The 72,089-nt window shown below is 38.2% G+C and overlaps 1 protein-coding gene across 2 annotated transcripts; it reads left to right on the forward strand.

Annotated features, from left to right (window-relative positions):
* The first annotated feature begins 16,329 nt into the window (after positions 1–16,329).
* WNT8B (Wnt family member 8B) lies at positions 16,330–52,166 on the forward strand. Of its 2 annotated transcripts, none has more exons than XM_074296315.1 (6): positions 16,330–16,695; positions 37,652–37,685; positions 39,191–39,374; positions 40,676–40,801; positions 43,946–44,088; positions 44,577–52,166. In XM_074296315.1, the coding sequence occupies exons 1-6, from the start codon at positions 16,637–16,639 to the stop codon at positions 45,108–45,110; spliced, it is 1,080 nt and encodes a 359-aa protein (XP_074152416.1). In that variant the 5' UTR covers positions 16,330–16,636; the 3' UTR covers positions 45,111–52,166. The 2 variants fall into 2 exon arrangements, with proteins under 2 accessions (XP_074152416.1, XP_074152417.1); XM_074296316.1 differs by having other exon boundaries at positions 39,191–39,329.
* The last annotated feature ends 19,923 nt before the right edge of the window (positions 52,167–72,089 follow it).

A 72,089-nucleotide genomic window follows, 5' to 3' on the forward strand; every position in this document is an offset into this window, starting at 1 on the left:
GCAAGAGCTTAACATGTTAACAATCTGTAGCAATTTAACAACAACAACAAAAAGAAATATGAATTTAGTATTAAATTTCCTCCCCACTGCATTGAGAGGCATAGTGTTAAGAGGTAATAAATAGTCCTACTGTGCTCTGTCCTACCAAAAATACAATTGGAATGTTGGGTTTACTTAATAGGAGCTATTTGAATCCAATAAGTATTTCCTTACACCCACCAGGTGTCACTGCAGAGCAAGGAAAGTCAATTTGTCCCCTACCTCTGAGCCATACCTGTTCCCTCTGCTCTAGATGCTATCCACTTGATCCTTTTTTAAAATGTGGTGCCTACAACTCTGATAGTCTGTATCTGGAAAATTCACTCCACCTACTGTGTTTCAGAGTTTCCCTAGCAATAGACTCGGATGTGGTTTCCCTTCTTTCAAAGCTATTGCTTTCTGGGAGCAGCTAGGTGACACAGTGGATAGAGCACCAGCCCTGAAGTCAGGAAGACCTGAGTTCAAATTTGAGCTTAGGCACTTAATACTTCCTAGCTGTGTGACCCTGGACAAGTCACTTAACTCCAATTGCCTTAGGCCCCCCCCCCCAAAAAAAAGGCTATTGCTTTTTGCACGCAAGGGAAAAGAAGAAATGGCAATCCAATTTGTAGCTGCCCTTTTTGTGGCAGCAAAAAATTGGAAGATGAATAGATGTCCATTAATTGGGGACTGGCTAAATAAGCTGTGTGATATGAAGGTAATGGAATATTATTGTTCTATAAAAAATGATGAATAAGGTGATTTTAGAAAGACCTGGAAAGATTTACATGAACCGATGTTGAATGAAACAAGCAGAACCAGGAATACATTGTACAAGATAACAGCAAGAATGTGTGATGATTAACTGAAAGACTTGGTTCTTCTCAGTTGTTTAGTGATCCAAAGCAATCCCAATAGACTTTGGACAGAAAATGCCATTTGCATCTGGAAAAAACAAATAAACAAAAAACAACAACAAAAACTTTTGGAGATTGAATATAAATCAACTCATGCTATGCTCATTTCTTTTTTCTGTTTTTTTTTTTTTCTCTCTCTCATGGTTTTTCCCTTTTTCTGATTTTTCTCTCCTATATGATACATAAAGTAATGTGTATTCAAAATTAATTAATTAATTAAAAAAAAAAAAGGAAATGGCTATCCAAACAGTTTTTATTTGAGGAACTGTACTGGTTCATATTTACCTGGTTATATGGCTGCTTTTCTTTCTTTTAAGATTTCTATTAAAGCACACAGGTAAGGAAAACTAGGTGGTGCAGTGGATAGAGCACTGGTTTTAGTTAGGGAGACCTGAATTTAAATCTAGTCTCAAATACTTAATAGTTGTGGGAAAGTCACTTAACCATGATTACAGTCCCATTTCTTTGAAATGTATAATTTTGAATCTCCTAATTCAGCAAATGCCTGAACCAAATGTGTCTTGTCTAAAACAGAGAATTCCCTCTCTTTCTCTTAGAATCATAATAGGGGTATGCTGGAGCCAGCTCTATAGGCTTCATTGATCTGATTCTTAAATTTTCAGTGTAAATATTTGCTCCTCAAAAATTTTCAAGCTACAAATCAGAACTTGATTTATTGTTTTATTGATTGTCTAGACTTTTAAAAGTATTAATAATGTAACTGGAACTTAAAAGCACATTCTGCAGTTTTAGAGAAAGAGTTTATAAACACCAGTACATTCCTGATTGTAGTATGGCACCCATATTCTAACTCATACATGTATCCCTCTAGACAAATTACTCCAGCTTCAGTATACTCTGTAGTATCCACTCACATTTTACAATTCATATTCTTCCAAAAATGGGTTTGTTTTTTCACTAGACAACCAGAGAAAACAATTCCAACCAAAGACATTCAATTAAATGTTACATTAAGAAAACTATTGTTGTTAGGACATTTCCTCTCCAAGTCCAAAGCATATTTAGATAATATGTTTAAAGAGAGGCATAGCCTATATATAAGGAACCTATATAGTTAGAGCAAATGTTTTTTTTGCAAGTTGAAATTACTTTTATTTTAAATTATCTTGATGTTAATAAATTAATATTTATTTATTTATTTTTAATTTTTTTATTAATTTTTATAATTATAACATTTTCTTTGACAGTACATATTCATAGGTAATTTTTTTTTTTTTTACAACATTATCCGTTGTACTCCCTTCTGTTTCAAATTTTTCCCCTCCTTCCCTTCACCCCTTCCCCTAGATGGCAGGCATTCCCATACATATTAAATATTTTATAATATATCCTAGGTATAATATATATGTGCAGAACCAAATTTTGTTGTTGTTGCAAAGGAAGAATTGTATTTGGAAGCTAAAAATAATCTGGGAAGAGAAACAAAACAAAACAAAACAAAACAGTGTAGAGCAAATATATTGAGGAGAACATGCAGAGGGGCCAGGATGCACATGTGGATGAGGCAAGCACATAGAGAACATATATCCATGAGATCAGGATGCATTTTTGGAGGGTCACACTAGTAAATAGGAAATATATGCATCTGGGGCATGTATAGAAAGGGACAAACTCATGGCTCCAATGCAGCAGGACTTCCTTGGTTTTGTAGTAATGTTATCACATAATTTCTGCTATCAGCTGGTCTTAGCTGACTTCCAGACTCAGCCCAGTCCATAATCTTTTCCAGGTATTCTTTCTTTCTTTCTTTCTTTCTTTCTTTCTTTCTTTCTTTCTTTCTTTCTTTCTTTCTTTCTTTCTTTCTTTCTTTCTTTCTTCTTTCTTTCTTTCTTTCCTTTCTTTCTTTCTTTCTTTCTTTCTTTCTTTCTTTCTTTCTTTCTTTCTTTCTTCCTTCCTTCCTTCCTTCCCTTCCTTCCTTCCTTCCTTCCTTCCTTCCTTCCTTCCTTCCTTCCTTCCTTCCTTCCTTCCTTCTTCCTTTCTTTCTTCCTTTCTTTCTTTCTTTCTTTCTTTCTTTCTTTCTTTCTTTCTTTCTTTCTTTTCTTTCTTTTTCTTTCTTTCTTTCTTTCTTTCTTTCTTTCTTTCTTTCTTTCTTTCCTTTCTTTCTTTCTTCCTTCCTTCCTTCCTTCCTTCCTTCCTTCCTTCCTTCCTTCCTTCCTTCCTTCCTTCCTTCCTTCCTTTCTTCCTTTCTTTCTCTTTCTTTCTTTCTTTCTTTCTTTCTTTCTTTCTTTCTTTCTTTCTTTCTTTCTTTCTTTCTTTCTTTCTTTCTTCTTTCTTTCTTTCTTTCTTTCTTTCTTTCTTTCTTTCTTTCTTTCTTTCTTTCTTTCTTTCACCTTGCTGCCCCTCCAGGTATTTTTTTCACAATGGATAATATAACTCATGCCTTCAAAGTCTAGACACATGTGAACTAGATCGGATTCAGAGGATGCTCCCCTAAAAAAGGTCTTAGTCTCTTTTAATTATTATACTCCAATATTATTTATTTTATTATTTATTATATTATACTAGAATTTACTCTTAAATTGCCAATATAGTTCATGTTTTACTTTTCACAAATTTTGGCAATAAAATCATCAGATCCAGTATAAGTCCTCAGGGAACAAATGGATGTCAAGTGGAAAAAAGCCTTTATTTGACCCTATTGGAAACATTAAAGCATCTATAAGTGATTATGTTGATATTCCATCCAGTATCATTAAGGAATTATATTAGCATAATTTACACTAGCTGCTGACGTCTCTCAGACTAGAAAAAAGAAAAATCTATTTGTTCAGAGAGGTAAATGTAAAGACAAAAGTCATTAGTTATTCTCTCAGATCACTTAGGCAAGCATGGGTAGCTTACCAGATGAGATCTTGGAACCAAAGAATCTGGAGCTAGAACTTCAGAGGCCATCTACTCCAAGCTTCTCATTTTATAGAGAAGTTATAATAACCATCTTTCCAGCCCAAAATAACAAATTTGACTTACAGGGAAGTGACCAGGATAGCAACTGGAGATCAAGGAAACAGACTAGATGCACGGAACTCTAAATTAGGCTATTAGACTAGGATACCAAGACCCAATTATGGATCAGCCTCTGACACAAACCAGCAATATGAGTTATCCCAGAAAGGCTAGGCAATCAGCAAATGGATGGCCAGAGCTGATGATAGGCTTATCTCCAGGCCTAGATCAACAGTATGGAGTCTCCCAGAGGGTCTAGAAGCATGGACCTGGCCATATTTAAAAGAAAAGAAAGGGAGGGAAAGAACTTGTGACTGGAGTTTTAGTGAGAGAAAGAGAAAAGGGCCAAATGAATAGAAATTGTTTCCATCTGATATAGATCTTTGATACTGAATACAATCCTATTCCATTCCCTTCTTCAATATAATGATTAGGCAGAAAACAAAGAGAGGAAAAAGTATAAGAGAATAGATTGGAGTAAAATACATAATATTTTAAAAGTTTTTGCACAATTTTTTTTTTTTTCTGAGACTGGGGTCACTTAACCCAGGGTCACACAGCTAGGAAGTGTTAAGTGTCTGAGACCACATTAGAACTCGGGCCCTCCTGAATTCAAGGCTGGTGCTCTATCCATTGCGCCACCTAGGTGCCCCAAAACCATTGTTTTTATTTTAGTTTTAATATCATTGAAAACAATAAGATTTAGTTTAGAAAATAAAATGACAAGATCCTCACTTACCTAATAAGACTAAGGAAAGAACCTTAATTCCTTTCTTTTCCATGGGAGAACCTTTTAAGTTATTACATCTTGGCTATCATAGCCTTTTTTTTCCTCCAAAAGGAGAGCCTGGCCTCTAGGAGCCAAACTCAGAACAGCTCATCAATTACTTAGCTCCTAAGAACAGTGTCTCTGTCCTAAAAACTTCATCTGACTTTGAGTTATAAAGTCCTTGTAATTTCCATTTAATGTCATGGCACCAGGATGGGGACAGATGTCGGCTGACAGTTTTGTGACCCACTGCTCAGTTATGGGTCACAGATCCAGGACAGTTTGAGAAGTTGGCCTATGAACAGGGGTGACATTTCCAGGTAAAGAGGCCCTCAATGTGCTAAGAAAGGAGAAATTTTAGAAGTTAGAAATAGCAGTGGTATGACTCAGACCCCAAGTTCAGAGCAGGATGTTCCAGCATCTAGAACAGACTGCAAATAAATAAGAAAAAAAAGAAAAAAAAATCAAAGAGGATCCTTGGTTCTGCCACACTGAACCAAAATAGCTGTAAAAAAATGCTTTCCACATGACTGATAGGGGTTGAGTCCAACAGTGGTATATCCTTCTGCCCCCACTTAATAGTATTTTTAAAATTACATGTAAAGGTCATTTTCAACATTCATTTTTAAAATAAGATTTTGAATTTCAACCTCCCTTGCCTCTTTCCTTCTCAAGACAAGAAACAATGTGATACAGGTTATACATGTACAGTCGTGTTAAACATATTTACATATTAGTCACATCAGTAGTATATTCTTGCTCAAACCCAAATCCAGTTCAGGAACTTGTAGAGCCAAGGGCCAGCAAAAAGACTTTCCTCTGTATTGGACCACTTTGAGAGCTTGTAGGTCCCCAAACTGTCCTTGAGGTTTTGGAATAACACAACACTCAATTTCCCTAAGAAAGCAATAATAGAACAAACTCAGACCTTTCCTACAGAAGTGCCATATAGCCCAGCCTTAATATCATAGGCTGAAAAAAAAGCAAACAAACAAAAAGAACTTTACCATAATGAACTTTTATGATGACAGAGATATTCAGGATACAAACATGGAAGAGAATGACTCCAAGACATCTACAATCGATGACTCAGAGAAAAATAAAGTTTGAAAACAAACTCAACTAGACTCCTGGTAGTGATGAAGTAAAGTTAGGGAAAAAATTACAAATAGAATAAGAGTACTTGAGGGGGAAAATTAGAAAAGGAAAGCTATGGAAGAAAAGGGAATTAACATCTTGGCTCAAGAAATATAAAATCTTGTTCAAGCAACAAGCCTCTGAAAAAATTAAAATGGACAAAATAGAAGCCAATGAGGCTTCATTAGGCAACAAGAAATAATAAAGTCAAAAGGTTGAAAAATAGACAAAAACATAAAGTTGAATGAAAACAAATGACCTGAAAATAGGTCAAAGAGAAGAAAATGAAGAATCATTGGACTATCTGAATGCCATAGCCAGAGAGAGAGGGAAAGAGGAAGAAAGGGAGAAAGACACACACACACACACACACACACACACACAAAGAGAGAGAGAGAAAAAGAGAGAGAGAGAGAGAGAGAGAGAGAGAGAGAGAGAGAGAGAGAGAGAGAGAGAGAGAGAGAGATGACAAACAGAAGAAAATAGAATGGAAGAAAATGAAATTAGTAATCATAACCATGAATATGAACAGAATAAATTCATCCATAAAAGGGAAGCAAGGAGCAGAATGAATTAGAAACCAGAAAAGAAATAGTAAATCTACGGGATAGATTCCCCCTCTCAGAGACAGATAAATCAAACAGCAAACTAAATAAGAAAGAAGTTAAGGAGGTGAATAGAAAAATTAGATATGGCTGAGCTCTGGAGAAAATTGAATGTGAGCAGAAAGAAGTATACCTTTTTTCAGCTGCATCACCTTCACAAAAAGAAACTATGTGTTAGGACATAAAAACCTCACAATCAAAGAGAGAAAAGCAGAAAGATTACATGCATCCTTTGAAGAGCATATTGCAATAAAATTACATTCACTAGAGTAATTGAAACAGATTAAAATTTAATTGGGAACTAAATAATCTAATATTAAAGAATAAGTGAGACAAAGAATAAAGTATAAAAATAATAATTTCATTAAAGAGAATAACGAGACAACATGCAACCAAAGCAGTACTTGGGGGAGGGGGACATTTGTGTCTCTAAACAAATCAATAAAAGAGAGAAGGAATAGACCAATGAATTGGACATGCAACTAAAAAAAAAATTAAAAGAACAAATTAAAAGTTACCAACTAAACACAAAAATGGAAATTCTAAAAATCAAAGGAGAGATAAATAAAAAACTATTGAACAAAAAGATGATTTTATGGTATGTGTATGGAGGGGATGATAAAATAAATAAACCATTAGTTAATTTGATTAAATGAAAGAAAGGAGAAAATCTAATTATCAGTATCAAAAATGAGAAGGATACATGTATCACCAATAAAGATGAAACTAAGCAATTATTAAGAATATTTTTCACAAATGTATGCCACTAAAACTGATAATATAAGTGGAATATATGTATATTTAAAAAATAAAATACCAAGATGAACAGAAGAAAAAATATAATATTTAATTAAACCTTATCTTAGAAAAAGAAAGTGAATAAGACATCAATGAGTTCCCTAAAAAAAAAACAAACAACAACAACAAAAACTCCAGGACCAAATGAATTTACAAATGAATTCTACTAAAATTTTAAGAAACAATCCCACTACTACATGTTATTTTTTTTTTTTTTAGATAAGTTAAGAAGGAATCCTACCAAGTTCCTTTTTTGACACAAATAGAAGTTTGATACCAAAACTAGGGAGACTAAAAACAAAGAAAAAAATTATAGACCAATTTCTTCAATCATTATCGATTTAAAAATGTTAAGTTAAATACTAGTAAGGAGGTAATAACGACACAACACAAAGATCATATGCTATGACTAGGAATTGTGGGCTGGTTTAATATTGAAAAAACTATCAATATAATTGACAATAACAAAACAACAAAAATCATATAATTATATGAATAGATGCAGAAAAAGTCTTTGACAAAATTCAACACCCATTCCTATTAAAAGCACTAAAAAATCATAGGAATAAATTGAGGCTTTCTTAAAATAAATAGCATCTGTCTAAAACCAAGAGCAAGCATTTTCTATATCAGGGCTAAATTGGAAGCTTTATCAATAAAATTGGAGTGAATAAGCATGTCCATTGTCACCACCATTATTCAATGTTGCACTAAAAATGCTAATTATAGCAATAAGACAAGAAAAAGAAATGGAAGGAGTATAAATAGATAACATGGAAACAAAGCTATCACTCTTTCCAGATGATATATTATTTAGAGATCTCCAGAGAATCAACTAAAGAGACTTATTGAAACAATTAACAAATTTAGCAAAGTTATAGGATATAAAATAAACCCACATAAATCATCAACATTTCTACCAACAAAACCCAAGAGCAGGAGATAGAAAAAGAAATTCCATTTAAAATAACTACAGATATCCACATCCAGGAAAAAAACTATGAAGTCTGAAATGCATATTATTTTCACTTGTGGGGGAATTATTTTCTTTTTTGTTTGTTTGTTTTTACAGTTATCCTCCTTTTGTTCTGTTTCACAGCATGATTAATATGAAAATGTGTTTAACATGTTTGCACATGTATAATTTACAATCAGATTGCTTGCTGTCTTGAAGAAGAGCTAGAGGAGGGAGGGAAAGAGAAGTTTTGGACCTCAAAATCTTATGAAAAATAAATGTTGAAAAATTTTTACATGTAATTGGAAAAAATACAACTTACACAAAAATTGTAGACAATATAAAATACTTAAAAGTCTACCTGCCAAAACAAATCCAGGGACTATATAAACATAGTTATAAAATATTATTCACACAAAAAAAGAGTAAGTAATTGGAGAAATATGAATTGCTCATAGGAATACTAAGCCTATATTTATTTTAAAATGACAATTCTACCTAAGCTAATTTACAATCAACCTACTAAAGAATTATTTTATAGAACTAGGAAAATGATAATTCATTTGGGAGAGGGGAAAAGGTAGAGAATATCAAGGGAATGTGAAAAGAATGTGAAAGAAAGGAGGTCTAGCAATACTAGATTTCAAACTGTATTACAAGGTGGTAATCATTAAACTAATCTGGTATTGGCTAAGTAATAGGGTGGTAAATCAGTGGAATAGATTGAGTAGACAGCGTAGTAGTAAATGACCATAATGATTTTGTGTTTGATAAATCCAAAGATTCAAGTTTTAGAGGAAGAACTCATCATTCAACAAAAATTTCTGGGAATCTTGGAAAGCAATTTGAAAATATGAATCATAGACCAACACACACACACACACACACACACACACACACACACACACACACACACACCCCAAGATAAAGTCAAAATACATACATGATTTAGACATAAAGGGTGATATCATAATTAGGGGAACATAGAAAATATACCTATCAGAGCTATGGATAAGGAAAGAGTTTACGACCAAACAAAAGCTAGAGCTCATGAGAAATGGATAATTTTGATTACATGAAATGAAAAATCTTTCATACAAACAAAACTGATACAGCCAAAATTAGGAGGAAGACAGGAAACTGCAGGTATGTGTAAAATTACAGGAAGTTTCTCTGATTAAGGTTTCATTTCTCAAATTTCTAAGGAATGGAATTACATTTATAAGAATAAGAATCATTCTCCTATTGATATATGGTCAAAGGACATGAACAGGTATTTTTCAGAAAAATTCAAAATTATCACAATCATATAAAATACTCTAAATCACTACTAATTGAAGAAATGCAAATCAAAAGTCTGAGGTTCTATCTCATGCCTATAAGATTAGCTAACATGACAGAAAAGGAAAATGTTAAATGCTGGAGGAAATGTGGAAAAATGGGGACACCAATGCACTGTTGGTAGACTTGTGAACTGGTCTAACAATTTGGAACTATGTCCAAAGGGCTATAAAATTGTGCATACCCTTTGACCCAGCAAAACCATTATTAGCTCTGTATCCCAAAGAGATCAAAGATATGGCAAAAGGACCTATTTGTGCAAAAATATTTATAGTCATTCTTTTTGTGATGACCAAGGATTGGAAATTGAGGGATGTCTATCAGTTGGGGAATGGCTGAACAAAGTGTAGTGTATGGTTGTGATGTAATACTACTATGCTATGATGATGAGCAGGATAGTTTCATATAATCTTCTTGGGAAGATTTTATGAATTTACTCAAAGCAAAGTGGTAGAATTTGTATATTGTAAGTTGTACACAGTAATAGCAATATTGTAAGGATGATCAACCGTGAAAGATCAAATAATAATCCAAGACAATTCCAAAGAACCTATGATGAAAAATGGTGTTTTCCTCAGAGAAAAAAATTGGTGTACTCTGAATGCAAATTGAAGCATTTTTAAGTTTTCTCTATACTTTTTATTGCCATTTTGTATATTTTTTATTTTGCAACATACCTAATATGGAAATTATTTTCATGACTTCATATGTATAAATGATATGAAATTTCTTGCTTGCCTTCTCAAGGAAGAGATAAGAACTGGGGGAAAAGAAAAGAGAGAGAGAGAGAGAGAAAGAGAAGGAGAAGGAAAGAGGGAGAAGGAGAGGGAGGGAAAGAATTTGGAACTTAAATTTAACACATTTTACTTATTAATGGAAAATATGTAAATATACGCATGTATAAAAGAAATACAATAAACCTTAGAACTTTTTCCATCTGGGAAAAAGAGGGAGGAAAATTGCCTAGATCTCATAGAACCAGAGAGCAAAGCAGAAGTTGAAAGAACCCACCAATCACCTTCTGAAAGAAAACCAAATGAAAACTCCCAGGGACATCACAGTCAAAATCCAGAGTTTTTAGAAAAAAAAAATTACTGCAAATAATAAAAAAAAAGAATCCAAGTATCAAGGAACTATAGTGAGGATCATATGTAATTTAGCAACCATAACTTTATAAGAGTAGAGAATTTAGAATATGATATTCTACAAGATAAAAAATTTGACCTAATGGCCGAGAGGATCTTACTAAGAAAAATGAAATACATTAGCAAAGAGGGAAAAATGGACTTCTAAGGATATAGAGAACTTCTAAAAATTCCTAATGACAAAGACCAGAACTGCAGAGAAAATTTGAAGTTCAAACATAGAAGTTAAAAAAAAAAAAAAGCATAAAAAGGTAAACATGAATGAACAACGATAAAGGATTAAACAGGGATAAATCATTTACATTCAGATATGGGAAGATGATGCATATCTCCCCTGAGTTCTATCATCATCAAGCTTCATAAAGAGAATTCAATTCCACAGGTCAAGGAGTGTACTGTTATGTTTCAACAATTTTAAGGAAAAGAAGTCTAAAGAGAAAGGTAGAACACACTGCTTAAAGAGGTAGAGAGAGGAAGGAGTAAGGGTAAGGAGAACAATTTCAAATATAGAGGATACACAAATATATATCTATGGATTTGAACTGGTCAATTGAGATTCAAGTTTTAGTTGCCCCCCTTTGTTTGTAGGAATCTGTTGTTTGCCCATAATGTTCAGGGAGAAATGGGCCACAGTTTTATAGAATACCCATGGCAAAGAGTTAATTTACAACTCCAACTGGAAGAAGTCCCTCTTAATGATAGCAGTTTCTTTGTTGGTAAGCACAATGTGCTAGGGCAAAAAATAGTTTTTGCCCTCAAATTATTTATATTCTGTTAAGAGATGGGGAGGAATGAAACAAATCCAGGATATCAAGGAAATCTGGGTCAGAGATCTTAGAAGCATCCGATATTCGGCAAATATGACTGTAATGAAGATCTAGCAAAGGCGACTAAGAAGGAATGGTTAGATGGGTAGGATGAGAAGCAGATTAGCCTCTTGGAAATTTCAGAAGAAGATATCTAAGAGAAGAGGATACTAGTATCAAAAGCTAGAGAGAGGTCAAGAAGGAAGAACATTGAGAAAAGGCATTAGAAAAAGAAATTTAGAGATCATTAGTAACTTTGGAAAGGGAATCTTCAATTGAATAATTGGAAGAATGGTTGGAAGTCATACTAAAGAATGAGTTAATAAAAGAATGAGGGGGAAAATAGTGGAGTCACCTATTGTTGATGATTTCAAGGAATTTCATAATGAAAGGGAGAAGAGATATGGGACTACAGATATCGGGGATAGAGAGATCAAATAAAGGGTTTTTTTAAGGACAGAGGAGGAGTGAGCATGTTTGTAGGTAGTAGGGAAGCTGCCAGTAGTAGATGGGGAGAGACTGAAGATCAGTGAGAAAGGAACCATGAAAGAGAGGACTATCTGCTGGAGAAGATTGGATGGCATGGAATCACTGAGGCATATAGAGAAGTTTGCCTTGGCAAAAAGTCTCTAGAAGACTTTCTCATGTATCGAGGATCAAATATAAAATCCTGAGTTTGGCATTTGAATTCATTTTTTTTCCCCTGAGGCAACTGGGGTTAAGTGATTTGTCAGGGTCACCCAGCCAGAAAATGTTAAGTGTGTGAAGGCCAGATTTGAACTCAAATTAGGCATTTTGACTAGCCATTTCTCATATCTAGAATTTCTCCTTTCTCATCTTCTGGTTTCCTTGACTTCCTTCAAGTTTCTGTTCAAATCCCACCTTTTTTTTTTTTTTTTTAAATAATTTTTTATTATATATATATTTTATAATATTATCCCTTGTATTCATTTTTCCAAATTACCCCCCCTCCCTCTATTCCCTCCCCCCGATGACAGGCAATCCCATACATTTTACATGTGTTACAATATAGTCTAGGTACAATACATGTGTGTGAATACCATTTTCTTGTTACACAATAAACATTAGAATCCGAAGGTACATGCAACCTGGGCAGACAGATATTAGTGCTAACAATTTACATTCACTTCCCAGTGTTTCTTCTCTGAGTGTAGCTACCTCTGTCCATCATTGATCAACTGGAAGTGAGTTGGATCTTCTTTATGTTGAAGATTTCCTCTTCCATCAGAATACATCCCCATACAGTATTGTTGCTGAAGTGTACAGTGATCTTCTGGTTCTGCTCGTTTCACTCAGCATCAGTTGATTTAAGTCTCTCCAAGCCTCTCTGTATTCCTCCTGCTGGTCATTTCTTACAGAGCAATAATATTCCATAACCTTCATATACCATAATTTACCCAACCATTCTCCAACTGATGGACATCCATTCATCTTCCAGTTTCTAGCTACAACAAAAAGAGCTGCCACAAACATTTTGGCACATATATGTCTCTTTCCGCTCTTTAGTATTTCTTTGGGATATAAGCCCAGTAGTAGCGCTGCTGGGTCAAAGGGTATGCACAGTTTGATAACTTTTTGGGCATAATTCCAGATTGCTCTCCAGAATGGCTGGATTCTTTCGCAACTCCACCAGCAATGTATTAGTGTCCCAGTTTCCCCACATCCCCTCCAACATTCATAATTATTTGTTCCTGTCATCTTAGCCAATCTGACAGGTGTGTAGTGGTATCTCAGAGTGGTCTTAATTTGCATTTCTCTGATCAGTAGTGATTTGGAACACTTTCATGTGAGTGGATATAGTTTCAATTTCTTCCTCTGAGAATTGTCTGTTCATATCCTTTGACCATTTATCAATTGGAGAATGGTTTGATTTCTTATAAATTATGGTCAGTTCTCTATATATTTTGGAAATGAGACCTTTGTCAGAACCTTTGTTTTTAAAAATATTTTCCCAATTTGTTACTTCCCTTCTAATCTTGTTTGCATTAGTATTATTTGTACAGAAACTTTTTAGTTTGATGTAATCAAAATCTTCTATTTTGTGATCAATAATGATCTCTAGTTCTCCTCTGGTCATAAATTCCTTCCTCCTCCACAAGTCTGAGAGGTAGATTATTCTCTGTTCCTCTAATCTATTTATTATCTCCCTCTTTATGCCTAAATCATGGACCCATTTTGATCTTATCTTGGTATATGGTGTTAAGTGTGGATCCATATCTAATTTCTGCCATACTAATTTCCAGTTTTCCCAACAGTTTTTTCCGAATAATGAATTTTTATCCCTAATGTTGGTATCTTTGGGTTTGTCAAAGATTAGGTTGCTATAGATGTACCCTTTTTTGTCCTTTGTATCTAATCTGTTCCACTGATCTATCGGTCTATTTCTTAGCCAATACCAAATGGTTTTGGTGACTGCTGCTATATAATATAGCTTTAGATCAGGTACACTTAGACCACCTTCCTCTGAGTTTTTTTTTTCATTAGTTCCCTTGCAATTCTCGACCTTTTATTCTTCCATATGAATTTTGTTGTTATTTTTTCTAGGTCATTAAAATAGTTTCTTGGGAGTCTGATTGGAATAGCACTAAATAAATAGATTAGTTTGGGGAGTATTGTCATCTTTATTATATTCGCTCGGCCTATCCAAGAGCACTGAATGTCTTTCCAATTATTTAAATCTGATTTTATTTTTGTGGCAAGTGTTTTGTAGTTTTTCTCATATAATTCCTGACTTTTCTTTGGTAGATGGCAAATCCCACCTTTTAAAAGCCTCCTGGGTTCCCACATTAATGCCGTCTCCCTATTTCCAATTTATCTTGTCTGAATTTTGTTTGTTCAGAGTTGTGTGTATGTTTCCTTTCCTCTCCCTCTCTTATTAGACTCTGAGTTCCCTAAGAACAAGGAATGGTTTTTGCCTTTCTTTGTGTCCTCAGGGCTTGGCACATGGTAGGCACTTAATAAATACTGGTTGACTTGACTCAGCTTTAGAGTGGAGGGAAATTCCTGATCATCATCAGCCTGTTTGGGGTGAAGATAAAACACATGGCCTTGTAGCTAAAGGAAGAACAGAGGATCTAGACTTTTTCTTCAACTGTTATCATGAATTTTTTATATCTTATTGATCTAATGGGAGGGTCCTGACTCTCTAATAACCCCTAGTTTATATAGCAGTTTAAATTGTTAGTAGTACTATGAGACTCATCAGAGAGTATAATTTTTTCTTTTTTTCTTAATAGTATTTTATTTTTCCAAATATATACATATAGTTTTCAAATTCATTTTTGTAAGACTTTATGTTCCAAATTTTTCTCCCTCCCTTCCTTACCACCCCTCCCCAAGACTGATGTAGGTTATCATCTGATATAGATTAAATATGTGCAATCATTTCAAACATATTTTCATATTTGTCATGTTGTGCAAAAAAAAAAACAGATTAAAAGGGGAAAAAACCACGCAAAAGAAAAATAAATAAATGAAAAAAGGTAAAAATACTATGCATCAGTCCACATGCAGTCTCCATAGTTCTCTCTGGACGCAAATGGAATGGTCTTGAATCACTGCATGTAATTATATAACTTATGGATTGAAACACAGAGGGATTAGAAAACTAGTCTTGGAATCAAGAAAGTCTAGGTTTGAGTTTTTGGGTTTTTTTTTTTTTTTTTTTAACTCTGACATCTTGGCCACATGACCTTGGGCTGATCATTTAATTTCTCCATGCTCCCAGATAGCTCTCTAAGGCTATACATTATAAATATGTAAGTTCCTCATTAAGAGCTCCCTACACTGATAAAATCTCAGATTTGATTTAAAATTTTTTTTGAGTCCATTACATATTTTCTTTATTAAATAGACCATCTCATACCCAATGTGCATTGTTACCCTGAATATTTTCATGGAATCTGGGACTCTTTTAACCATATCTCTGGAAATATATATATATATATATATATATATATATATATATATATATATATATATATATATATATATATATATATACATATATATTATACACACACACACACACACACACACACATATATATATATGCTATTTTTGAGGTTATATAGAGATTTCCCAGAGGGACCTCTGAAGAGGAGTTTAGCATAACAAAGAGATATGATTTGGGAGTGCTATCTCCAAAACTGGATCTAGTTCATATAAGTTCAGAGACTGGGGTACTGGTTACTGTAGCACTGAATTAGATGTCATTTCATATGATTAATTATTTCCTCTCCTAGGAAATATCAGCCTCCAGAAATGTCCTTGAGTGCAGAATCCTCACCTCCAACAGAATAGCTCCTTGAAGACACTTTAGAAGATACTTTTTGGGATTGAGATTTTTATCTTTATGTCCCTACACCAAGCTCATTGTATGACACATAGCAGATAAAAAAGCTTATTAGTTTGAACTGAATTAAAATGCATGTGTTTTGTGATCTCCCTATAGTGCCCAGCTGAGCATACAGGGGATGCTTCATCACCAAAATTTACCATTTGACCAAAATGATAAAGGGAAGAAGTCAGCTGGGAAGGATAGAAGGAAATTGGGTCAGAGGTTGTGTCCCCTCACTCTCCTCTCTCCATCTCTCTCTCCTGGATGTGGCTCCTGGCAGAATGGTGCTTTTCCTCCAAAGAAAGATGCCCTGGGTGTAATGAAAACTCAAAGCCTAGAGGAGAAAGGATCAGAAAACACAACTCTATCTAAATCCCCCCTGGGGACCTGTGGGGAGGGGAGGGTGAGGCACTGGGGTGGGGGGGAGATATGCCCCGATTATGTGGAGGGGATTTGCTGTGTCTCTTTTTCTCTTCCTTTCTCTCTTTGTCTTTTTTCCCGTGTCCCTCTTTGTCCTCTTGTTCCATGTCCCCTTCTGCATTTGTCTGGGAGGATCCTGGGGTGTTCTTTTGATCAACCCAATCTCTCTCTGGCACTTGAATTCTGATTGGCTAGAGGGCTTAGAGAGAAAAAAACTTTAATTAAGTAGATAATCTCTTCTTAGGAAGTTTGACCACTCCATTTCATTTCCCTTTCGCTCTCTACTTGGGTTCATTTACCCACCAGGAAAGTTGGGATTGGGGAAAAATTCCATCCCACTCTCACTGAGGAGCTCATCTTTGCTCCCTGGATCGCCAGTCTTCGTCCAGGCACTGTTTCTCATGGAGCCCCCAGCCTGTATCTTCCTTTTCACTTGTGTTCTTCAGCTCAGCCACACCTGGTAAGTGACCTGGTCTTCTGCTTAGGACTTTGGACAGGTAGAGGTCTCTAATCCCTAGAGAAGAGTCTTTATCTTTTCCCAACCTTGGACTCTACTTCTTGTATAAGCTTTTCCATCTGTGTGGGGGCAGGACTCACCACCTTAAATGACAACCTAATTTTCACTGTAGATGTGGGGAGAGAAATGTTGAAGTTGAGTCCCCCCCCCCTCCCCTATATTCTCACTGACTGAAAATAAGCTAGATGGCAAACCAGTTAGGAAGTATCTTTTTTATTGAGTCCTAGGGTTAGTGTTAACCATTGGGGAAAAAAAAAAAAAAAACAAAAAAAAAAACGTGAGAAGATACTTAGAAAATCTGAATTTTAGTCTGCTTCTTACTTGCCTTTAAATTTCACGACACATTTCTAAGGAAGTGCTCATAGGCTTTTTTTCTAGAAGTCAAAAGTTTCTGCTGCGTCACTGGGTCTTGATCTGGCTTTACAAGCATATTTGAAAGGAAGTATAGATGTGAAAATTCCAAACTCTTCAGCAGCTTTCCATTTCAATGATGATTGTAGACATCTATCTCAAGCACTTTTGAGCATTTTCCTTAAGGAAAATATTCCATGTGAATTTCCGCAGTCTTTTACATTTGGGGAGGGGGGATTAATAGAGTCTGGATGTGATTTCATTAATTTGAGGAGGGGCTCCTGGTGTTGACATTTCCCCTCCCAGTCATAGATAGCCAAATTCTTTGAGATTTAAAGTATTAAAGAGTTATCTAGAGCCTGAGAGGCTGAATAGCTTACCTATGGTCACATAGCCAATATGGTAACTCATACTCCTAGTTCTAGAGCTGGAAGAGAAACTCATCCCATTTTCTCATTGTACAGATAAAAGAATCGATGCCCAAAGAGCTTTTGATTTATAGATAGAAAGCATTAAAGGAAAGATTTGAACCCAGCTCCTCTGACTCCAAAGCCAGGGATCTTTTTTGTGTACTGCATGTCAAAGCCAAGGCTTGAATCCAATCTTCCTAAATCTAATTCTTTTATTCCAAAGGTCCTTAGCCCAGTAACTTTGAACTTGTTTTTTGTTTTCTTTTTTTTTTTTTTTTTTTTTTTTAACATTTTGAAAGTATATTTCAATTTCATTGATTTGTTTTATATTTCTATGGGTTTAAACACAATTTGAGTAGTCCATAGGCTTTTCTAGACTGACAAAGGGTTCCAGGACACAAAGAAAGTTTAAGAACCTCTGCTCTGTTCCCTGCATCCCTCTGCCTCTTATTTTCTCATTACATGATAATGTTAAGGAGAAAATCAGGAAGGTAAGTTAAGGAAGACTCAGAGACCCAAGAACTGGGGGCTTTCTCATTCTAAATGCTAGTGCAGTCTGAAGCCCCTTTCCTCTCAGCCCCCAGTCTGACTTCCTACTCTATGGGATGTGTCACAGGAACCTCTCAACTTTTCAAGCAGAAGGAAAGGGGACCTGCTTGTCCAGGACACTTCCTGAGGTCACACTCCTGGGCTAAGTGGGTATATTTCCCACTCTCTGTTTCCCCTCTCCCAGGAGATCATTTCCATCTCAATCAGATTAAAAAGAGGCCCAGAATAATGTCAGCTGGACATGGAGCCTAGCAATTTGAGTGTTTGGGATTACAAGGTGGCCCACCAAGTAATTACTCAAATAGAAAACCAGTGGAGGGCACTTAATTAAACCCTTCCAACTTCACCAGGCCTTTCTTTCTTTCCCCGCTCCTGCACACACACAAAACCCAGGGGGACAGCGGGATCACCCCAAGCCTGTCCCCTGGGAGCATTCCCAGTAACTCGGCTTCAGGAATTCCCCTGTGTTCCGAGTCTGTCGGGAGCGACCCAAGCTGGGAAAAATGACTGTTTGAGAAGGGCCCTGGCTCCAAGCTCCTGGCCCCTGCCCTGTCAGGGAGGGGGCCATGCTTGTCTCCCTTTGACACTGACACAGGCAGACAGAAAGGGGACTAGGAGGCTCATCTGTCCCAATCCAAATGTTTGGATTCAAAAAGAAAGGAGAAAAGAAAGGGATGAAAAAGCAAGTGCTCATTAGACAACGTTTTGGGGGGAGGAAATCCCCTTCCTCCCACTCTCCTGGGCAGATGCTTTCTGCTGACTCATTGTATTTTAATGGCTCTTGGCCACAATCTGCCCTCTGAATTAAGTTTTGCAATTTGGGACAGCAGGTAAGGAATCTTTGCAGCTCTCAGAAGTAAATGCCAGTTAGCCTAAAATCTGGGAGCCAAAGAACTATTGCATCAATGCTGTCTTTTTACATCATTCTGTGATTCTCCCTTCCCTCCCAGCCCAAAGAATCCATGTGCTAAGTAAGGAAGCAGAGTTACTAATACATAATCTCACCATGTACTCCTGTAGACCCACACACCCATAGACCACCACCTTTCTGCCGCAAAGAAAGGAGGGAGGTCTGTCTGTTTCCCATCAGCCTTCTCTGAAGCTAAGAGGAATCACTGGAGGGATCAGAGTTTGGATGGCTTTCAAGATTGTTTTCCTTTAAGCTCTTCTTCATTGTGTAAGTTTTCTTGCTTCTGATTACTTGGCTTTGCCTATTAGCTTTTCTTGTTAAAAAACAAAAACACGAATCCAGGGAAGGATTGTGGGCGGTCTCCTCTCAAGCTAGAGAGGGGCTTGACCACCTCCAGCCTTTGTGAACATCTTAATGAAGGCACTGTCTGTGCCTTTTGTCGGGAGCATTTAGAGAACCGGCAATTCCAACTTGTGCCCGGTTTGTAGTCCTGTCTGAAAGGCTGGGGAGGGAGGAGGGGATGGGTGCCCAGGGGAGAATGGGGCTGGGGTGGGGGAGAGCATCAGCGGGCAGTTTTAGCAGGTATGAGGATGCCAGGCTCATAGAAAATGAGCTCCGAAGCTGCCAGTCCTTGGAGGGGGTAAGGGGTTGAGGTGGACACTCTGTCCCACAGTGGTAGTATACAACTTCCCTTCCATCTCTTGCACTTGAAGAATCTTGCTATGGGCTAAACAGGTGGACCTCGACCCTCTGGTTTCTCACTTCCTACAAACTACTTCTCTGGGATCTCCCGAGAGGTGACCAAGGCTTGAGGGACTTAAGAGCCAAGGGCATTGGTGAGACAAGCGTTCTGGGGACATGGGTACCAATCGTGGCTCTGCTACTAACCAGTTGGATGATATTGGATAAGCCACTTCTCTGGCCCCATTTCCCCATTTGTACAATGGAGGAATCAGGTCCAATAATAATAATTGCATTTATAAATGATTTCTGGTTTGCTCCTGGGTTGACAAAAAGGAACAGACAGTGAGTTCATTAAGATGTTCACAAAGGCTGGAGGTGGTTAAGCCTCAGTCTAGCTTGAGAGGAGACTGCCCACAAAATGGTTTGCATTTTACATCTATCGACTCAAGTGATTTTCATCATAATCCAGTGAAGTACTGAAGGTGTCATTGTTCTTCCCATTACAGGAGAGGAAATTGAGGTTCAGAGATAGTTAATGTTCACATAGAGAGTTTCAGAGACAAGATTTGAACTCCACTTCTGGAGGGCATGTTCAGAATTCTCTTCATTAAATCATCTCCTCATTATATCATCCTCTCCCGGATCCCTCCCAACTCTAAATTCGAGGATTCTACCCTCTGGAATCCCGCCTTCATTCCTAGGGCTTTCCCTAAATCTCTAGATGACGGAAAGGTCCTCACTGTCACATTTCCTCCCATCTCCACCCTGTCCAACTGGTATAAAGTGGGGAGCTATGATTTCTCCATCTTTGTTATTTACCCAGAGCCCTCAAGAGTGTGATTCTTTAATTTGTGTCATTATGAATTTGTCCAAACTTCAATGCCTGGAGGGAAAGGGAAGAGGAGGATGTCTGGGAATCCTTATTAATTCTTACATGGCATATAGTATTCTATGAAGGCAAGTAGGCAAAGGGTTTTCCATATCAGTCATTTTCCATTCTTTCTTTCCCAAGAATCATCTGAGATTTCCCTTCCTTTACCTATCAACATAAAGCCCCTTATAGCTCCCCTGGCACCTGGGATGATGTGAAAGGCTGTGCATGTCATGGGATTTGTCACATTAAAAGGAAATATGGCATAAAGGAAATGCCTTTTCCTTTATTTTCTTTGGTATTCAGGTCAGATATATACTGTGTAACCATTGGCAAGTCATTAAACTTCTGAGACGCTCTGGACAGCTCTCTAAGACTTTTACAAAGAAGCTGATTATGGACTCTTGATGTCTGAAATTTTGTTGTTCATGACCCTATGGGATTTTCTTGGCAACAATATTGGAGTGGTTGGTTATTGCTATCTCTAGCTCATTTTACAGATGAGGAAACTGAGGCAAATAAGGCTAAGTGGCTCACCTAAAGTCACACAATTATTAAGACTGAGAAAGATGAGTCTTCCTGATTCCAAGACCATACTATCATATTGACCATACCACCAAGGTGTCTTTGACATCAGAAGACCCAAGTTCAAGTCACAGCTCTGATACTTGTTAACTGTGTGACCCTGGATGAGAACTTTAGCTTCCCTCACACTCATTTTATCCACCTGGACACTTAGGATTGTAAGATTTAGACTTAGAAAGGACCTTAAAAGTCATCCCATTTTACAGATGAGAAAATTGAGACTCACAAGGTCAAGTGGTGAGTTGTACAAGGTTACATGGGGAGTTAGTGATTCAAACTTGGATCTTATTCTATATTTATCCTCTTTCCATTCTATCAGGCTATCTTCTGATCTGCCTTCAAACTTCTTTCATAGCTAAAATGCCAGCTGGAGGCATTTTCTGATCCTGAAATCTCACCCATTCCCATCAAAATTCTGTTACAATGACCATAGAGCTTAATAGCTTCCTCAGCTCCTTCTGAGGGCCAGGATAACAGAGCATGTTCCCTTGGCGCCTCTCTGTTATCTAAAAGGCTAATTGGTTCCCATGAAATACAAAACGAGGGGAGCACCCCAGGATGTGGCTTGGTTTATTCAGATTATTTTTTGGTAGTTCTAGAATGGAAGCTGAACAAATGGCTGGGGGAACTTTACACATGGCTCACACAACTAATAACTTCCATTATCTGCATATCAAGGGGTTTGGTCCCAGAATAAAGGCCTAGCCTAAGTGCAGGTAGGTAAGTAGATGGCCTGGATTCCCCGTCATTCTGATACCTTCTGGACTGGTTTGCCTTTTACCAGCCCAAGACCTTAAAAGGATATTTTAAACTCACAGACAAGTCAAAGTCACTGCATTCAAGGACATCTTCCTGGCCACCCAGTGGGGCAGGACAGATGAAATTATATAGTTAAATCAGGCCAAGATGAAAAGAAAAAAAATTGATTTTGTGGCTTTCCCACAACTCCAGCTAAGGGAATGGAAACAGGTTTGCCAATTCCCTAGCTTTAATGCAATCAGAATGAAATTGAAGAGTAATTTTTTTTTTAATATAACCCATGTGAACATTTGTTTTGTTTAATTTTCACATATTTGTAATGAGTTTTGGTTTTCTTGATTTCTCAATGGGCGATGGAGAAGTAGAAGTGAGAGATTTGGAATTAAAAAAAAATTTTAAGGCTCTTCCCTCATTTTATCCTCTATATCCATTTAGTCACCAAGTCTTATCTATTTTACCTCTCCAGTGAGGACCACTTTAAGAAAGAAACATGATGGACTCAAGATACAGAATGAGACTTTCTTTTTTGGATCTGGACAATAGGGGATATATTTTCCTTGACTCTGCCTATTTGTTACATAAATTTGGTTTTTCCTTTTTACCAGTGGAGCTGGGGGTGGGAGATTGATAAAACTGATTTTTGTCAATTGAAAAAAATTTAATTAAAACTATTTACTTCTACAATGCCTCTTAAATTAGCCTCTTCAATTCATTTCTTCTTTTCCATTCTCGTTGCAATTACCCTTAGCCAGGCACTCACGAAAATGCTCTTGGACAGATGTGATCACTTCCTAACTTGTCTCCTTGTCTCTATCCAGTCTCTTCCCTCTTCTATCCATTCTCTACACCACTAATAAAAGAATCTTCCTCATATGTAGATCTGGCATTGTAACTACTCTAGAAAAAACCTTCAATGATTTCCCACCTGTCTTTGAGGTATAATACAGTTATTGGCACATTCTCTTGAAATTATTTTTTATATACTTTAAATTTACTCATTTGTAAACATGAATCTCCTCCTCTTCCTAGTTGATATTAATTTCATAAGGGCAGGGGTGGTGGGTTGTTTTTTGTTGTTGTTGTTGTTGTTGTTGTTGTTGTTTTGTTTTGTTTTGTTTTGTTTTGTTTCTGTCAATCAATAAATATTTAGCAAGTCCCTCCCATGTGTCCCCAGTGTCTAGTACAGATGTTTGCATCTTGTATGCAGGGATTTAGTAAGAGGCTGCAGTCTGGTACATCGTGAGGAGAGTATTTGCACCGAGAGAGGAAAATTTGGATTTAAATCCCTCCTCAGATGCTCACAAAGTGTGAAAATCTAGGAAAGGCATCTAACCTCTCCCAGCCTCAGTTTCTTCAACAATAAAATGGGAATAATAATGGCATGAACACAGTTTTTTGTTGTGAATTACTTATGCAAGTTATGTTAATGGCAAATCAATCACTGCTTTCTCTCCCATGAAATCCACATCTTCCCAGCTAAAATGATTCCTCCATCACTACATCTTTCAGGCCACTGGATTTGGCTTCTGGAAAATCATCACATTCTTACTAGGCAGTTATTTGTATATCTGTCCCTTATCCCATTTTCTCACTGCTTCATCCCACAAGTTCCTTAAAGTCAGTCAACAAGAATTTGAAAAGTAGGGGTCTTTTAATTTATGGGGTTTTTAGTTTTAATCCCTAGCTTCTAATATAACGTCTGGCACACAGCTCCAGCTAATGAGCTAATGCTCATTGATTTTTCTCACTGTTCTCCATGAATTCTAGAATCCAGTGACAATGGTTTCCTTGCTGATCCTGATGCAAGACACCTTATCTTGGCTTTAGGTATTTTCTTGTTCATATTAAGAAATAAGTTGGTAGGTATCAAGATATATAGAATAAATTCCTTTTTGAGTTTTAAGTATTTTTTTTTTGCGGGGGGGAAGAGACACAGTTGGGAGAACCATGAAAAGCTGTATCTAGAAGACAGAATATGTTCTGAATCCTTAAAGAAGGGAGGGATTCTATGAAATAGAGATGAAAAAGAAGTAGATGGCATCATGGGTGTGGAGCACAGGTACTTCAAAGTTATGGAGATGGGAGATTCAATTATCTGAATTCAATTGCAACTGGGCAGCATTCTTGAAGGCTTTTATTGATCTTTCTGAAGATCCAGAAGAAAGTGGCAATCCCTCTGCAAATGAGATCTGGACCTTAGATGACAAGAGTAGAAAGGGGGAGAAAAAAGATCCTGACCCTATTATAGTCCTGGCAGAGACTTTCCTGGGCTCTCTGGGAAGGTGACTCTTCCCAAAAGCCCTCTGTGTCCCACCCCTGCTCTCACGCAGAGGCCCTCCAAAGAAGGAGGGCAGACTATTCCCCCAATACTGTCGGGAGCCTTCATTTAAATGCTAAGTGTTGAGGCTCTCTTGGAGCTTAGTACTTTTCAGCAGAATTGAGCAAAATCCAGCAGCACTGTGAGAAGGGGAAAAAAAATCAGGATGGAGAAGGCAGCCCCTTAAACCAGAACATGCCTTGGGTCAGAGATGAGGGCTCAATGGAAAGATCTTTGGTGGCTCTTTCTGCTTTTGTCTCTGTATCCCTGGCCCTTAATGTTGTGGCTGGTGCATAAAGAAATACCCTGGATCCTGATTGGCCCATGAGGCCATCCTGCTGCCTAGCTCCCATAGCTTTAGTCAAGATGCCAGGGTGAGTTTGAAGGAGCATGGAATTTTTTTTTTAATTTAATGCTGTTATTTTCTTTTTTCTTTTTCTTTCTTTTTTTAAAATTTTATTTTTAAAATGCTGTTATTTTCTTTTCTTTTATATTTTATTCAGACATTATTTATTTGACCTCATTACAAATAACTTGAATTGTTTACAAATTCATCATTTATCGCATCATTTTCCAAAGTGTACTCTTGAAGAAAGAGTACAAATCATTGGTTACAGTTATTTTATATTTTTAGTGCAATATTCATATATATATATATATATATATAAACTTTTCTTTTTCAATGAAACTGACAGTATTGAATATTCTAATTGACAGTAAGGAAATCTCTTCTTTTTAAGATTGATTTTAAGGCATTAGGGTTAAGTGACTTGCTCAGGGTCACACAGCTATAGAATATTAAACATCTGAGATGAGATTTGAACTCAAGTTCTCCAGAGTCTAGGGCAAGTGCCCTATCTACTAAGCCATATAGCTACCATCCTCCCCTAATATCCTTTCTTAAGTCCATACCCTTTCTCAACTCCTCCTGTCCTCTTTCCACTTTATCAAAAACCTATGCAATCATCACTGGCTAATTATTCTGAGGGCAGCTAGGTGGTGACTGCCATGGAGGAAGCTGGTGGCTCAATAGTTAGTGCCGGGTACGAGTCAGGAAGAATCGAATTCAAATCCAGCCTCAGGCACTTCCTATCTGTGTGACCCTGGCAAGTCATTTAACTTCTGATCTGACAAAATGGTTCTCTTGGAGAAAAAAAAGGCAGACCATTCTGGTATCTTTGCCAAGAAAACCCCAAATGGGATCACCAAGGGAAGTTCAGAACTCGAAATGACTGAACAAGATGGTACAAAGGATGGAGCAATCAGTTCAGAAGACTGAGTTCAGATCTGGCCTCAGGAACTTAGTGAGTAATCTTGGGCAAGGCATTTAATTTGTCTGTCTCAGTTTCCTCATCTGTAAAGTGGGAATAATAATTCATTTATCTTCCTTCAGGATTGTGAATTAAATAAAATGTTTGTTAAGTACTTAACCCAGTGCCTAGCAAAAAGTAGGTACTCAATATGTGCTTATTTCCTTCCTACTTTTAATTATGAAAAGGCTTGTGAGTAGAGAAATGGTATCTGATTTTATGCATTTGCTTATATATTCATTTTAAATCAATAAACTAAGGCTCTACAGTGTACTCAGTGCTGCTTTTTTATTTGTTTTTTGGTTGTTTAGGTGATTGGAATTTTTTGGGGGGGCGATTATTGGGGAAGATTTGGCTCAACACCAATGATTTTAACTGTGTAGGAAGCTCCTGATAAGTGTGTAGTCCCTTTTCCTTTCTGCAATTTATTTTAAAATTTTATTTCATAAGCATTTATCATCTCTTCATCCCACTGTCCCCTACAGACCTTTTTTTTAATTTAATTTAATTTTTTTTTATTTTTTTATTCCTTGTAATAAGTAGTCATAATCCAGTAAAAAAAAAAAAAATCTCCACATTGGCCAATGTTCCTCACATTCTGGATCCTAAGTACATCACCTCTGGCTGGAGGCAAATGATCTCCCAATTCACCTTCAGGCTTCCCATCTCTTTTGTAACCTATAGTCTTGGTGAATTGCATGTGCACAGGCAGGGAGGTTACCACATTTGCTCCAGGTATCTGAAGCACGTGTATGTGAACCCGTGACTTGCCATTTTTAAAGCCAGAGCTCTATCCATTGCACCAGGGCGCCTCCAATGGGAATAAAAGGTTGATAAACAACACATTCCTTGTCCTAAATGAGTATTCATCCCTGTTTTGCTAGGGGGGGGGATTTTAGGGGGAAAGAAATGATAATGATACTGAAGGGAGAATATGGTTGGGTGCATGGGAGGAGCCAAGCAGAGAGGCAGCAGAGATTAGAGTGGGCAAGATTCCTGGTATTGGGGATCTTGGCTTTGTTAAACTGGGTGGGAACCCCATTTTCTAGAACACAAGACTATAGAACTAGTAATTTGACCCTTTTATTTAACGCTTTATCTTTAAGCATTTAAGATGAAGTGACCCAGAAATGTTAAATATATATCTACCATGGGCCCTCCCTCTACAGTCCCTCAGACTTTGGCCACATCCTACCTCCTAATCCACTGCATCTACTCCACTTTTCTACCTCCATATCCTTCATCTGGAAAGGCAGAGTGCTGTAGGGGATAGGGGGTTGGTTATAGATTTGGGAAAGGTGTTTCAAGTTCTCCCATACACATATTCTGACTCGAAGCCTGGGTATATCTGTCACAATGTCACAAAGGACCTCCTAGCTGAGATACCAAAGTGACAGTTAAGTAGACAATCCTTCCTGATAAAAGGATGTTCTGGACTGGGAGCTTCCTACATTGATAGAATCAGAGATAGCTTCCCCCACCCCAAATCCTTTTTAGCATCTTGAACAGGACAAAACACAGAATAGGTACTTTAGAAATATTTATTGAGGGAATGAAGAAAGAATGAAAAGGTGATTGTTTAGACTTAAGAAAGTGATGGAGAAAATATTCATCACACATATTAAACTTAAAAGTGTAATTTGTTTTCCCCAGAGAACAAGTTGTTAAATATTGATCATCACACACACTCATTCCCTGACGGTTTAGAGAGAAATTTAAGTAGAACTTTAGAATCACTTAGTAAGCTATAGTCAGGGGAGTTTCACCAATCACTGAGCACCAGGCCAAATACAGATTAATCCTCATAAAATCCCTGATGGAGTAAGAAGGAGGTGGAAGTTGTTCTAAGAAAACTTCTGAATGAAAGGGGGGGGGGAGGCTCTCACACATCTCTGGCTAACAGTTGGATACCAGACCTTGGGGCTTCTCCATCTTACTTCCCTATCTATGAGCCTTAGATGCACTTCATGTTGGTCTCAGGGGCCTGTTGGTGCTCTGGCTTAGACATCCTGAAAAGATGTTCAGAAGGAAGAATCAATATTTTGGTGGAGTCCATCAACTTATCTCTGATCATGGTACCAAAAAATGTGGCAATCCTTCCTGTCAAATGACTAGGGGTGGATCCCATCAACCAATCATATTTTCATTCCTAGGGCTTAGAATTAGAAGGTATGTTAGTAAGGCTGTCATTAGATCCAACTCTTTAATTTACAAATGAGGAAACATGGCGCCTGTGTCTGAAATAACAGCCAATAAATGCGTGCTGATATAATTTTGTTCTGAAGTTTTCTCCTTATTTCTAGAGGCGCATCTTGGATTTCATTTTAGAATATGCAGAATTTCTCAATCCTATAAGCTTTGTCTCCATAATAATATTGATTATATTTTTCATGCTTTAAAGTTTGTGAACAGTTGCGAAAATTTTCTTTCATTTGAATTCCTCCACAACCTTTCAAGATAGATACTCCAGGTATTATTTTCATTTGACAAAAAAGGAAACTGAGGCATAGAGAGATTGAGTCATTTGCCCATGCTCACATAGTTAGCAAGTATCAGAAGTGGGATTTAAGTCAGTTCTTCAAGTCTGGCACTTTAAGATACTGTATCACATTGTCTCGAAGATCTCCTCTGCTCTCTAAAAATGTAGCTAACATCTTTAGTTTGTCTTCATGTGGGCATTCTGCCTTCCTTCACTCCTTAAAAAATCCTATTGCCATTTAGATTCCCTTCTCTGAAACATTCCCAGCAATTCCAACACCAGCTCCACACCCGGGATCTGGGGTGCTGTTACCCCAAGTTTCCTTTGTTCAGAGGGCAGACAAGTCTTAACTTGCTTCCTGGTCTCTGGCCAAAGCAATACACTGAAAACTATTTCAGAGTTGGAAGGAATCTCATAGACTGTCTATTCCAACCAGAATGCCCTCTCCAATAAACATGACAAGGCGTCATCCACTGAAGCCTTTCTGGGGGGGGAGGGAGGGGAGAGGAGAGCCACCCTAAAGGCAGTGTCTTCTGGAAATAGTCTACAATGCCTCCATTCTCTCCTGGTCCATAATGAATACATTTGTTCAGTGGCACCCTGATCCCATGGACCACAGCACACTAGAGCTATCCATGGGGTTTTCTTAGCAAAGATACTAGAAGGGTTTGCCATTTCCTTCCTCACACATCTGCACCACACATATTAGACTTAAATTGGATTTAGGGTTGAGGCAAACAGGTTAAGTGACTTGCTCAGGGTCACATAGCTAGTGAGTAGCTGAAGCTATATTTGAACTCACATTTTCCTGACAATTCACAGAACCACCTACCTGTCTCAGTGATGAACAGGTAGAAATCCCTTATTCCATACTATCATTTCAGTTCCGTCTTCCATAAAGATTTGTGAGTTGATTTGTGCTCCCCCCATAATGATACATACCGACTACTTTTCTAACCTCTATAACTACTCCAGATCATCCTTAGTCTATCTCCCCAGAGTTCTGTTGAATTTCCCCACAAGTACAGAGATTTCACAAGTTCCCAATCATCTATCAGAATTTTAAGTAAGGCCAGATTCATGGGGGAATCCCCTTGCTTGCTGTTTTTTTCCATAGAGAGGTGTTCATTTAACAGCAAATGAAATAATATTTGTAAAATAGCACAGGGCCTGGAATACAGTAAATGCTTAAACCTAGGGCAGCTCTATTCCACGGTGGATAAGAGCACTTGCCCTGGAATTCAAATCTGGCTCAAATACTTAATACTTTCTAGCTATGTGACCTTGGATAAATCACTAAACCCCAGTGCCTAAAAAATGCTTATGCTATTCCTTTATTTATCTCCATCTTTTGTTCCTCATCCATCAAAAATAATTGTTAAGCACCTACTGTATGCAGTGCAATATGCTAGGTATGAGTGAGAGAAACATTTTAGGCAAAGTGAATTTTTACTCTCCTGGAGCTTATATTCAAAGGGTTCCTAGCCTCAGGCATGAATGTATGCTAAAATATATACACATATACACATGTGCTATGTATGCATGTATACTATATCTTACATAACCATATATACATACATGTATGTTAAATACTATATACCCACATATACTATGTAACTCATATGTATTAAACATTATATTTCAATATAATTGGTTTCCTTTGTATTCTTATGGCTTTTATTTTATGCATTAAAGGACATTACTCTAAAAAGGGGTCCAAAGTCTTCCAAAAAAGGGCCATGATATGCACAAAGAGAAGAATCCCTACTCTAGTCACTCAGGACCTGATTTGCCTTCAGTCTTATGGTGACTTTCATTGCTGAGTATCCATTTGTGTTTTGATCTCTTGTTTAGGAAGCTGTGTTCAGAATCCTGCTTTGACTGGGAAAAGTATTAACTATTGCCTAAACTAACTTTCATTTCTTTTTTTTTCCTTATGCAATTTTAAAAAATTTTATTTTTTATCATAGCTTTTTATATACAAAACATATGCATGGGTAATTTTTCAACATTGACACTTGCAAAAACTTCCGTTCCAACTTTTCCCCTTCCCCTCCACCCTGTCCCCTAGATGGCAGGCAGTGCCCTACGTGTTAAATATGTTAAAGTATATGTTAAATACACTATATATGTATATATATATATTATATATATATATATATATATATATAATATATATATACATATTTATACAGTTATCTTGTTACACAGGAAAGATCAGATTTAGAAAGAAGGTAAAAATAACCTGAGAAGAAAAAAACAAAAATGCAAGCAAACAATAATAGAAAGAGTGGAAATGTTATGATGTGGCTGAATTAACTTTCAACTCTAAGAACTGCTGATTCCATGAAAAAACAAAAAATCATGGACTTATAGAATCCCAGATGTTAAGTTGAAAAAGCTCTCAGGGATCATCTAGCCCAATTCCCTCATTTTAAAAAATTTAACACTGAAGTCCAGAGAGTTTGAATAATTTATCTTATGCAGGGAGTAAGCAGTTAGGAAATAAAGAGGATAGAGTACTGGACCTGAAATTAGAAAAATACTTAGGAAGATCTGAATTCAAATTTGACCTCAAATATTATCAGCTATGTGACCTAGAAAAGCCACTTAACCTTTTTCCTCAACCATAAAATAGGGATAAGTCCCACATATTCTGATAATAAATGCAGCTTGAGAAGACATATTCAGGTATTAAAACCATATATTTAGACCTAGAAGGGATCTTGGAAACCATTCTTTTTATTTTGCAACTTTCTCCCCCTCAATTTCCGATCTCCCCCCACTAAAAAAAATGAAAGAAAACCTTTATAATAAATAAGCTTATGTAAGCAAAATACATTTCCAAACTGGCCAAGTACAAAAATATGCAACTGATTCCCAGTCAGGAGATGAAGAGTACTCCTAATCATTGAGCTGATCACTGAATTTATCAGATTTCTTAAATCTTTCAAAATTGTTCATTTTTACCTTTTTGATGTTATAATATAATTTTTCTTATCCAATTACTTTATTCTGCATCAGTTCATAAGTCTTCCCAGCTTTCTCTGAAACAGTTTCTTCATTTCATATGGCATAAAACATCCCTTTATATTTATTTACCATAATTTGTTTAGCCATTTCCCAATTGAGGAGCACCTCCTTTGTTTCTTTGTGGAAGAGTTTGGTCTCTCCTTTCTAGGACAGATACTAGAATACTTCAGTGGATACTGTGAAGTTTCACTAGTTATAAAAGGACGAATTCTTTGCACATTCTTTTCACCCTATATTTTTAAGAGGGATCCTTCAACCAAGTCCAGGCAACAGTCCCTAATGAGATTAAATCTTGGAGTTATCTTTAATTCCTCTCTCTTTCACTCTGCTAATCCAATAGTTAAGTCCTGTTAATTCTGCTTTCCAAAGACTAGATTTTGGCAGAGTAGATTTCAGAGTTTCTGGGCAAGCTGAGTCTGGTTATGCAAACAAACAACCACAAAAAGGACTTAAAAAACATGTTAGGGGACACAAAGAAGATTTTTTTAAAGGGAGATAGAATCTCTATTTGAGGTAGGTGGAATAATGATAATACAAAGCAAATAAAGTAGAATCATTCAACTCATTTTGCATCTGTTTCTCTACCAAGGAAAATGATCTTTAGATTGGAAAGTAAAGAACTGTGTTGAAATCCAAAATAAATGAACACACACCCAGAGAAGGAACACTGGGAAATGAGTGTAAACTGTTAGCATTTTTTGTTTTTCTCTCCAGATTATTTTTACCTTCTGAATCCAATTCTTCCTTTGCAACAACAACAACAACAACAACAACAACAACAACAACAACAAAACTCAGTTCTGCACATAAATATTGTATCTAGGATATACTATAACATATTTAACATGTATGGGAATGCCTGCCATCTAGGGGAGAGGGTGGAGGGAAGGAGGGGAAAAATTTGGAATAGAAGGGAGTACAAGGGATAATGTTGTAAAAAAAATTACCTATGCATATGTACTGTCAAAAAATGTTATAATTATAAAATTAATTTTAAAAATAAATAAATAAATGAGCACCTTGATGTTCCCAGAGAATTCAAGTCACCAGTTCTAAATAACCTAAGTCCTAGGGCGCTGAGAGAACTGGCAGATATGTGATGTCAAACTGCTGCCGTTGAACTTTGAAATTTCATGGAGCGTGGGAGAGGAGGGGAAGAATTGGACAAGGGCAAATATCGTCCTGGTTTTTAAAAAGGAAAAGAGGGTAGAGTTTCCAGACTCTAATCTGGTTAAATTGACTTGGATTGCTGACAAAATTCTAGTATGCATGATTAAAGGGATGGTTTGTGAGAAAGGGAAATGGTCGCCATCAAGGGGCAGCATGGGACCATGGAGAACAAATAATGCCAGAATTAGCTGATTTCCTTTTATGAGTAACTGTCATGGCTCTTATATGCACGTTCAGTTCTGGCTCAGCAGCCAACTAGAAAGCTTTTTCTTTTTCTTTTTTTTTTTTTTTTTTTTCTTATAGCTTTTTATTTACAAGATATATTGCATGGATAATTTTTCAGTATTGACCCTTGCAAAACCTTTTGTTCCAACTTTTCCCCTCCTTCCCCCCACTCCCTCCCCCAGATGGCAGGTAGACCAATACATGTTAAATATGTTAAAGTATAAATTAAATACAATATATGTATACATGGCCATACAGTTATTTTGCTGCACAAGAAAAATCAGACTTAGAAATAAGGTAAAAATAACCTGAGAAGGAAATTAAAAAAATGCAAGTGGACAAAAGCAGAGAGAGTGGAAATGCTATGTTGTGGTGCACACTCATTTCCCAGAGTTCTTTCGCTGGGTGTAGGTGGTTCTCTTCATTACTGAACAAATGGAACTGATTTGGTTCATCTCATTGTTGAAAATGGCCACGGCCATCAGAATTGATCCTCATGTAGTATTGTTGTTGAAGTGTGTAAGGATCTCCTGGTTCTGCTCATTTCATTCAGCATCACTTCATGTAGAAAGGCCTTAGAAAGCTTTTTTTAATCACCATCTAGTCTTAATCACAATAAGACAATAAATAGTCACAGAATATGTGCATGCTCTCTAAAGTGGGGGTCAGGGTTCCTCCATTGCATGCTAACACAGATTTCCAGAAACGTGCCACCTACAGATATGCAGCAGGATAGATGATACCCCTCCCCATTAAATGTGACAGGGCTTCCTGGCTGGTGATTCCACAGATGTAGTACTTCTGGATTTCAGCAAAATATTTGACAAAATCCTTGTGGACAACCTAGAGAAGCATGGACTAGATTCAGAACAGGTTGGAAAACTCAGAAGATGTGGAACTGGATTAGATCTTCTTTATGTTGAAGATAGCCACTTCCTGGATGAACTGATCTTTAAGACTTTTTGCACTCTTGAGATTCTAGGATTCCATAGTCTCTTCCCTCCCTCCACATTGTTGAAATTATTTTTTTTTCAATGAATGGCTTAAGTTCCACCTCCACATGAAAGTCTTCTAGTGTGTATGTGTGTAAGAGTGTGTGTGTGTATCTGTGTATGTGTATAAGATTAATTATTTCTATCTACTAGGTCATGCTGGTATTCACTTTTCCTTGCATAAATACCCATCCTTTTATGGATCTATCATGAAAACACCTTCCCTGTTAGCCAAGTACAATCCAAACATGCTCTCTCATTTTATGTGAGCAGTCTTATATCTTTCCATATGTCTTCCATTAGGATTAACCCAATTTACATTGAAGGCATTCCTCATTTTCTTTCAACATTTCATGGAGAGGAAGAGAGCCAAGATGGTAAAGTGAAGGCAAGATTTGCCTGAGCTCTCCCCAAAGCTCTTCCAAACATATTTGAATAATGATTCTAAACAAATTCTATAGGGGTAGAACCCACAAAAATATGGAATGAAATAATTTTTCAGCCCAAGACAACTTAGAAAGTTGCCAAGAAATGCATGTTGAACCAAGGTGAGAGTGGAACATGGTACAGCACAGGCTGTGCTAGTCAGTCCAAACTCCAGCAAACTGGATCAGGCATTGAGGGGACTGAATCAGTAGTAGTAGTTGTGGTTTCCAGACTCTCAGTCCAGAGACAGATAGAGGAAATGACATCAGGTAAGAAGGAGATTTACAAAGGTCTCTTTAAAAGGATTCTGTTGCATTGCTTATACTTGGATCTGGGTCACAGTTCTGAGTGGCAATTGCAGGGCAAGTAGGAGCACTAGTACATCAAAATTTGGAGCCATGGTGGCACAGGGACCCTGGTCACAATTCCATGGTGGAAGAGTGCTTGAGGTTGCTCATAAATCACTGCACAGTATAGGAGAGAAGTAAATACACCTCTCCTTAGATCATACCACTTTGGAAAAACCAAAAACTTATAGGTCCCCAGAATTACCTCTAAAAACAGCTGCACAAAAAACCTGAAGATTGGAACAGAGCCCACTCTACTTGAGAAGCAGACCTTTTTTAAAAAAAATTTAGCATAGATTGAAAAAGTCAAGAAATAGGCTGGGCAATGAGCAAATAAAAGAAAAACAAATTCTGACCATAGAAAGTTACTATGTGGGGGCAGCTAGGTGGCGCAGTGGATAGAGCCCCAGCCCTGAATTCAGGAGGATCCCAGTTCAAATCTGGTCTCAGACATTTAACACTTCCTAGCTGTGTGACCCTGGGCAAGTCACTTAACCCCAGCCTCGGGGGGGGTGGAGAGAAGAAAGTTACTATGGTGACAAGGAATAGCAAAACACACATATAAAAGACAAAAAAGTCAAAATTCCTGCATCCAAAGCCTCAAAGAAAAGTATGAATTGGTTTCAGGTCACGGGAGAACTCAAAAAGACTTTAAAATCATTTAATAAAGGTAGGAAAAATGAGAAGAGAAATGAGAATGAGGCAAGAAAATTGTGTCAACTAGTTGATAAAGGAGGCACTGAAGAAAATAACATCTTAAAAACAGACTAGATAGAAGAATTGCACATATTTAACATATATTGGATTACTTGCTATCTAGGGAAGGGGAAGGAGAAGGGAGGGAGAAAAAAATTTGAACACAAGGTTTTACAAGGCTGAATGTTGAAAACTATCTTTACATATATTTTGAAAATAAAAAAAAACTATTATTAAAAAAACAAACAAAAAAAACCCAACAAGACTAGGCCATTTGGTAAAAGAGGCACAAAAATCCAACAAGGAGAAGAATACCTTGAAAAGCAGAATTGATCAAATGGGAAAAAAAAGATACATAAAAAATTCACTGAAAAAAGCAACTCCTTAAAAAAGGGTAGAATTGGCCAAATTGTTATTTTGGGGGTTTTTTGTTTTGTTTTGTTTTGTTTTAAGAATGTGTAATAGACCTCTGAAGAAAATAATTCCTTAAAAGTAAGAGTTCAGCAAGTGGAAGCTAATGACTCTATGAGACATCAAAAGAATGAAAAAAAATAGAAGAAAATGTGAAATATCTTATTGAAAAAATGACTGACTTGGACAATAGATCCAGGAAAAGTAATTTAAGAATTATTAAAGAACCTGAAAATCATGATCAAAAAGAGTCTAGATATCATCTTTCAAAAAATTAGCAAAGAAAACTGCTCTGAAAATCTATACCCAAGGGTAAAAAAAATTTGAAAGAAACTACTGATCACCTTCTGAAAAAGATCCCAAAATGAAAATTCCTAGAAATGTTACAGCCAAATTTCAGACCTCCCAAGAGTTCTCCCAAGGAGAAAATACTGCAAACAGTTAAAAAGAAACCATTCAATCATTGTGCAGCTATCTTCAGGATGGCAATTGTCATGGATTGTCAGGATAACAAAAGATTTAATAGCTTCTATATTAAAGGATCAGAGGACTTGGAATATGATATTCCAGAGGGCAAAAGAACTAGGATTACAACCAAGAATCACCTGCCCAGAAAAACTGAATATAATCCTTCAGGGAGGAAAAATGTTTATTCAGTGAGCAAAAAACTTTCAAGCATTCCTGATGAAAAGACCAGAGCTAAGTAGGAAATTTGATTTTCAAATACAAGATGCAAAAGAAGTATAAAAAGGCAAAAAGGAAAGAGAAATTATAAGATATTCAAAAAAGTTATGTGCTTCTATTTCTACCTCAGAAAATAATATTTATATCTCCTAATTTTTTTTCCATTATTAGGGCAGTTAGGAGTATACTTAGAGAGCAGAAGTATAAGCTGAATGGATGGTATGATTATCTAAAAAATAAAATCATGAGACAGAAGAATACACTTGGAGAAGGGGAAATGGAGAAGTAGAATGAAATAAATTATCTGACATAAAAGAGGCCTGAAAGAGACTTTGCAGTGAAGGGGGAAATGGAGGAAGTGGGGAGCATGCACATGAACTTTACTGTTATTGAAACTGGCTCAGAGAGGGTACAATATACACATTCAATTGGGTGTAGAAACCTATCTTACCATAGGAAAGGAAATGAAAAGAGGAAGGTGGTAAGAGAAGGTGGGGTGGAACAGAGCTGGTGAAAGAGGAGGCAATTTGGGAGAGGTAAAAGTCAGAAGCAAAACAACTTTGATAATGGACAAGGTAAAAGGAGAGAGATAGAAAGATAAATGGGGAAAGGGGAATAAGATGGAGGGAAATGTGTAGTTGGTAATAATTACTGTGAAAAACATTTTTTACAGTGAGTTTCTCTAACAAAGACTTCATTTCTCAAACATTTCTCAAAGAAAAATGAATCAAACTTATGTAAATAAAAGTCATTTCTCAATTGATAAGTGGCCAAAGCATATAAACAGGCAGTTTTCAGAGAAAGCAATCAAAACTATCTATTGTCATCTGAAAAAAAAATGCTCTAAATCACTATTAATTAGAGAATTGAAAATAAAACAACTCTGAGCTACCACCTCATATCTATCAGAGTAGTTATTATGACAGAAAAGAAAAATAACAAATATTGGAAGGGATGTGGGAAAATTAAAACATTAATATAATGAAGTGGTAGTGAAGTGGTATACTGATTCAACTATTCTGAAGAACAATTTGAAAGTATGCCCCAAAAGCTATAAATGCATGTACACCCTTGGACTAGGCAATACCACTAACAGGCCGGTGTCTCAAAGAGAGAAAAAGGAAAAAGACCTGTGTATTCAAAAATATTTTTAACAGCTCTTTTACTGATGTCAAGGATTTGGAAATAGAGGGGATGTCCATCAACTGAAAAATAGTTGAACAAATTGTTGTATATGATTGTAATGGAAAACTATTGTGCTTTAAGAAATGATGAGCAGGATGCTCTTAGAAAACCTGGCAAGACTTACATGAACTGATGCAAGGTCAAATGAACAGAACCAGAAGAACATTGCACACAGTAACAGCAATATTGTGTAGCAGAAGTTTAATAAATACTTGTTGATTGATGAATGGATAGATGGAACTCTGCACACTAAGGTGTATTGAATGGAAAACAATTGGGAGTTGGAGAGAGATGTCCAGAACAGGGGGTGAATCTGAGAGTGGAAATTAACAATATGAGAGGAGGGAAATGATCAAGCAGATATTCAAAGTTCTTGGTAGTGCAGAATCTGAAAATGTAAAAGAGAGGAGGATGGTGAGATGGAGTAGACAGAAAAGAAGCAGCTACTTGGGGTAGGGGACAGTTTTTTTTTCTCTTTTCACATTCTGATCTCTGTTTATTCTAGGTCAGTCAATAATTTCCTGATGACTGGTCCAAAGGTAAGAGAAATTTTTGATTTCCCTTTATTCTTTAGCCAATTCGTACCACTACATAAATTTTTCATTATTATCACCTTTACCCAAAGGGATTGGGACAACTTCATGCATTTTCCCACCTCTCCTGCCTATCCCTCTACCTATAATGCCCTCCTCACCTCTTCTCCTTTTCCAAATCCTGCCCTTCCTTTCAGACCCATCTCAGATGCCACTTTCCATAGGAAGCCTTCTCTGACCCTCAGCCAATTAGAAGGGACCTTTCTCTCCAGTTCTCCTGGACTTATGAACCTAGTTTGAACCTTTTTGCTGAAGTTGCACTGTGTTTCAAATCATAATAATCTGTATCCACATCAGCATCCTTGTTTGTCCATAAATTCTTTTCAGGGAGAACAAAAATCCAACAGTCCTTGGTCTCCAGCCATTGTTACCTGTATTCTACCATAATCCCAGATAAGAAACAATCACTTCCCCCTTAAATCTTCCCTTCTCCTAAGGGAAACATCTCTAAATCCTTTAACTAAGTGGATATTGAAAAACAACTAGGAATTAACCAAGAAATAAGCATTTAGTAAGCAATAATTCTGTACCAGATACTATGCTAGGCAGTACAGAGACACAGGCAGAAATAAAATATTCCCTGCCCTCATCTCAAAGAATTTATATTCTAGAATTGTACATGTTTAACCTCTAGTGGGTTTCTTGCTAAAAAGAGAAAGGAGGAAGGGAGAGAGTGAGAAAAATTTGGAACATAAGGTTTTACAAAAAATTAATATTGAAAACTATCTTTGAATATATTTGGAAAAATAAAAAACTTTTTAAAAAAGAGCTTATATTCTATCAGGGCAGCATATACACATGTGTATGTATAAGTGGAAAGTAATAGGAAGGTAAAAGAGGGGAAAAAGTATTAGAAACTGGAAGGATCAGGAAAGGCCTTTTTCCATGTGGGACTGCCCTCCAGTGAGAGCCTGTTATATTCCCTTCCTTTAACATCATACGGATTTTCAAACTAAATCTACTAATAGCTTTGAACAACCATACCAAGAGCCTTGTGTCGTCTTGATTATATGTGTGGGCTGCAGACACACTCAGCTGCTACCTTCCCATCCCTCTCTCCTTTCACCCTTGTCCTTCAAGGTCAGCTGGCCTGATCTTGCTGTTCTAACCTTGCCCCTGCTAAGGGAAGGTGTGCACCAATAAACATGAGACCTATATTCAGGTATTAGCTGATGCTGGTGGAATATGGGAGAAGAGTCAGGTTTGACTGACATGGGAACAATTTGAATCCTTGTCTCTTATCCTGTGTGTGTCCTGTTTGAATATGGCTGTTTACATGTCTCTCGCTCCCACTGTGAACTCCTTGAAAGCAGAGGTTATCTTATGCTTTTGCGTGTGGGTGTCCCCAGTGTTTATCACATTGCCTGGCCCAGAGTAGGGACTTCAACAATATTAAATGAGGGACCTACTGACCCAGGTGATTGGGTACACTGGTCCTCTTCTTCCTGCAGGCCTATCTGATCTACTCCAGCAGCGTGGCCGCTGGTGCTCAGAGTGGCATTGAAGAATGCAAATACCAGTTTGCCTGGGACCGATGGAACTGCCCCGAGAGAGCGCTCCAGTTGTCCAGTCATGGCGGGCTACGCAGTGGTAAGGAAAGCCTCAGCCGCAGCTCCTGGGACCCCTTGGCCACAGGTTAGAGTCCCATATCCTGGCATAGTCCTGAACATGTATCTACTGCCCTTCAAAGGCCTCTTCTCTCCATCGGGTTCCTTCTTGGAAATCTTGTCTACCCAGAAAAATTGCTTTCTCCTCTTGTATAGCCTTTGCTCTATGGGCCTTGATTTCCAATGCTGCTTCACCCTTATTTTGTCCCATTCTCTGCCTCCATAAAGTTCTATCATTATGAGAGGAGAAAATGGCTGGTTATATGGAGTTCTTTTGTATTCCCGGTGCCTTGCACAGGGTAGTCATTTAATAAATATTTCTTGGATTGCATCCACTTTGCTTTGTTACAGGCATAAAGCTTGAGCAGCCGTCGTACTTCCAAGTAACATATGCATGCATGCAAGCACACATGTGCACATATGCGTACATACATGGCACTGGCCAGCAGACTCAGCCAAGAGCTGGGGGTTGAGAAGGGGAGTATCATTTCCGATGACCAGAGCTTTGGTTCCCTCCAGCTACAGCTATTCTGGAGCAAACTTGTCTTAGGGTCCCCATGGCAGGTTCCTCCAATGCAATCTCTTTGTTTTTCCCTCAGGGTCTTGGCTCAGACCCGGTCCTAGTCCCCAGTTCAATTAGGGATATTTGGGTGGGAGGGTCCCAAAAGGCACAGCTGGCAGAGAATCAGAGAAAAGCAAAGAACAGATAAGCTGTGCAAAGAACAGAGGGAGTGAAAGGAGAGCTTGGAAAATGGAGCCTAGAGTAGATTGAGGCAAAGGAGTGATATAATATACTTTGCTATTGTACACCATGTATGAAGTGCTATTATTATTCTATAATATACATGTATACTTATATGTAAGTGTACATATATACATATGTATGCATATAAATGTATACATTTATATCACAACTATACTAAGAGTCAGTTTCTGAACCTGGAGAATATGGAACCAGGATTTTAATCAAGTTCAGGTATTTTTAGTATCTTCAAGTAATAGGAAGGTCTGAAGCACGTAGCATATATTAGGCACTTAATACATATTTACTGATTGTTTGACAAGAGGGATCAGATGCATTTTGCTTGACCCTAGAGTTGCAGAGAACCCATCTTTAGCTCAGCACAGTTGGGGTTATTGAAAGTGGGATGAGCTGCTTCTCTGAGATTTGGAGATATCCAAATGTAACCCAGATGATCACCTGTGTAGTGAGGTTTCCTGCTTCCCTCTATGGGTTCAACTAGTTGGTCTCTGAGTTTGGCATGAGAGACACTGAAGAGGATATAGCCTACACCACCCTCTAGATGTCTCCATTTTGATTCTTAACAGCCAATCGAGAGACAGCCTTTGTGCATGCTATCAGCTCTGCTGGGGTCATGTACACGTTGACCCGAAACTGCAGCCTTGGGGATTTTGACAACTGTGGATGTGATGATTCTCGAAATGGGCAGCTGGGTAAGTATCCAGTGTGGAGAGGGGTGGGATGGGAGTTAGTGACAGAAATAAAAATATGAAGGGGGCAGGGAATTCTGTGGGCATCAGGGGAAGACCCTACATAGAATGGGATCCTTTCACTAAGGGGAAAAAAAACTAAGCCAATAAAACAGAACCCAGACCTTCCCATGGAATCAGACCTGGGAGAGGTCAGATCACAGATAGGGCTGAGAAAAACCCAAAATGCACATTTTTTTCACCAATTATTCTCATCAGGAAAAGATAATGGAAGCAGACCCTTGGAGCAAGCCCTCTCTTCTCTCCTAAGCTTGATTTTTTTTTGACATATCATCTACCAATACTCCCTTTAACATTCATTTTCCTGTCCTTTCCCTCTGCTTTTCTTTTTCTGAGGGCCTTCTCCTCTTTTTTTCCCACTTTTCCCTCATTCTTTTTCTGTGGCTCTCTCCCATAGGAGCATGTCTCTAGATTCCCTCTCCTCTTTCAAGCTATATGCTTTCTCATTCCCTTAAAGCCCATCCCCAACAATTCAAGTCCTTACTTGATTCCAATTCTCCAAGTTCCCAAGCCCTAATTCCTCTGTCCCCCTTAGGCTTTTACATTCCTTGCCCTTCCTCCAAAATTTTCTTCCACATTTCCTCCTCAGTCTCTTTCTTCTCTCTTCCTTGCTTCTCCCTCTGGCTCTGCTCTGCACAGATCTACCTTATCCAGGGACCTCAATTTTTCAGGGAATGAAGTACTCAGAACAGGTGATCTTTTCTTTTTGTAACCTATTGATACTCTAAATAGGAGCAAATTCTAACCAGCTGCTAGGATTAGAGAACAAACATTCCTAGGTTTTGGTTGCCTGCCCTCCCTATTCCTCTACAACCTCTGTGTGTGGGGGGGTAGTGCTGTTTTTTTATATCATAAACCCATTTTGGGATTCTTGACCATATGCTAAGGACAAGTGTGCTATATCAGGGTTTATTCATATGACAAAACAAAATTTACATACATTCAGAAGTGATCCAGGAAGGGAACCAGAAGGGAATCAGAAGGATGAAGAAAAGAAATGTTCTAGCCTTATCTCTGTGGCTCCCAGTCACTGATCTCTATTTTTTCTTTTTTTAACAATAGCTTTTTATTTCCAAAATACATGCAAAGATAGTTTTCAAAATTCACCCTTGCAAAACCTTATTCCAAATTTTTCTCTCTTCCTTCCTCCCACTCCATTCCCTAAATATGAAATAATCCAATATATATTAACCATGTGCAGTATTGCCACATGTATCATACTGCATAAGCATAATCATAATCTCCATATTTTTAATCTCCCTTATATGGTACAGATGAAAAAATTGGTCCAGTGATTTGCACAGGACTTGTACAGTTAGTAAATGTCCAAAGCTAGATTTGCACCTTTACTGAATCCACGTGCAGAATCCTATCCACTTGAATACCCAGTTTTCCCAGGAATCTCAGGTACACAGATTTCTCCAAAGTGCAAAGAAACTACCTGGATTTCTACAAACAGCTAATCAATCAATCCAAAAACATTGATTAAGTAGAATCTATGTGCCATATTCTGTGGCTACAAAAATAAAAATGAAAACCCCCTGCTTTCAAGGATCCCTTGTCCACTGGGGTCAGACATACCCACTAATATAAAAAATAAGACTAGGGACTGAACCTGTGTTGTCATTGGTATAGGGAACTCCCAGATGAGGAAATTCCTTCTACCAATGCAGCCTGGCATCTTATCTGCAGTTTATGCTTAAGGCACTATGAGATTGAATGATTTATCCTGGATTACACAGCCAGCATGTATCAGAACGTAAAATGATGTCTTCTTGTCTTTAAGGTCTAGCTTCTAAGCCATTACCCTGCATTATTTCTCAACATATATGCCCAATATAGAAAATAAATAGGTAAATAAAAGACAATTTGGGAAGAAAACAGTAGCAACTAGGGAATTAAAAAAGGCTTCATGTAAGGGATGCTTTTGGAAGGAAAGGACAGATTCTAGGAAAAGAGGTGAGGAGGGAGAGCATTGCATCCTGGAAAATACCATGAACAAAGTAATGGAGATGGGAAAATGAAATGTCAGGAGTAAGGAATGGCAAGAAATCTTATTTGACTGGACAGAAATTTTTTTAATAGTATTTTTTTTCTAATTACACATAAAGACAATTTTTAAAAATTTGAGTTCCAAATTTTCTCCCTCCCTTTCACCTTTCCTTTTCCTCTCCCTAAAAAGCTGAGAATTTTATTTTTTTCAATAACAGTACAATAAAAAGATGATTGTATATGCAATTGCAAATCTACTATGCACTATTTGCTATTCTTTTCAAATATACAACAAAATTATCATGTAAATTTATTTTTTTCTCTCCTATCCTGACTTAGAGATGGCTTAAAGGTAAGAATTTTAAATAGATTATATAGATCACAGAGATTGTGAAGGGACAGGAGATATATAACATATTATCCCAGGGCCTACTAAGCCAATTCCCAAGGAAAGGCAGATTCTCTATTCCTCCTATACTCCTTAAACATCAGTTGAGTGGGTAGCATCTGTTTCTTATTAAAGACATACCCTTAACTATTACTTAAATCTACAAACCATGTTGGTGGAGGATGACATCTGGGGGAGGTTAAAGATGAGCTAAATAATGCTCGGAGTTGAAACTATCGCCACTTGATCTTCTTTGGCATCCCCACCCTCCCTTAACATTGGCCCCAGTGCTACCTCCTACCCAAGGCCCAGCTCATTTCCTAGTTCCTAGTGCTATCTCCCCAGAAATTATTTTGCATTTATGTCTCTGTGTGCATATTGCATTCCCCTTGAGGGCAGGGATTATTTCTCTTTTTTTTGTTCTTTGTATCCCCAGAGCTTTGCACAGTCCTTGACATATGGTAGTCATTCAATGAAAGCTGGTTGAGAAAGAATGAACCCCCCAAATTTGAGAGGATCCAAATTCTGAGTCCTGGGTGGCCTTGCCCCCCTTTTTCTCCCATGTTCAGAGACAGCTCTGGGCAGAAGAAGACCTCAGCCTAGATCACACCATGCTTCCTCTAGAGATCCACAGCTGGCTGAATGGTCTCCCTCAGGGCTAAGGCAGGAGCTTCAAAGCCCTCTCCTCCCTCTCTTCTCCTTTCCAGGGGGTCAGGGCTGGTTATGGGGTGGCTGCAGTGACAATGTGGGCTTCGGAGAGGCCATCTCCAAGCAGTTTGTGGATGCACTGGAGACTGGGCAGGATGCTCGGGCTGCCATGAATTTACACAACAACGAAGCTGGACGAAAGGTGAGCCCTAGCAACACCTGGGTGGGGGCAAGGGATGGCTCCAGCTCCTTTCTAAGTGCCTCCGAAGCAGGTTTTCCTTTATTACCTTTACCCTTTGCTGCTCTTCTGTCCATCTAACAGACAAGAAGACTGAGGCACTGAGCCGGCGGGTTGACGTCCCAAGAATAGCATTCACCCTTGTCTCCCAGGCCCCTTAGGGTCGGGGCGGGAGGACCCTCGGAGGGAGGGTTGTCCCCGAGGGCGGCTGAGGCGGTATGCAGGTTGGGAAAAGTCCTGAGAGAGGTTCAGAGCGGGACTCGGAAAAGGGGAAAGGACGCGCCCTGACTAAATAGCTTAGAACCCTGGGTCCTGGGTCCCCGGGGCAGAGCGCCGGGGAAGTAAAGCAGTTCTGAGGAGGTGTCCAGGGTCCTGAATGCTGGCCGGGGAGGTTGCTGAGGCTGGGGGCGCGGGCCCCGTCAGACCCGGGCCCTCACTCTGTCCCCTCGCAGGCGGTGAAGGCCACCATGAAGCGGACGTGTAAGTGTCACGGCGTGTCCGGCAGCTGCACCACGCAGACGTGCTGGCTGCAGCTGCCCGAGTTCCGCGAGGTGGGCGCGCACCTCAAGGAGAAGTACCACGCGGCGCTCAAGGTGGAGCTGCTGCAGGGAGCGGGCAACAGCGCGGCGGGCCGCGGAGCCATCGCCGACACCTTCCGCGCCATCTCCACGCGCGAGCTCGTGCACCTGGAGGACTCTCCCGACTACTGCCTGGAGAACAAGACGCTCGGGCTGCCGGGCACGGAGGGCCGCGAGTGCCTGCGGCGTGGCCGCGCCCTCGGCCGCTGGGAGCGCCGAAGCTGCCGCCGCCTGTGCGGGGACTGCGGGCTGGCCGTGGAGCAGCGGCGCGCCGAGACCGTGACCAGCTGCAACTGCAAGTTTCACTGGTGCTGCGCCGTGCGCTGCGAGCAGTGCCGCCGCCGCGTCACCAAGTACTTCTGCAGCCGCTCCGGAGGAGAGCGCCTGCGCCCCAGGAGGCGGCCCTAGGGCTGCCCGCCCCGACCCCGTCTACCCCTCCCTCCCCGCCCCCACCCCCGTGACAGCAGGGGCCCTCGGCCCCGGCGCTACCCTCCTCACCCCAGAGCTCCGGGAGCGCCCCCAGACGCGCCTCCCGCCCCACTTTCTCTCCCGGCCTCCTCCCAGCCCGCATCAGCCTCCGGAAAGGCTGGAGCCAGGCAATTCGCGTCCCTCCCCATCTCAGCCTCCAGGCTCCTGGTAATGAGCTAAGGGTCCCAAACCTAATCCTTCACGGAGTCCTTATCCTGTTTCCGGCCCACATGTGAGAGCACCTTCTCTTGTAACCAATCCGTAAGCTAAGCGGGCCCTCTTACCCTCTTACGCACAGCAGTGCTATCGGTGGGGCCTTTAAAGCTGAGAAAAATACTTTGAGACTCATGGAACCCAGATAAGATCTCTCCTTCCCCCGCAGCCTCTCTCCTTGCCCCTCCTCTCCTAGATGTTGCTCCCTGGAAACTCAATTTACTCAACTCCTGTCCCTAGTAACTCTTTTCTTCCTCTAACAAAGGTGGGAGGAACCTTCCATGTAGTCCCTGTTCTTCCATTCCAGGGAGAGACTGCCTTTGGAGACTAATTTGGAAAACTTGGAGGTTGGAGGATTGCAATAGTCAGGCTAGAGCTGAAGCCCTGTTTGTATTCCACAGGAAAGGAAATCAGGAGGCCCAAGGTGCCCACCCCATGGAACAGTTGTCTCCCGGCTAGCACCTAGAAGTGGCACCCTGTAGATAATCAGAGAAACCCTATGGTTCTAACTCCATGGCTTCAAGAATTGCTAGAGGTGGATCCAAACCTTAATCCCATTTTTCTGCCTCCCAGAATTCATCTGAGGTGAGACTGTTTATTTGCTAAACTCACCCTGATTTTATGGCTCTGACCTGGACTTAGGCCGGAAAGACTGAGAGCCTTCTTCCCAAAAGGAAGCGTAGTGTGAAGGGGCTATTTAATTGTATTATATATATATATAAGAAATTTGGGGTGGGGGTGGGGTTTAGCACAAAGCTCTGGTCAATGCGAACAAGATGGAAAAGCTTTGAATATAAAATGAAAAATGGATTGTGTATCTTTTGTCTAAGGACCAACCAAATTAGGTTCAGAGAAGCTCCTCACATGGATGGATCTCATTAATTATAGCAGCTGGTTAAACCGACCATGAACTTAGGGTACAGAGGGGTTATGAATTATATTGATGGAAAATTGAGCACCCACAAGGATGGGAGGGAATGAAATTGTGGCTCTTTGAAGGATTGAGATCAATAGAAGTTGAGCACTTTGAACTTAATTCACTGGAATCTGTATCTAACTATTTGCTGCCTTCTGTTAGAGAATGTATTTTTTTCTCCAGGGCTGGAGACTTTCTAGCTTCCTATTCAGGCCCTATACCCTGGATGCCAGCCATCCTCAAACTTCAGCCCCCTTGCCTTCGGCTAAGGAGTCTATTACCCACAAGCTAATGCAATAAAACAGTAGCCAAGAGCTTTTCCAATGATGATGTCAGTTTGATGTCAGTCCATATGGCAAAAGCGGGAATTTGCTCAATTTAGGTCAAAGAAGGGAAAGGAAGTCCCCAGGACTGTTCTAACCAGAAAAGATGGGCCATCTTTCTATCCAAAGTGAGTATTAGGGCTCTTGGAAGGAAATAGGTTCCTGGAACTGTCATCCCAAATCCATATCACTTGTACAAAAACAATTACTTTAAAGTAGTAAGAAAAGGCAGAGTTCTGAACTCATTAGTTCAGGAACTTGAAGACAATGGCATGTGGGAAATGGGCTCCCTCTTCCCTCATATTTTCCAAGACCAAGAGCACCCAAATAGTCAAGAATCATCCACCCAAGGGAGTCACAGCAGCTGCATTGATTTTCATAGCCCTTCCTTCTTCTCATCTTCTCTCTGATGGTAATAATTCATTTACACTAAGGCTAAGATTCTTTCTCTAACTCTTTGTTAGAAAGTGCTGTCTCCATCTCCATCTTTGCCCATTCTCTAAAACAGAACCTTCTAATTTTTCACCAACTTTTTCAAGAAACTTTCCTTTGCTCCTTTTGTAATTGGTACTCATGTGTGATGATAGAACCTGATTGGTACTTTTGGGTTTCCAGTGAAGGCCTCCTCCTTCCCATTATTGTTTTTTTTTTAAATTTTAATCTTATTTTTATTTATAACTTCTGTTTTCATATCACGTTCATTTCCAAAAATAGCTCTCCCCAACAATATTTTTGTTGTATCTTTTGAAACAAAAATCCTAAAAGAAAGAAAGAAGCAACAATTCAGCAAAACCAAATATGTTGACTGTGTTTGATAGAATATACATTTCACATCCATTGTCCCCTACATCTACAATGAACTTCATGGTTATTATTAAATTACATGTTAAAAATGTAGGATGTGCCCTGGAACCAAAGGGTTCAAATGTTACCTCTGATATCTACTACTTGTATCAACTTAGGCAAGTCATTTAACACCCTAGGGCCTCAGTTTTCTCATCTGTAAAATAAAACAGTTGAATTAGTCAGCTTCTATGATCTAAAAATATAGCGGTTTAAAATAACAACGGCCATGTTTATATGATATTTTTTAAGTTTGCAAAATGCTTTACATATATTATTTCATGATGTTTAGTTTTGTCCAACTCTTCATTACCCCATTGGAAATTTCTTGGCAAAGATACTGGAGTGATTTACCATTTCTCCTGCTAATTTTATAGACAAGAAATTGAGGCAAACAGAAGGGAGGGACTTGTTCAGGGCCACTTAGCTAGTAAGTATCTGAGCCAGATGATTTGAACTCAAGTCTTATCTACTGTACCACCCAGATGCCTGTATAATTTTTTTCCCCTGAAGCTGGGGTTAAGTGACTTGCCCAGGGTCACACAGCTAGGAAGTGTTAAGATTTGAGTGAGATCAAATTTGAACTCAGGTCCTCCTGAATTCAAGGCTGGTGCTCTATCCACTGCGCCACCTAGCTGCCCCTACCTGTATAATTTCTTATGATCCCACTAATAGCTCACATTTTTGTAGCACTTTCCTATTTAGAAAGTGTTTTCTTTGGGACGGCCCCATGAGGTATATCTGCTAGTTCTGTATTACATCATAAAGCTATGATTTAGTTCCTGAAAACTGTTTGAAACTCATGGTCTTATAAAATTGCTTGAGGCTCTGATAGTTTCAAGAGGGAGGTGGAGAGTTACAAACATGCATAATCCAGCAAAACAAAGTCCTGCACTGGCCATGTAGAGGGTATGTCTCAATTTGCCTGGGGTCCATTATTTTTCTCTCAAGAGGCAGGTAGAATCCTTCACCCTGGGGCCTCTGGAATCAAAGTTGGTCATTGAGAACTGACCTTAAAGTTGTTTGGTTACAACAGTGTTATCGTTATTGTGTACAATGGTCTCATTCTGTTCCCCTATCTCTGTTAGCTCATGCAAGTTTTTCCCGGTCCTTTCCTCATTACTTATGGCACTCAATATTCCATCACAACTATAGGGAATGGCTTCCGATATAACATAATTGGCTCAGCTCTTCCCCACTTCATACCACCTTCGCTCCTCTAAGAAATGTCAGCCACAGAGTTTAGCATTTGAGCCCAGGTGAGAGCATCATAGGCACAGAAAGCCAAGGGACCTTAGAGCTCCTCGGGGCTTTCAGTAGATGGGGATGCAGCCCCGGAAAGACTTGCTCTAGTGATCCAGGCGGGTTTCGAACCTTTAGTTAGTCTGGCGACATCAAATTTCTCTTTCAACAACAATCCCAGAGGCCTCCAGGCCATCTCCTAGCTCCCCCCTTGCCAACTCCCTGCTGCACCCGCAGACTGAGGCAGAGAGGAGAGAGGAGCCCTGAACCGCAGCAAGGGTTTGGGGGAGCAGTGAAAGGGAAGCAGGCCAGTCAGAGAGGATGCTTTCTCCCCTGCGACCTTTCAGCTCTGACAGGGACCGAGTCGGGACAGCCTGAGGAGCCTGCCCCCGGAGGGTCGGGAGGGAGCTGGGCCACTTGACCATTGTAGGCCGGGATTGGAAGCTTCCCCTCCTCGGTTTCCTTTTAATTAACCCGCATTCCAAGAGGAGAAATATTTACGTTGGCTCCCGGAGGGGAGAGCCTCCTCTGGGGGGAGAGGGGGCGGGGGAAAGAAAAGGCTGCCCCCGGCAAAACAATCTCCCCGAGGAGTTCAGGAAGGAAAAAGAGGGGCCCAACAAGCTATTAAATCCGCCTGCCTTCTCCCTCCTCCTCCTCCCCCTTCCCTCTTTGGCCCCCGAGCCCCCTCCCAACTCCTCCCCTCGACAACCCCTTCCTCCCCCAGTCTTCCAGCCGCGGGGCCGCTTCAATTCACATGCTAATCCGCCGCTGCCCCCTCCCCGGCTCCCGACACCTTTCCCCAGGGCGTTTGGGAAGCGGCCTCTCTGGGCGGACCCCGCTCCCCGCGGCTCGGCTCGCACTCCTCCCTGTGTCAGCGGCTGCCGGAGTGGGGCTCTCCAGCCAGCAGGGGTTTTTTCTCTCCCCCCCCCTTTAATTTAAACAAAGACTCCCGAGTTCATCAACCTCCCACTGAAATTCACAGCTGCTGAACAAACTAATCCCCTCTCTGGGCCTTTCTTTCCTTCAATGGGCTCTTGGCTTCAAAGCCACTTTGGAAAGCACTTTCTTTGGGGGGCTCACACTGCGCCTTCAAAAGAAGTGAGCCAGTATTATCCACCCCTGAGCCAATGGCTTTGCAAACCAATCCCCCCCGCACAATGCCCCCAAACAGGCGCACATCCCGCCTGCAGACTGAGCCTGGCCCCGTCTGGTTAGGGTTCGGCCTCCCCTGGACACGCCTCGAAAGCCCTTCGTACCCCCAGCATTGCCCCAAGCCCGAGTCCCTGCCTAGCCATCCTTCCCACCCCACCCAGGCTGGCTCCTGGCTCCTTGCGAGAATTCCTGTGCTCTCTCCCCGAGGCAGGGCAGCAGGGCCCAGCTCCCAGCAGAGAACAGGTGTCCTGTTCACTGGGGAAGGAGGCCTGCGCTGGGTAGACGAGAGCAACGGGGGGAAACAGACAGCTGACCCTGGAGGAAACCACATCACTACAGCTTATTTCCCCTATTAGAGTGCTTCACTGGCTCAAATGTCCAAAATGTGGGGAAAAGGACTGGGAGGCAAACAGTGAGGAGCAAAAAGAGGGAATGGAAGGCCTAGGCCCAATGTCCTTGGAGAGAAGGAAATGGGAGGGGAAGGAAAGAGGACAGGACAGGACTCCTTTCTCTGCCTATTTCTCCTGACACAGAGCACCTAGAAGCACAATCTGACCAGTTTAGTGACCACCTTGGAATACAGGGTAATGTAGCCAACGTCAGGATTTCTCATATCTCTACCCCAGTGGCTGGGTGTCAGTCTCTCAATTTTGTTCTATCTCAGGCAAAGAAGTCAATTAAGAAGGATGAATAAAGATGGGAAAGCCAAGGCTCTGGTGAGATTTCACCACCAATTATACCAATGTAGACACCAAACACACACGATTGCAGATACTTTTCAGACTGGGATGTAGCTCCTAGGAAGGAAATAGTCTATCAGGAAGACTGGTTTATAGCTGAGAGGTGATAATAGAACCTACTTCATAGAGGAAAAGGGACCCTGAGGTCAGATTTATATCCTCTAAAAAAAAAAAGTGCAGAGAAGGAAAGGAACTATGTGCCAGACACTACCCTAAGCACTTCGTAAAGATGATTTTATTTGATCCTCGAAACAAATAGAGGTAAGATGAAGTAAGATGTTATTATTACCCCCATTTTCCAGCTTAGGAAATGGAAGTAGACAGAATTTAAATGACTTGTCCAGGGTCACACAGAGAGCACGCATTTGAGATCAAATTGGAACTCAGCTTGTCCAGGTGATGTGCTCCATCCTTTGTGCCACCTAGTTACCTTGTAGAAATGTCTCAAAGCTGATCTTCAGAGGCTGATGTTCCAGGATTAACAGCTCTTTCCTCCCTACCTGCTCAGGTAGCTGCTGCTGAAGGCAGACAGCACAGACAGGCTTGTGACAGAGACTAGCCAGGCAGCCAGAGAGATAAACCAGCAAGGCAGACAGCCTGACACTCTGCCTTGTCTAGCATAAAGGACAACAGACAATCAGTCCAGTCAAGCAAACAAACAGATACACTGATGGATGACAAGCTAGCCAAAAAGTCCTTTAAAATGTACGTAACTCATTTTTAACCTATATCAGATTGTTTGCTATCTTGGAATGTGATGGGGGGAGAGGGAGAAAAATCTGGAACACAAGATTTTGCAAAGGTAAATTTTGAAAACTATTCTTGCATGTATTTGGGAAAAAAAACATTTGGAACACAAGGTTTTGCAAAGGTGATTCTCGAAAACTATCCTTGCATGTATTTGGAAAAATAAAATACTATTTAAAAAAAAAACATCTGGAATACAAGGTTTTGCAAAGATGAATCTTGAAAACTATCTTTGCATATATTTGGAAAAATGATACTATTTTATAAATACCTACTGTGCTGAATGTTCAGTGCTGGCCTCTTTCCCTTGTGTTCAAACTTCCAGAGAGCACGGGATCAAGGGAAAGAGCCCCAATACCATTTGCTCCCAACCACCACTTTTAGACTTTCCTTCTGTTGCTATCACTCCCCAATCTGTCCTTACTAAAAATTCACATTGCCAAATTTAATCACTCAGGGCAGTGCCACGTAGTTATTAACTACTAATTTCCAAGTTACATACAGATCCTCCTCCAGGAAACTATCTGTTCCATCTTTTCTCCTATAATCCTTGTCCTCATCTTTGGTGTCTTCAATATTTGCAAAGATGTCTCTTGGAAATACTGTCCTCCTGTGGGTCAATTCCATCAGTTCTGAAGATCTCTTTCTCAACTGTAGCTCAGATTCCCACAAGAATACTCCATGCCAGCAAGAATTATGTCATCAACTATGATAGAGTTAGCTCTTCGTGATCCAAAACAATTTCAGTAGACTTAGGAGGGAAAATAATTTGCATTCAGAGAAAAAACTATGGAGGATGAATGTGGATCAAAGCATACTATTTTTACCTCTTTTTTTTTTTTTTTTTTTTTGGTTTACCTTTTCTTTCTCTGGGTTTTTTCCTTTTGTTCTAATTTTTCTTTCACAACATGACTAATATGGAAATGTTTATTGTACATTTATGTACATTTACGACCTATATCAGATGACTTACTATCTTGGGAAGAGAGAAGTAAGGGATATAGGGAGAAAGAAATTGAACTCAAAATCTTACAAAAATAAATGTTGAAAATTCTCTTTATATGTAATAAGTACTATTAAAATACCATTAAAAAATTTAAAAAATGTTCCACACTTTGGGCCTCCTCATTACTCTGAGACATCCAAGATCTTAAACTCTGAAATTCTCCTGTTTTCATCACAATCTCTTGTTCTTCCTCTTCTCCTGTTGCCCCATTTCCAAACTCTCATTTTCACATATTATCCCAGTCAATCACCCTGCTCTGACTTTTTTTTCTTAGCTCTCTTCCATCTTAGCACAGTGCCTCTCATCCAGAAGGTGTTTAATAAATGCCTGTTTACAGGATTGCTGAGTTGACTCAGATTAATAATATTATTATTAATAGCTAGCATTTATTAGAACTGTCATGTGCTAGATACTATTTGATCTTGCAACAATCCTGAGAAATAGGTGCTGTTATTATAATAATATAATATTATTATTTTACAGAGGAGAAAATTGAGGCACAAAGATGTTAAGTTACTTGACCACGATCCCACAGAAGTAAGTGTCTGAGTCTGGGAATTTTAGGTTTAGGATTAAGTATCCTGAATCCAGGCCTAGAGCTCTCACCCACTGTACTACCTATCCCTGCTGGGGGTAGAGATGATTCCTCTTTGTTAGGGATTGAAGGATGGTGATGAGCAACAAGGTAATATTTGCTCCTTTCACTTCTACATCTTGCTTTCTGAGTTCTGTAACTGGTTGAGGAGAATGAGTAGATGGGACTGGTTTACCCAAGATTAGCTAACAAGAAAGATATGGAAAGTCTTATCTATGATGCCATGTGCTATGGACCTTTCTGAGGCTTGCTGAAAATACCTGTTGGGGAAAGAGGGCTTGTATTGGGGGTAAAAGCAAGAATCAACGAATACTTGCAGAATACTAGCCAACTGCTAAGAGGGACATTGGGAGAGCACTATTATTTTTTTCTGTGTACATGAAAAAGCTGTAAAACTGACACAGCCCCCAAAGAGAATTTCTATACCACAACTGTCATCTGGATGCAGATTTGGAGACCCACAATAGTACCATTCCTATGTCTAACTGATTGTGATGAATAATTTTTAAATAAATCTCTTTTGGATCTTTAAGTCTTCTGTGTGGCTTCCTTTTTCCTTTCCTAATGTGGACATTGTGTAATTATCTAATCACTCATTTGGAGAGACTTACATATGCAAATAATGGAAGGAATTGAAATGGATATAGATTCAAATGATAGGATCAAGGCTCTTTATTTTTAAACTCTTAAACTCACTTGGTCTAGAGAATGATCCTAATTTATCTAATCTTTAATTCCTTGTCTCCTAGTCCTTCTTTGTGGACATCCTGCAAATTCTTAACCCTGGTCATTCCCACAATTCACCTTCTGTATAAGCTTATTGAGGCTAATTGGCTAAATGAAACTGGGGTGCTAATCTCCAGAGATTACCATGGGGGAGAACACATCAAAATGGGAACTTCAGTTAAAAGCATTAGAGAAAGACATCTCTAACTCCTTAGAATATTTCTAAAGATCTGAGAGGATGTTGTTATTCTAAACCTGTCCCTCATCCTAACTTCTTATTTTGTGTTACAAGCATTTCCCTCCTTCTTCATCACTGAAATATATTTGAGTTTGCCCTTTCCCTCATTTCTCAATTCCAATCAGTTGTAAAGTTTTGATCATTCTACACCAAAAAAAAAAAAAATCTCTTACATCTGTCTGTCTTCTGCTCTCTAATTACACGTTGCTTAGTCCAGGCCTTCATCGGCTCTTACCTGTGTTATTGAATTGGCTTCCTAAATGGCACTCATATCTCCATTCTCAAACCCATTCTTCACACAGCTGACAAAATAGTCTTTTTAGGCCTGGAGTCATTGTGTCACTCCCATGTTTATATATTATATATATATATATATATATATCATTATATATCATCCAATGGTTTCTTATTGCTGTCAGCACATGCTTTTCCAAGCATTTAAAGAGCTTCACAATCTGGCTCCAATTTATCTTTCCAGTCTATGGTATGATTGCTAGCTATGCTATTAATTATTCTCCTAACTCAATTATAACATCTGCCCTGAATGCATGCCTGCAGCCTGTTCTCATTTCCTAGAATGTACTTCCTCCTCATTTCTACCTTTCAGAATTCTTCTCTTTCTTCAAGGCTCATATCTGGGGCCACCTCCTCCATGAAGCTTTCAATGATTTCTAACTGAAGGTGCTCTCTAACTACTCAATTTCTTCTGTGTACTTTTGTCCAGATCTCTTCTTATTTAGCATCTCCTCAAGTTATACAAATGATAATTTCATCCTTCAAAAGATAATGAAAATAACCGGAAGCTGCAATTCTGGACCTAAATAGAAATTGTGAAAAGAAGTGACTATAATTATCCCTTCCACATTGCAAACTTTCCCAACAAAGTTTTCATATATCAAAGTTTGGCAGAAGAAATTAAATTGAAATTTTGGAGGAGTTTTTTGGAAGTTGCAGATGACATGCAAAGAGCAACATGTGATACAAAAAGTTTAGAAACTCAGAAATGCATAAAATATCAGTATAGCGTAGCATAGTGTGTGTAGTATCACTATATTTTCTCTTTTAATACCATAACAATTCAGACTTCTTCTCTGGCACAAAGAAGGGGCCAAAAATTTTAATGCAGATTTTCAGACTGAGAAGGCATCATATCCCTAATGTGGAAGGGATAACTGTATTTGATCCTTTCCCCTCTCACTTAACAATATTTTTATCCAATTACATGGAAAGAAAGTTTTCAACATTCATTTTTTGAGTAGATAACCAAATATTTTATTTATAACACAAACAATTTATGGTAACATCCATAAATAAATCAAACATTGTCAGTATAGAGCCAACCAAAAATATGCAAAATTCAAGTGCAAAAATTTACTTTTAAATAGAAATAAATGAGAAAGCTTGCATTTAGGGTTAAAAATATTGTCTAGGTATGCAGGAAGAACTGGCTTGGTAATAGGTCAAGTGGAAATGATCTGGGGATTTCATTCACTGTAAACAGTATGAACCTACAGAATACTGGAAGTGCGGTATTAAGAAAATATGTCATTCAGGTCATGAGAAACAGTAGTTCCACTGTCTGCGTACTCATCTGAACATATTTAGACAACTATGTTCAATTTTTGGCATGATGATTTAAAGAGAGGTTTTTAGAGAATTTTTTTTTGGGGGGGTGATCTGAATTATGAGAGGTCTAAAGATTTTTCTTGGAGATTCATTTTTCTAGTTTTTTTTTGGCAGTTGGGGTCAAGTGATTTGCCCAAAGTCACACAGCTAGGAAGTGTTAAGTGTCTGTGACCAGATTTGAACTTAGGTCCTCCAGACTTCAGGACTAGTGCTCTATCCATTGCACCACATAGCTGCCCCTGGAGATTCTTTTTTTTTTTTTTTTTTTTTTTTTTTTTTTGAGGCTGGGGTTAAGTGACTTGCCCAGGGTCAAACAGCTAGGAAGTGTTAAATGTCTGAGACCAGATTTGAACTCAGGTCCTCCTGAATTCAAGGCTGGTGCTCTATCCACTGCGCCACCTAGTTGCCCCTGGAGATTCATTTTTGTAAGATTTTGAGTTCCAGATTTTTCTCCCACTCCCTAAAATAGCAAGCAATTAGAGGCTACACATGTACAATCATATTAAATATATTTCCATATTAATAATACTGTGAAAGAAGAAACAGAATAAAAAGAAAAAACCATGAGAAGGAAACCAGCAGTATCACTACTAGGTGTGTATTCCAAAAAGATCATTAAAAGGGAAATGGACCCGCATGTACAAAAATATTAATAGCAGCTCTTTTTGTGGTGGCAACAAATTGGAAACTGAGCAATGCCTATTAATTGAGGAATGACTCAACAAGTTGTGGTATATGAATATAAGGGAATACTATGGTTCTATAAGAAATGATGAGCAGGCTAATTTCAGAAAAACAGGAAAAGACTTACATGAACTGATATAAGTGAAGTGAGCAGAACCAAGAGGATATTGTACACAGTAATAGCAACATCATGTGATTATCAACTATGATAGACTTAGCTCTTCCAAGTAATACAGTGATCCAAGACAATTCTAAAAGAATTATAATGGAAAATGCCATTCACATCCAGAGAAAGAACCTGAATGAAGATTAAAGCATACTATTTTTAATTTTTAAAAATTTGTATTTAATCTTAGACTTTGTAACAAAGGAAACAAATCCATGCACCCTAGTTTTTGTGAGAGCAAATTTCTTTTTTGATGACAGCAAAGTACTTAAACTAAAAAAAAACCTTTTATTGATATCTTTTATTTCACATCATCTTCTGTAATGCCAGAGAAACTGACACAAGATAGAGATTAAAGAGTATTTAACAATCTATTTATTTATTTATTTATTTATTTTATTTATTTATTTTTTTTATTCATTTTTCCAAATTATCCCCTCCCTCCCTCCGCTCCCTCCCCCCGATGGCAGGTAATCCCATACATTTTACATGTGTTACAATATAACCTAGATACAATATATGTGTGTAAATACCATTTTCTTGTTGCACATTAAGTATTAGCTTCCGAAGGTATAAGTAACCTGGGTAGATAGACAGTAGTGCTAACAATTTACATTCGCTTCCCAGTGTTCCTTCTCTGGGTATGGTTATTTCTGTCCATCATTGATCAACTGGAAGTGAGTTGGATCTTCTTTATGTTGAAGATTTCCACTTCCATCAGAATACATCCTCATACAGTATTGTTGTTTAACAATTTATTTAAAAGGGAGAGATTTACTGGGAACAAATGGATCCATGGTTTGGTCCCAGGACTGAGACTATCGTCTCCAAGAATACAGCAAACAATGTGAGTTCTCAATGACACATATATACGAGACTCAGACTCAATGGGTAGACTGAGGCAGGGATGGAGTCAGGGTGCTGAGAGCAGGATGGGACTCTGACAGAGAGGGGCGAGCCACCAGAGATGGGATGATATAATGGGGGGAGGAATCCAACATTCTGATGATGCCTTAGATAGAAGGTCTTTCTCCTTATCTGGATTATCATGATTAGGAGGGAAGGGTGGTTGAGCAGAACAACTATAAACTGAGGCAGAACAATTTAGGGAAACTGAGTCAGGACAATAAAAGAGAATTGTAGCATAACACTTCATATCTAAATGTAGCTTTTCCCCTCCCTTACTCAAAAATCCAACCATTAAAACAAATAAGAAAGAGAAAAAAGAAGTCCAGAAAAATTAACCAACATATCAACCAAGTCTAATCATATATATATGCAATGTTCCATAGCCATAGTTTTTAATTTATTTTTTCATAACAATAGATTTTTATTTTTCAAAATACATGCAAAGATAGTTTTCAACATTCATTCTTGCAAAACCTTGTGTTCAAAATTTTTCTCCTCTTCCCACCTCTCCTCTTCCCTAGACAGCAACTAATCAAATATCGGTTAAATGTGTGAGATTCTTCTAAACATATTTCCACACTTATCATGCTGCACAAAAAAATCAGATCAGAAAGGGAAAAAATGAGAAAGAAAACAAAAGTAAGCAAACAACAACAGAAAGGTGAAAATAGTATGTTGTAATCTACATTCAGTCCCTATAGTCTGCTCTTTGTACACAGATGGCTCTCTCCATCACAAATCTATTGGGATTGGCCTGAATCACCTTATTGTTGAAAAGAGCCAAGTCCATCACAGTTGAACATCACATAATCTTGTTGTGTACAATGTTCTCTTGGTTCTACTCACTTCATCTGGCATCAATTCATATAAGTCTCTCCAAGCCTTTCTGAAATCATCCTGCTGATTTTTTCTTATAGAACAATAATATTCCATAACATTCATATACCAAAAGTTATTCAGCCATTCCCCACCTGATGGGCATCTATTCAATTTCCAGTTCCTTGTCACTGCAGAAAGGATTGCTACAAAATTTTTTGCACATGTAGGTTCTTTTCCCTTTTTTATGATTTCTTTGGGACACAGACCCTGCCAAGAGACACTTCTGGATCAAAGGGTATGCACAGTGTGATAGTCCTTTGGGCATAGTTCCAAATTGCTCTCCAGAATGGTTGAAGCAGTTTACAACTCCACCAACAATGTATTAGTGTCCCATTTTTCCCCACCCCCCCTCTAACATTTATCATTATATTTTCCTGTCATTTTAGCCATACCTATAGTTTCCCAAAGAAGCGCATTTTCTACTGTCTCTTTAGGGACAAGTTTCAGTATTGTAACTATTCACATTTCAGTTTAAATTCTTTTCTTTTTTTCCCATTTATGTTGCAGTCATTGTACATATTGTTTTCCTGGTTCTACTTACTTCACTTTGTATGAGTTAATATAGCCTTTCCAGATTTCTGTGAGTTTTTCATATTCATCATTTCTAATAGTGCAGTTGTATTCCATCACATTTACACATTTTAATATTTTTAGCCATTCTTCAATTGATGACTATCTATTTTGGTTCCAATGCTTTGCTACCACAAAGTGTTGCTATGAATATTTTAGGTATAAGAGACCTTTTTTTCTTTGATATTTTCAGAAATTTTTTTCAGCAGTGGGATTTTTTAGTCAAAGGATTTGATCATTTTTTAGTCACTTTCTTAGAATAATTCCAAAGTGTTTCTTAGAATAGCTGTATCATCATTCTACTAATAGAGTTCTAGTGTGCTGATATTTTAGCTGTCTATCTGACACTATTGCTACCTTTCATCACCTTTGCCAGTTTTTTGGGTGTGAGGAGAAAAGAGAGTTGTTTTGATTTTCACTTTTGTTATTTTTGATAATTTGGAGCATTATTTCACAGAATTGCTAATAACTTGTCATTCTTTTGAGAACTGTTTGCTCATAAACTTTGAGTATTTGTCTACTGGGCAATGGATCTTGATCACAAGTTTGTGATAATTCTCAATATATCTTAGAAACAAGATCAGATATATCTGTTGCAAATATTTTTCCTAATCCATACCTACTGTTGTTGTTTAGTCATTTTGGTTGTATAGAACTCTTCATGATCCCACTTGGGGTTTTCTTGGCCAAATACTACTTTTGTTATTTCCTTTTCCAGCTCATTTTATAGACAAAGAAACTGAGGCATAGAAAGTTAGGTGACTTGTCTAGGTCACATAGCTAATAAGTGCCTGAGAACAAAGTTGAATTCAAGTTGTCCTGACTCCAGGCACTTTATCCATGAGCAATCTAGCTGCCCTCTATGTACATATACATCTGCCCAGCTATCTCACCATGTTCTCTGCCATTGCCTCACCTGGAATAAATATCCTGCAGAGACCATGATGTCATCTGCGGAGGAATTATTCATCTCTGCTTTGTGACTGTTTTGTACCAGTGAGTGAATTAGTGTTAAGTCAAGGAACACGCTGACTCTAACAAGTACATGCTTCCCACGGACCATATGCTTTGAACATATTGTCATTTGCTATGACACAATGTGCACACTCCTTGCTGTACAGGTTTCTACCTCTTTCTGGGATTAGTAATCAAATCAATATTGTGCTTGTTTTCAGAAGAGTTGTGACAACTCACTACTGTATACTGGCCATGTAACTACTCACACCAAAATTCTCATCCCATCTGCAAAGTGAGGGGATTATACTAGGAAGTCTCTTGGGAATCTTCCAGCCCTACCTTTATGACCTCTAATCTATAATATTATGTGTCTTCCAATACTTTCCCAATACATTTTTTTTGTGAATAGAAAATTAAAATAAGTTATAATGCAGAAATGAAAAATCATCCAAACCATAAGCAGGAATGAGCATGCCAGATCAGCTCTGGGTAGAGAAGCAGAGAAGTTGCAAGAATTGGAAAAATTTAGGGGGGGAAAGAAATTGAAAATAATTGTGATGGTCATTAGCATTAACTATTCTTCAAGAGAAGAGCAGAAAAGGAATTCAAAGGACAGAGTTCACTAAGAAACACAGAGCAGGTTTTTTTAGGTGCTTTTTTTTTGTTTGTTTTGTTTTTTAATGGGATAAACACCACAAGAATGATGATAAACCAAGAGCAAACACAAAACATGGGTTTAAGAGCTGGGAGAGAACTCGGAAATCCTCTAATCCAATCCTTTAATTTTACAGCTGGGGAAACTGATATTTAGAGAAGTGCTCTCTATCTCTTGTTTCTTCATAAAATGGTTGCCTATCCAAAATTCTGATAGGTAATATAGTCCATGATCCTCAAATTTTCTTGTAATATCTCTATATCTAGGTCATATATTAATTTTGATTTTATTTTGATAAACAATATAAGATATTGGTCTATACCCAGTTTCTGCCAGACTGCTTTCTACTTTCTTCTCAGCACTAATAACCAATATTCTTTCTCAAATGCCTGCTGGAAAGCCTTTTTACAATGCCACAAGTTTGGTGCTGTCCACCACCACAGTGCTGAATTACTGAACTCTGAATTGTGTGACAAATTTAAGCTATTGTTCTGACAATTTAAAAAACCTTTGCCCATCTTCATTTGTCCTTTCTTACCTTTTCTTTTCCTTTTTATGTATAATGTTGTTTTTAGTTATGCACTCCATTTTATTTTCATTTCTTTTTCCCTGGGGTTAAATTGCATTACTTAATCATTAGTTGATCATCAAGTGATTAGCTAATTAAATAATGAAATAATATTGTAGTTATTTTTAGGGTTAGGGTTAGGGTTAGAGTCGGGAGATGGGGTCGGGAGGCAGTGTTAGGGTTAGAGTCGGGAGGATTACTTTGAAGTAAATTCTCTAAGAATTTAACTCTTTGATACTTTTTCAAGCTTGCAAGGTACAATGACTGGCAAACTATACCAAAGTCCTCTCTCCAATTTAATATTAATATATTAACTCATTAATGATTACTGTTTGGATCTAGTCATTCCACAACTTCCAAATCCACCTAATTGTACTATTATCTAGATATCTTATTACAAGCATAGTATGAGAGACTTTTTAAAAATCTTCCTGAAATATAAGCTTTCAAATGTCTGCATTATTTCTCTGATGAGCTTAGTTACTATGTAAAAAAAAAAAAAGGGAAATGTCATGAGCTATTCTTCATGAAACTATGTTGGCTTTTAATGGTTACTTTCTTCTAAGTGCTCACAAGTCACCTTTTTAGTCATATGTTATGCACTTTTTAAAAAAAAGAATTCAAGTTAAATTCACTGGCCTACAGTTGTCAAGCTCCATTCTTCCTTTTTTATTTTTTGTTTTGTTTGCTTGGGTTTTTTTTTTTTTTTTTTGGTGGGGCAATTGGAATTAAGTGACTTGCACAAGGTCACATAATTAGGAAGGGAGTATTAAGCATCTAAGGTTGGACTGGAACTCAGGTCCTCCTGACTCCAGGGTTGGTGCTCTATCCATTGTACAATCTAGCTGCCCCTCTTTTCTTTTCTTTTTTAATTGATTATTTGTTTTGCTTCAGGCCTGTAATATTATTTTTTGATTTCCAAAATTTTTTCAAAGACCACTGATGGTCTCAGCATCATGGGTCAATTTTTATTCCAGGAACTATGTAGCTCAACTATACCCATATACTGACTGACAGTCCCCTCACTTATCTTAATTTTCCACTCCCTGCTAACCAATTTTTGTTCTATTTGATGCTCAAAACTCCTTTTTCAGGAAGGAATTTATAACCAAAGAAGAACTAATATATTAGAGTACATTATGAAATGTAAAATGGATAATTTTGATTATATTAAATTTAAAAATTTTATGCAAACAAAATCAGTGGATCCAAAATTAGAAGGGAAGCAGAAAACAGAAAAAAAATTACATCCAAGGATCTGATAAAGGACTCATTTCTAAGATATATAGAGAATTTATTCAAATTTATAAGAATACAAAGAATTCTTCAACTGAATGAACATATGAAGAAATTAAAACCACTTCTTGTCATATGAAAAAGTGCTCTAAATCATTATTGATCAGAGAAATGCAAATTAAGACAATTCTGAGGTACCACTACACAGCCCTCAGATTGACTAAGATGACAGGAAAAGATAATGATAAATTTGAAGGGTATGTGGGAAAACTGGGATACTAATACGTTGTTGGTGATTTTGTGAATTGATCCAACAATTCTGGAGAGCAATTGGCCCAAAGGGCTATTAAATTGTGCATAACCTTTGATCTAGCAATGTATCTACTGGGCTTGTATCATAAAAAGAGGGAAAGGATCCATATGTGCAAAAATGATTGTAGCAGTCATTTTTTGTAGTGGCAAGGAACTGGAAACTAGTGGATGCCCAGCAGTGGAGGAATGGCTGAATAAGTTATAATATATGAATGTTATTAAATATTATTGTTCTATAAGAAATGATCAGCAGGATGATTTCAAAAAGGCCTGGAGAGACTTAGATGATCTGATGCTAAATGAAGTGAGTAGAACCAAGAGAATATTGTAAACAGCAACAAGTTTATGCAATGAACAATTCTGATAGATGTGACTCTTTTCAATAATGAGATGATTCAGGCCAATTCCAATAGACTTGTGATGGAGAGAGCCATCTGCATCCAGAAAGAGGACTGTGTAGATTGAATGTAGATCACAACATAGTATTATTATTTTTTTAGTGTTGTTTGCTTGCTTTTTTTTCTCATTTTTTTCTTATGCCACATGTTAAATGTGGAATATGTATAGAAGGACTGCACATGTTTAACATATATTGGATTGCTTGTTGTGTAGGGGAGAGTGAGGAAAGGGAGGAAGAAAAATTTATTAACAATTTTTTACAAAATTGTTTGCAAGGATGAATGTTGAAAACTATCTTTACACTTTTTAAAATAAAAAGCTATTATTTTTTAAATCTCTTTCTCTTTGGTAGATAGAAGAGAAACAAAATAAAGAACTGATTCTGATCTTAAGATCATGTTACCACTAGCCAATTCAGCTAAAGTAACAGTCTTTATTTCATCGATTCTTCATTTGATCCAAACATAGCCTTAAGAAAATTTTCTTGTCGTGTCTTTAGCATTAATTTCCAACTTCAGTCTATTCTGATTATTTAAACTGGTACCATTTTTCAGGTTTATGCTACTTTTTGCATATATCATATGCTATTTGCTCGTACTTTCATACTCATACATGTTTTTTGATTTTGCTTTTGTTTTTGATACTGAGTTTCCTTTCTGAAAGTGCAGTTATCACTCATGAGAAAGATCCTGCTGATGGAATAGGGGGTTTGAGAAAATTAAAACACTAATGTACTTTTGGTGAAGTGGTTAATAATAATAATAGAGAGCAATTTGGAACTATGCACAAAGGGCTTATAAAAACCATATCATACTCTTTGACTAAGCAATATCTCTACTACCTCTATATACCAAAGAGATAAAAAAAATTTAAAAGAGCCTATGTATACAAAAATATTTAGAGAAGCTCTTTTAATGGTGGCAAAGAATTGGAAATTGAGGGGATATCCCATTAACTAGTAAATGGATGAACAAATTGTCGCATATGATTATAATGGGATACTATTGTGCTTTTATCTATAGTCATATGAAAAAAAAATGCTCTAAATCACTATTGATAAGAGAAATGCAAATTAAGACAACTCTGGTATCATCTCACACTTTTCAGATAGGCTACAATGACAGTAAAAAATAAAGATAAATGTTGGAGAGGATGTGGGAAACTGGGACACTAATGCATTGTTGGTGGAGTTGTGAAATGATCTAACCCATTCTGGAGAGCAATTTGGAACTATGTCCAAAGGGCTATAAAATTGTGCATATTCTTCTACCCAGAAGTGCCATTACTGGGTCTGTATTTCCAAGGAAATCATAAATGAAGGAAAAAGACCCACATGTGAAAAAATGTTTGTAGCAGCTTTTTGTAGTAGCAAAGAAAATGAGTAGATACCCATCAGTTGGGTAATGACTGAAGAAGATGTATATAAAGATAATGGAATTATTTATTATTCTATAAAAATGATGAACAAGCTGATCTTGGAAAGGCCTGAAAAGATTTGCACGAACTTAAGCTGAGTGAAACAAGCAGAGTCGGGAATACATTGTACATAATAACAGGGAAATATGAGATGATCAATTATGAAAGGCTTGGTTCTTCTCAGTGGTTCAGTGATCCAAAGCAATTCCAATAGACTTTGGACAGAAAATGCCATCTGCATCCAGAAAAAGAATTATGGAGACTGAATATAAATCAACACATTCTGAGTTCACTTCTTTTTTCTGATTTAAAAAAAAAAATCTTTCCCATGATTTTCCCCTTTTGCTCTGATTTTTCTCTCCCAACATGATTCATAAAGCAATATGTATTAAAAATAAAATTTTAAAATATTATCATGTGTTAAGAAATGATGCTCTCAGAAAAAAAAAAAAAAAAAAAAAAAACTTGATGCATGAACTGATGCAAAATGAAACAAACAGATCCAGGAGAACATTGCATACAGTAATAGCAATATTGTTGTTATGATCAACTATGAATAACTTAGCAATTCTCAGCAATAAAACATCCAAAACAACTCTTTCCCCCCTTAAGGCAATTAGGGTTAAGTGATTTGCCCAGGGCCACAAAATCAGGAGGCAATAAGTGTCTGAGGTCAGACTTAAATTCAGATCCTCCTGACTTCCGAGATGGTGCTCTATCCACTGCCCCCTGGAGACAACTTTTATATCTTGCTGATATAAGGTGCTATCCATCTCCAGAGAAAGAACTGATGGAGGCTGAATATATTAGTATCAGTAAATGTGATTTGTATATCTATCTTGTGTACCTATATACCCAGGAGCATATAAAAATGTCTTGGGGGAAAAAAGAGAGTGGGGGGTGCAGCTAGGTGGCGCAGTGGATAAAGCACCAGCCCTGAATTCAGGAGGACCTGAGTTCAAATCTGGTCTCAGACACTTAACACTTCCTAGCAGTGTGACCCTGGGCAAGTCACTTAACCTCAAAGACAGAGAGAGAGAGAGAGAGAGAGAGAGAGAGAGAGAGAGAGAGAGAGAGAGAGAGAGAGAGAGAGAGAGAGAGAGAGAGAGAGAGAGAGAGAGGAAAAGTTTAAGAAGCCCTGACCTAGACTTAACAACATAGTTGTCATCCTAGACTTTTCATTCTCTCTGATCCCATATATACTGCCTGATACAGGTGCTCATGCCTGAAATATAGTAGTATCCTACTGATTGGTCTTCCTGTCTTAAGATTTGCCCCATTCCAATCTATCCTTCATTCAGTTGTGAAAATAATCATCATAAACACAAATCTGATCATGTCATAACTCCACCCCATCCCACCTACCCCCAATTCAAAAAAAGTGCTTGTGGCTTCCTATTACATCCAGGAACAAATAGAGAATCTTCTGTTTGGCATTCAAAGCCTTTCATAATCTTCCAATCTCATATCTTACACTTTGCCACATATTTTGAGACCTACCAACACTGGCTTTCTTGTTGCTTTTTAACCAAGACATTCCATCCATCAACTCTCAGCCTTTTCACTAACTGTTCCTCAGTCCTGAAATCCTTCCCCTTCTGGTGTCTGACTGCTGATTTTGTAAGCTTCCTTAAAGTTGAGCCAAAATTGCACTTTCTAGAAGACTTTCCTGCTCCCTCTTGAGTCTAATGACTTCTCTCTTTTGATTATTTCCACTTTCTCCTGTATATATTTTGTTTGTACCTAGTTGTTTGCATGTTGTCTCTTCATTAGATTATGAATTCCTTGAGATTGGGAACTACCTTTTGTCTTTCTTGTATAACCAGTACTTAGCACATTTCTTGACATATTATAGGTGATAAATATTAACTGATTGACAAGATTGAAGAACTCTTTTCTAAAATTATCCACTTTCCTCTCTCATATCTGCTAAAGTAATTTATTTTAATAAAAGTATTTTCTGTTTTTATTTAAAAGCGGAAAGCAGTAGAAAGTTCATGGTTCTAATTCAGACAAGTACATTTTTCTTTAAACTAATAAATAACAAATTTAAGGATGTGCTGCCACCTAGTGGCATCATACTATAGATTAAATATGGCCAATACTTTCAGGATCAGGGGGAAAAAAATAAGAGGGGAGAAGTTAAAAACCAAAAATAATGGTAAATGTATAACAACAAAGACAAAGGGATTTTATTTGATCTATCGGAAAGCACATTTTTATGTTCATTATCTCAAAAGGGTACAGCAGGTTCAAGAAACATTTGAATAAATTTGAGGACAACAACTTGGCAGGAGCCTGAAAGAAACCACTTCCAAGACTTTATTCATGGTGACTGCATTTCAAAAACTTTATTTTGTCATTCAGGATGGGAGACTATCAACTAATCCCATTGAACTCCAGTGACCTAGAGGGCCTTCTAAACTCACTCATGGGGAGAAGGGATGTATAATAATCTATCATGTTGCTATGTGGGTTGAAAGGATTGAAAGGAAATCTGTCAGTCTCTGGAGGAAAGGCAGCCCTGGGAACCAGGTTAAAAGAGAAAGAGAGAAAGGGGTTGGGGATAAAGGGATATAAACATTTATTGAGTGATTACTGGGTGCTAGATACTAGATACATATATATATATGTAATTTCCCCCAATTACATATTAAAACAATTTTTAACATTTAAAAAAAGTTTTGAGTTCCAAATTCTAACCTTCCTTCCTCTCCCCCCCAAGACAGTAAGCAATCAAATATAAATTATACATGTGCAATTATGTAAAGTGTTTCCATATTAATAATTTTGTACAGCAAGACTCAAATTAAAAAAGATGAAAGAAAGAAAATGAAAAATAGCATGCTTCAATATGTATTCGTACAATATCAGTTTATCAGTTCTTTCTCTGGAGGTGGATAGCATGCTTCATCAGTAGTCCATTGGGATTGTCTTGGATCATTGCATTGTTAAGAATAGCTAAGCCGTTCACAAGTTCTCCATCAAATAATATTTCTGTGTATATATGAACATGTTCTCCTGGTTCTGTTCACTTCTGCATCAGGTCATGTAAGTCATTTCAGGTTTTTCCGAAATCATCCCATTTGTCATTTCTTATAGCACAATATTCCATTACAATAGATACAATTTGTTTATCCAGTCCCCAACTGATGGACATCCCTTTGATTTCCAATTCTTAACCACCACAAGAAAGAGCTACTGTATTTCTGTACAAATAGATCCTAATGTGATCTAGGAAAGCAATTTCTGGTCACCAAATAATGAAATTGTTGTAGGCACCAAATGTTGGGGTTCAGTTGTGTGAAGAATTCACAATGGCCACTCTCTTTGGCAAAGAATAGGTTTATTTAGGAAAAGAGGGTACAAAAAATAAAGAAATACAATAGGTACCAGGAGTGGTAAATATGAAATGGAGCTGGAAGATCCTATAGTTAGCAAGGAAATAGATTTTAACAATTAATGATGAAAAAGACAGTTCCCTAGTGGATCTTGCAATTAACCAGGAGAAATGTAACACCCCATCCTAAAAGGGATTTAGGACCTTAAAAGAGACGGTTATCTATAAGAAGGAGAAAAGAATAGAGAAATGGTGGGGAATGAGAGGAGAGACACCATGTAACACGGAGAAAGGAAGGGGAAAGAAGCCACAAGTGTCATGGTGGACTGACCTAAAGGGGTTCAGCAAAGAAAATGGCACGAGCCATGGACAGATTTACAGGGGAAATTTAACTTCAAAGGTTTGATATAATTCAGATTTCTGACCAGACTTAGCAAGGCAGGTCAATGACCTCCACAGAGGGTGGGACCATGAAGCAAAACTGATTCCCATCAGTACCTTTCCCTGCCTGTCCCAGGGAGCAATTCCATCAATGCTCCAGTCCCTTTCTGCCAACTGCAAGCAGCTACTAAGGATCTCATCATGTCCTTTCCCATTTTTTAATGGCTTTGGGATATAGACCTAGCAGCGATATTACTGGATCAAAAGGTATGCACAATTTAAAGCTCTTTGGGCATGATTCCAAATTGCTGAGATAACTACTTTACAAATATTCTCATTTGATCCTCACAACAATCCTGTGAGGTGCTGCCATTATGAGCACTTCTATACAGTTGAGGAAACTAAAGCAAATAGAGGGTAAGTGACCAGATATGATTAATATAATGTCTTTGAATTTATGTCTTCCTGATTTGAGGCCTAGTCTATCCATTGTTCTGGAGAAGAGAGAAAAGCATAGGGAAAGACAAAGGAGAGGGAGAGAACCAAAGACAGAGACAGAAAGACAGAAAGAGAGAGACAGAGAGACAGAGAGACAGAGAGAGACAGAAAGACAGAGACAGAGAGACAGGGAGAAACAGACACACACACAGAGAGATAGAGACAGAGACAAAGAGAGAGACAGAAAGACAGAGAGAGACAGAAAGACAGAGACAGAGAGACAGGGAGAAACAGACACACACACACAGAGACAGAGACAGAGACAGAGACAAAGAGAGAGACAGAGAGACAGAGAGAGAAAGAAAGACAGAGACAGAGAGACAGGGAGAAACAGACACACACACAGAGACAGAGACAGAGACAAAGAGAGAGACAGAGAGAGACAGAAAGACAGAGACAGAGAGACAGGGAGAAACAGACACACACACACAGAGACAGAGACAGAGACAGAGACAAAGAGAGAGACAGAGAGACAGAGAGAGAAAGAAAGACAGAGACAGAGAGACAGGGAGAAACAGACACACACAGAGAGACAGAGACAGAGACAAAGAGAGAGACAGAGAGAGACAGAAAGACAGAGACAGAGAGACAGGGAGAAACAGACACACACACACAGAGAGACAGAGACAGAGACAAAGAGAGAAACAGAGAGAGACAGAGAGGCAGAAGCAAAGAAAGGAAGAGAAAGGACAGAGAGAGGCAGAAAGGCAGACAGACAGACAGAGAGACACACACACAGAGAAAAACTGCATATTTAAGCTCCAAAGTAAAAGAAAATGCAAGATTAATTAGTAGAAAGAATGTAGGTCCAAGAGTTAGGAGAGAAATTTGTTTAAAGCCCGTCTCCATGCGACCACAGGCAAATAGTCTAATATTTGTAGAATTCAGTTTCCCAAATATGAAATGTTAACAACGATACTAGAGAATCTGTTTCACAGAGCTGTTATAAGGCTCAAATGAGATGATTTTTGAGGTACTTTATACATCTTAAATGCTATTAGATTTCTGTTATAATTATTAATGCCTTAAAATGTGTTATATAAGGCAGCTGTTGGCATACACTAGGCCTGGAGTTAGGAAGGTAAGAGTTCAAAATTTCTCTCAGTCACTTATTAACTTTGTGAACTTAAGCAAGTCACTAACCTCCTCTGTTTCAACTTTTCATTTATAAAATAGTGATAATAATAGTACCTGCCTCCCAGCATTGTTGTGAAATTTAAATAAAATATACATGTAAAGAGTTTTGCAAATCTGAAAGACAATATTTAAACGTTAGCATTTATCATTTGGATTCCTGTTTTATAGGTCTATGAAACTAGGATACAATCTTTTGATCTTGTCTTGTCTTCAATGATCAAATGTGTTTCTTTTTATTCTGGAAAGGTTCAGAGAGAAGTTGGTGGCAACCTTTGTTCTGAAAAGCCTTGAACCCTAGACAGACTTGGGCCTCAAAGATCAAACCAATAAAAAAATTGCCCCATATGTAGGCAGGTCTAAGAACCTTGAAATACACTGAAATGTGGTCATATCAGGTCAGGAAAATAACCTCACAACTTAATGACATCCTACTCCTCCAATTCTGTGACCTTGCTTCTGCTGACTGTTTCTGCTATAAATTATTTAAATTAGGAGTCAAGAATATTGTCTCTGACAACCCACCATTAGGTTTTTTTTTTTTTTTTAATAATTGTATTTATTATTTAACAACACCAGTCTCCCATGGTTGTTGTGAGAAATCAATGATATCCCATTTACAAAGTGTTTTGCAGATCTTAAAGTGATACATAAGTATAAGCTTTTATTATTTAATTCCTGTTTTATGGGTATCTAACACTAGTACAAGAAGTTATTTTAATTTATCTTATCACCATTTGTTGGTCTGACCTGTGTCAAGATCACGTTTCTCCCTCTCCCTCTCCTGTAGTTTTGGCTATCCCTAATTTCTAAACTGATCCCCACTTTCCTTAATTAGTTTTCCCAGATTTTTGAATTTTAGAATTCTGGCTCTTTGGAGCCCTTTAGGGTGATTCGTTATAGAATATTAGTGGCCTTAAAGTCCTGTAGTATTCCAGTCTGCATGTAGCCATGTGGTACTTGTACTTGTCACTCCTAGTGGTTTCCAAAGCCCCTGCTGTGGGCTTCTGATATCTGTGAAGCTTGCTTAAGTCCCTCTGGTCTCTTTATCTCCAGATACAGAACTCTGCAATCTATACCTGTCTCTAGTCTATCTTTAATCATACTGGAAAGCTGCTGAAGCATGGCTAGGACTTTTTCTGAGATAGTGGTTTCAAATAAGTAGCCACCAATTAGGAGTAGTCACCAATAAGAAGAGGCCCTTAGTCAGAAGTTACTATTAACCCAAGTAGGAGTTCGTTCATAAGTAATTTTTATTTTCTGGTTTATCAAGCACTGAGTTATTGAGATCTATTTTTTCTGATTCTCCTATGTCTAAATTGTTCCATTGATCTATATCTCTCTTTTAAAAAATAATATTTTCCCCCAATTAGATAATTTTTAGCATTCATTTCTACAAGATTTTGAGTGCCAAATTTTTCTGTCTCATCCCTCCCTCTTTCTAATGGTAAGGTAGCTCATAAGGCCATGGAGGAGATGGCCAGAGACTTCACCACTACCAACTCTATGATGGAAATATCCTCCAACATCTCAAACTCAACATTTCCAAAACAGAATTCATTATACTCTCCATGAAGTTATTCCTCCTTTGAATTCCTTGAATTTCTGTTGAAGGAATTTTAGTTCTGTCACAAGTTCAAAACCATAAAGTCATCCTCAACTCTTCTCTCTCCCCCACCTTTCATCCAATTAATTGCCAAGTGTCATCAGTTGTATTTCCATACTATCTTTTGTACCTAAACACTTCCCACATAAATACTATCCTCTATCAAATATTCCTTTTTCACCCAGGCTATTGTTTTGTTGTTTCAGTTATGCCTCATTTTTCATGATGCCATTTGGGAATTTTTTTTTCTTATAAAGCTTTTTATTTTCAAAACATTTACATAGATAGTTTTCAACATTCACTCTTGAAAAAACTTTGTGTTCCAAAATTTTTTTCTTCCTTCCTTCCCCTCACCGCTCTCCTACATGGCAAGTAATCTAATATACGTTAAACATGTGCAATTTTTCTATACATATTTCCACTATTATCATGTGACACAAGAAATGTGCAGATAAAAAAGGGAGAAAGTGAGAAAGAAAACAAAATGCAAGCAAACAAAATGAAAAAGTGAAAATGCTATGTTGGGCTCTAAGCTCAGTTTCTATAGTCCTCTCTCTGTGTGTAGATGTCCATTGGAACTGATCTGAATCATCTTGCTGTTGAAAAGAGCTACAACTGTCTGAATTGATCATCAGTTAATCTTGACATTGTTGTGTACAATGTTCTCTTGGTTCTACTCACTTCACTTAGCAACAGTTCATGTAAATCTCTCCAGACCTTTCTGAAACCATCCTGCAGATAGTTTCTTATAGAACAATAATATTCCATAACACTCATATGCCATAAATTATTCAGCCATCCCCAACTGATGGATATTCCTTCAGTTTCCAGTTCCTTGCTTC

Source organism: Sminthopsis crassicaudata, chromosome 2, assembly GCF_048593235.1.
Source record: "Sminthopsis crassicaudata isolate SCR6 chromosome 2, ASM4859323v1, whole genome shotgun sequence".
Classification (NCBI taxonomy): Eukaryota; Metazoa; Chordata; class Mammalia; order Dasyuromorphia; family Dasyuridae; genus Sminthopsis; species Sminthopsis crassicaudata.

Coding starts and splice junctions, on each gene's coding strand:
- WNT8B (XM_074296315.1), top strand. CDS start 16,637: ATGGAGCCCCCAGCCTGTATCTTCCTTTTCACTTGTGTTCTTCAGCTC. Junction 39,375..40,675: donor CTGGGACCCCTTGGCCACAG/GTTAGAGTCCCA, acceptor GATTCTTAACAG/CCAATCGAGAGACAGCCTTT. Junction 40,802..43,945: donor TTCTCGAAATGGGCAGCTGG/GTAAGTATCCAG, acceptor TCTCCTTTCCAG/GGGGTCAGGGCTGGTTATGG.